This window comes from Lissotriton helveticus, chromosome 10 (genome assembly GCF_964261635.1).
Source record: "Lissotriton helveticus chromosome 10, aLisHel1.1, whole genome shotgun sequence".
In the NCBI taxonomy this organism is placed as follows: Eukaryota; Metazoa; Chordata; class Amphibia; order Caudata; family Salamandridae; genus Lissotriton; species Lissotriton helveticus.
This window is the reverse complement of record NC_136071.1, coordinates 855670436-855742524: the sequence shown is the minus strand read 5'-3', so window position 1 is coordinate 855742524 and position 72089 is coordinate 855670436.

Genomic DNA, 72089 nt, shown 5'->3' with positions numbered 1-72089 from the left:
ATGGTAAGATTGAAGTGGGGATACTAAATGTCACCCTTTAAGGGTCCAACCACACATTCTCTCAATGTAGTATAGGTTGAAGTGGGAATAGTAGATGACACCCCTTTTAGTGTCTAAAACTTTCCCCATATTGGTTTAGATTGGAGTGGAAATAGTAAATGTCTCCCCTTCAGTGTCCAACATTGTCACTAAATTGGGTTAAATTGGAGTGAGAATAGCATGTCTCAACCCTTTAGGGTCCCACACCTCCTTCAAATTTGCATAGATTAGAGTGGGAATAGCAAATCTTACTCTTTTAGTGTCCACCGCCTTCCCCAAATTGGTCTACGGTTGGAGTGGAAATAGCAAATGGTACCCTTTTAGTCACAACACTTTCTTAAAAATGGTTTATGTTTGAATGTGATTATCTAATTTTAGTCTGGAATCCTTTATTTTAATTCTATTTGAAGGTAGTATAAATAGTTGGTGTTATTTCATTTTTATTGTTTTTATTTAGAAAGATAATAAAAAATAGTTGTATGTTTGTAAGCAATATGTAATTAATTTTTATATAGATTAAGGACATGTGATGCATTTTTGTCATGTTATGTTTTCCAAGTTAGTTTAATATATATTTTTACATTTTTAAGCATACATATTCCAATTTATAAATATTCATTTATATGTAGCAAAATAAATGAAAAGTTTTTATTATTTGATAAAAATGTAAATTATATTTAAATACTATTGTATGTTGTATATTTCCCCTTTTATTTTCCATTGTTTAACACTTTTTTAACATTTCTTGAATTGTTTTAGACACATGCTTTCAACATTATTTTAACATGATTATTTTCACTATATATTAAATAATTGCATATTTTATATACCATTATGTTATATTTTACATTTTTTTTTACATCTTTGACAACGTTAGTTGACATGTTTTACATGTTTAAGAATTTTTTTTTTTTAAATCCTACATTATTCACCATTTTTACGTTACTTCCCATTCGTTTCACTGGAGAGATAGTCATTTTATTTAGTTTAATTTACCGGCCATTTAAATTTTTTTACTGTTACCTATTTTGTAATCTGTTTGTGTTCTTTTGAGTCTATTTTCCTGGAACCAGGTCGCGGTAAGGAGATGCTGTTTGTCGGAACCGGTAAGACCCTTTTTTTAATGGATTTTTTTAAAGGGTTTCATGGTTTTCGGGGTTTAGGGGGCAGGTGTACGATTTAGTTATAGTGTTGTGTGTTGGTTTTTCCGTATATTTAGATGTATTTATAGTTGTGTTTTTAACTAGTTTGTAGCTTTCGGTTTCCGTATACGGTTTTAGTAATGTATTGCTATGTTATGTTAAATTGTGTTATGTTACTTATATTTTGATGATTAAGTGTGATGTAAATGTACTTGTGGGAATGTAATGTGTTTTGTGAGTGGGGTTTCTTATCTACTTTATAGGTTTTTCTTACAAATGTGTCCTACGGGCATTAGGAATTTCTGTTTTAAAAAAAAAAAGGAATTCAATTTACGCTGATAATAAACCAATGCTTTTTACTTTGATTTAATTGTGTTCAAGTTTCCTGGAGAGTTTTTCTGTTTTACACTTTTGCAGTTGTTTATGCTTTCTAGATACTTTGGATTGCTTTGAAGGATCTCTATTGGATTTGTTATATTTTTGCATTTTTGTCAGGGCTTGTTCGATAATATTTTTCCCATTTTTGGTGGCTTACTATTTTTGACTATTTATTTATTTATTTATTTATTTAAGTTTTGTATAGCGCTAGCTAGACCCGAAGGTATCAGAGCGCTTCACAACGGAACAAATGAGTATCAACATAACAGGTAGGTCGAGCAGGGTAGGGAAAGAATGGGAAAGCATAGGGGAAGTAAATATCTATACATTGATAGCATGAAGGCAACATGGCGGAGAACAAGGGAGAGTCATCAGGTTCTCGCTGGGACAAACAGACAGTGAGCTATAAGAGTCAGACGGAGATTTTCTTTATAATCCAGCTCGCTCCAGAAAGAAGGTTTTTAGTAGTGTCTTGAATTTTAGGAAGGAGGTTGTCATCCTGATGTGTGGGGGAATGGAGTTCCATATTTTAGGAGCATTTCCCGCAAAGGACCTGTTAGATCTTTTGCGTTTCTGTGAATTCAGAGGTATGAGTAGGAGCGTGTTGGAGCTTCTGAGGGTCCTGGACTGACCGGCTCTCTTGAGTTTATTGGCCAGATATTCCGGTTTACCAGTATGCAGGGCTTTGTGTGTGAGGCAGGCTGTGCGGAAGTTGGCTCGGTGATTAATCGGAAGCCATTTCAGGTCCTTGAGAGCCGGGGAGATGTGCTCAAATTTCTTAGTTCCTGTGACCATTCTAGCTGCTGCATTCAGGGTAGCCGTCAGAGGACCTAGGTGCGATTTGGCTGTTCCAGTCAGAGTAGCAATGCCATAGTCGATCCTGGAGAGTACTAGTGCCTGAGTGGCCTGTTTCAGGTCTTTCAAGGGGAGGAAGGGTTTAAGTTTGTAAAGAAGTTTCAGGTTAAGGAAAGCACTTTTGGCAGTTTTAGAGATGTGATCCTTCATGTCCAGTTTTGGGTCCAGAGTGATCCCCAGTGATTTGACGGAGGTTGTAGGAACAAGAGGAACATTGAGGGCGTTTAAAGCATTGAGCCATTCGAGTATTTGGGGATTTTCATTTTTGTTTGAGATGAGGAGCACATCTGTCTTTTCTTCATTAAGTTTGAGGTGGTTGGATGAGAGCCAGTGCTGTACCTTTGTGAGAGTGTCATTTAGTCTGTGGATGTCTGCAATCGAATTGGTTTCCAGGTAGAGTTGTGTGTCATCTGCATAGAGGTGAAAAGGGATGTTGGAGTTCCTTAGAATTTTAGTGAGGGGCTCCATGTAGATGTTGAAAAGTTGTGGAGAGAGTACTGACCCCTGTGGGACTCCTCTAGTAATGGGGAGGGGGTCCGAGTTGTAGCTTTTAATTTTGATAGTTTGAGTGCGGTTGTTAAATGTAAATGTAAATGTATTTCGATTTATATAGCGCACAAATCACCCAGGGGTCTCAAGGCGCTTGCTTAGGGAACCCGTCCTGGTATTCCCCTGTGAGATACCCCGGCAGGGTATTCACAAGGTGAAAGCCAGGCATCCCGCCGCGAGGGGCCGTAGTGGAGATTAAGCAAGCTATTGCCCAGAGTCACAGAGTGTGACCCCGTGAGTCGAGTAGGCACCGGAGCGAGAATTGTCGAGTCCGTGGAATGTTTGAGCCTGAGACCCGCCGAGGCGGGGAATCGAACCCTGGTCCATGGCTGATCTCAGCTTCTGGGTCTGCCGCCTCTAACCACTGAGCCACGCTTCTCCACAAGAAAGGAGGCGAACCATTTGAGAACAGTTTTATCCAGACCCGCTCTCTTCTGAAGGACATTGAGTAGTAGGTTGTGATCCACTGTGTCGAATGCTGCCGAGAGGTCTAAGAGGATGAGGAGGCTACATTGGTTGGAGTCGAGAGACATGTGCAGGTCATCCATCACATTGAGGATTGCGGTTTCTGTGCTGCAGCCCTTTCTGAACCCAGATTGGTGTGGGTCAAGAAGGTTCAAGATCTCCAGGTGTTGTGTTAGCTAAGATTATTTACAACAAGGGGTGGTGATGGACAGAGTCTCTGAATTAAGCAGATTACTCTCACCCAGTCAAGAGATCAGGGCTAGATCCAACAACGTTTTTTAGCTCATTGCACCATCCCAGTTTCAGAACCTGGCTGTATGCAAATTAGTCTGTCCCTGGCCCAGTGCATCATGGGAACAGGGCAGACCAGACTACAAAAGCCAATTCTTACACTGGGAAGGAAACAAGCTTCCGGGGACCGGTTTCCTGCATTACAGCCGTCTTCGGCCCGGCTTGCTTGAATCCTGATGGTGCAATGAGCAAGGGACTCACATCTGAGTATACCCTTCCACGCTTAGGGTGGACAAAATTATTTACAACAAGGGGTGGTGATGGACAGAGTCTCTGAATTAAGCAGAGTACTCTCACCCAGTCAAGAGATCAGGGGTAGATCCAACACCGTTTTTTAGCTCATTGCACCATCCCAGTTTCAGAACCTGGCTGTATGCAAATTAGTCTGTCCCTGGCCCAGTGCATCATGGGAACAGGGCAGACCAGACTACAAAAGCCAATTCTTACACTGGGAAGGAAACAAGCTTCCGGGAACCGGTTTCTGGCATTACAGCCGTCTTCGGCCCGGCTTGCTTGAATCCTGATGGTGCAATGAGCAAGGGACTCACATCTGAGTATACCCTTCCAGGCTTAGGGTGGACAAAATTATTTGCAACAAGGGGTGGTGATGGACAGAGTCTCTGAATTAAGCAGAGTACTCTCACCCAGTCAAGAGATCAGGGCTAGATCCAACACCGTTTTTTAGCTCATTGCACCATCCCAGTTTCAGAACCTGGCTGTATGCAAAATATGTGTTAGCTGAGATAACACGCATTTTTCCAAGATTTTCGATAAGAGCGGCAGGTTTGACACTGGTCTGAAGTTGTTCAGGACCGTAGGGTCGAGGCCAGGTTTTTTTAGGAGTGGCGTGACTTGACCTAGTTTAAGGCAGTCAGGAATTGAACCATCGCTCAAGGAGCTGTTGATAATCTTGGCCCAGATGGGGGCTAGAGTAAGTTTCAGGTCTTTCGTCAGTCTCGAGGGCAGCTGATCGAGTGAGTGCGACGAGGGATTAGCGATGGCAATGAGATCGCTTATCGCTTCGGTTTTGATGGGTTGGAAGGAAGACCAGCGAGTCGTTGCCGTTGAAGAACTAGGGTGGATCGAAGCAGTAGGGTGCAACTCTGAAAGGGCGGAAAGATTGCTGCAGGATCGGTCAATTGAGGCAATTTTTTCGTTGAAGAAGTTAGCAAAGTCGTCGCACTGGGATTTGGACCCAGTTAAGCTATCTGACATGGGTATGGAGGTTTGGTTTATGATGATATTGAAGAGTTCTTTAGGGCGGTTTTTGGCCTCATCTAGAGCAGAGCAGAAGAAGGATGATTTTTTGTTCTTGATATGATTGAGGTAGGCTTTGCGGGCTGTTTTGAGTTGGTCCCGGTTAAGGGCAGTGGGGTTGTTTCTCCAGGATCTTTCCGTGGCTCTTAGGAGTCTGCGTTCATCATTGATGTCAGTGGAGAACCAAGACCTGGAGGGAATGCTTCTGTTTTTTTTTAGTTTCCTAGGTGCCATCTGGTCCAGGACACACTTTAGGTTGGAATGATAGAGCGAGGTAAGAGCCGTGGTTGAGAGGAGCTCTGTCGAGCTCGGGAGGAGAGAACTGATGGCATCTTGTAGCTTGTCTAGGGGGACTTTCGCTAAGTTTCTGACCCACTTGCGGGAGGTTTGGGTGGGTGGGAGGAAAAGAGCCGGGAGGTTGATATGAAAGAGGATGGCATGGTGGTCGGACCAGTCCACGGGGATGATGTGGTCAATGGAGATTGTCTTTTTGTCCGCAATGATTGCATCCAGGATCGCTCCTCTATAGTGTGTTTTTTCTGAGCAGTGTTGGATCATATCGTGGTCTTGTAGAAGGGAGGTGAGAGATTGGATGAGCGGATTTTTGGTTGTGTTCCATCTTAGGTTGAGGTCGCCCAGAATTATTTTGGCATCACTGTTGAGAGCGGTTTGAGTGATCAGATCCGACAGATGTTCGCCAAATACAGTAGCGTTGCCTGGGGGGTGGTAAAGGAGAAGGCAAAGGAGTGGGCTGTGTGTGGCTATGTGGGTACTGAGGAAGATCTGCAACTACGCAACAGCAAGTCTTACTTCTTTCATTTCTATTGGATGGGAAATGTTATATTTCATAGTTTGTGTAAATATTATGTGATTGCTATTTGGAATGAATTGTGTGGTTTATGTGTAGCAATTAGTTTATGTGATGGATTGAGTTTGATTTTCTAGTTTCTTAGTTGGTGATGCTTTCACTTTTTGTTTAAATAATTTAGATGTCATTTTATTATCTCAGTCTTCACAAAAAATGGAATTGTATTAACTGTTTACACTGATGTAATAAAATATTATTTTTATTATTTACCAAAAAGGATTTGTCATATTGGTTTAGATTTTGTGATAGTTTTGGAGGATTTTGTCAGGTAACTATTTACTTTATAATATGCTTTTGGCTATCATTTCTAAGTAATCTACTCCTTTCTGATTTATAAAGAGTGTGACTATAAACTGTAGCATGTCGTACATTCTCTTGGTTTCTTGGCTAATTTAGGGGCAATTTGGCTGACAGATTGCTCTATTCATAGTTGTCGGAAGCATTGATCTTTTTTTAATGCTTTTATAAATTTATAGAGTGTTGGTTGGGTTCTACCTAGTGTGATTGGAAGGCATTGTACCCTCCTTCCAGTGGAGGATTGGTTTTGGCTTCCCGTACAAAAGTGCTGTCATAGTCATTCCACCATGATATTTTAAATTTGCGTTGCGTCTGTGTCTGGAGAGATGCAGTCTGCCAACCCAAGTGTCTTCAAAATAATCCATTAAGGAGATAAGTTTGTCTTTATTTTGTTGGTAGAAGATGCTTTCTATTAGTAAATTGTAGTGGTTAGCTACCTTTGTGAAAGGGACATAGGCTAGTACAATAATCTTTTTAATTTCAAAGTCAAATTGGATGTTTGGAGAATATTCAACACTTAGGGCCTGATTATGACTTTGGCAGTGTGACACCGGGTCCGCCCTGCCACTGCACCATCAAAACCATGGCCCGATTAGGAGTTTCCTCCTGTCTGGCGGGCTTTGTTTTTGACGTTCCCACAGTCATGCACTGAAAATAGGCACTGCAATGGGAACGCCAAAAACAGTTCCTGCACGGCATGGACTGTAAAGTCCATGGCGTGCAGGAACTGGTGTGCATGCAGGATGTATGACGTTAGAACGCATACATTGACAACGCGTACCTTTACAACGCGTTCGTAACAACGAAAGTTGTTACCACGCATTGCGCTGGGGGGGCGCAAAATTGATTAATTTAATTTACTATTCCAACACCAGTCCCCGTGGATAGTAGGGAAGGTGTTGGGATAGTAAATTAAATCATTTACTATCCTTGAGCGCCCCCCAGTGCAATGCGTGGTAACAACTTTCGTTGTTACGCCCGCGTTGTAAAGGTATTCCGTGGTAATGCTTGCATTCTAAATGCTGCATACCGTGCATGCACACAGGGGGCACATTTTGTTCCCCCCTGTGTGCATCCACAGGGCGTGAGGCCCCCTTTCTTTCCTATCTGCCACGGTTTTCATGGCGGTCCCTCCAAGCATATTACTGCCTCCTGACTACCGCAACACCGCCAGGGAACAGCAGTTTCCTGGCGGCTGTGATAGGGATATGGTGGTTCGACTGCCCTTATTTTAATAGGGTAGTCAGGAGACCGCCACCACTGGGCCCCCGCAAGTCTGGCAGTCCGTGGGCCACCAGACTCGTAATGAAGGCCTTTGTTCAGATTGTTAGAGGTGTCTCCATATGCTTTGATTGAAATGATAGCAACAGCCTTGTATGGCAGTGTGGGGGTAAGGTTTTACAATTGTTTGTATCATGGCTTGCTCAAAGTCTATGGTTATTTCTTGGGGGTAGCAGTTATTTCTTTTATGTTTAATATGGTTTAAGAGGCCATAGTAAATGCTGTTTTGTTTATTTGGTAGCAGGGCATATATAAAATGGTGTTTGTGTTTTGATATTCACCATGTATGGTACATCTGAGTGAATGGTTTGAGGCACATTTTAAAGGTCCTATCCATCATCCAGGTTTGACAATGTCTTAGTTTTAGCAAGTTATTTGCAGTAAAGAATATTTGGATTAGTTTCTCACTGTTTAGGTTGTCATATAGAATGAAAGGTTCCTCATTATGTGTCAATGTTAAATGTTCAGGTATTTCTATAACTTGGTATCTTCTATGTGCAGAAGGAGTATCTCTGGTGGGTTTTTTGTTCATGCAAATAAATGTTTTAAAGTGGGTATAAGTGGTAGTTTGCCTGCTAGGTATTTGAGTACTTTAGGCAATATATATTTAAGGATTTTAGTTGAGGGTTGCTGGGAGCTAGTGCTTGCCTCTCTTATGTCCTGTAATACCTCCTTTACTTCTATAGTTTTTAAAATAAATTATGCATACTTACTTATATCTTGTTGCTGGCCTGTGAAAGATGGTTTTTGTGGCAGTTAATCACTATTCCAAGTCATAGTTTGTTTCTGTTAGGAAGTCTATTTAAAGAGATAGAAGTTGGAGAGTGTTTATTAATTATTTGGTATTTTACATTTGTAAGTTTATTAACAAATACTTTTAAGATTAAAGATAAGTTTTACTTACTTGGTTAGGGAGTTGTTGAGATGTATACATGTTTTCTTTAATGGTCTGGTCAGAGAATCCAGCAGAATTTCCTCATCTTGCAGTGTTTGTCAGTTTTGAAGCATTTAGCTATTTAAATTAGTGTGCCTTCTATATTGTTGATTTAATTGTTTGTCTGATTTTATTGGTTAAAGTTGTCTATACATTAACTTTATTGGTTGGCTTAGTTAAACATTTTTTATCAATTATGTCCTTCTATGGTAAATTTAGGCTCTATTTATAATGTATGACACAGTTTGATAGTTTGGAATATAAATTTATTTCTATCAATTTATTTATATGCGAGGTGTGGTTTGAGCGCTATTCATGATGGTGGCGCACAGCTGAGCTCCAACCCAAGCAGGGAGCTTTTCAGCAGTTTGTGGCTGTTACAGTACTCAGCAACGGAGGAGACATTGATGCATCTCCTCCTGAGCACCCGGTGAGTCGCTGGAATATTTTCACAAGCGTCAGCTCTTAATTACAATGCAGGTCCGGCCCTGGGTGAAATTCAGTCCGAATCTGAGAACATGTCCGCCATTTTGAGAGGTTGTGAGAGCGTCTCCTCATGAATAAACCTCCCTGAACCACTTGTATTGAACTTCAAATACTGGCTTTTCTTCCAAACTTGGCCAGCCCCGGAGACCTTTCTGATCACCATAGGACTTTGTACCTGTCATGTTGTAAGGCGGTAAGCATGTTTTCTTTATTTCGTCATGCCAGGCTATCTATTTCTGCTGCAATCTACCTGCATTCACTCAGCCTGTTTCGGGGGACTCTTCATATCTAAAAAAATGCACCCGTCAAAACACCAAATGCCTCCATGTTTCAGCTGAGCCTTTTTGTATGACTTTTGTAATATCTGTGATGCTGTTATTCATCTATGAACAATATCACACTTTTTGATTATCTGCAATTAGGGACATAGGTACTGCTATATTTATAATTGTTCTTGCTCAACACGTTTTCCTTCCTCAGTGCGCATATTACTGTTTTTCAGTTTGCTACTAATTCTTTAGTTGCACTTCAATTGACATCTTGCTTCACTTTATCATATGTAACTGTTCTTTCACTGGAATTTGCCCCTCTTCTATCCCACTTATCTTATATGGGGAACATAAGAAACCTTAAAATTCCTGCAGCCTCAACTACCATCTTGTTCTCAGACTCTGACTCTACCAACCACAATATGGATGACAATACCTTTCAGAAGTCTGACACTAACCCAGGACTATTCCAAAATCGTCTACACTATGTAAAACACCACTGGGATCAAATGAAAGACAGAAAAAAGTTCCCCATGACCAGTAAAATCAACTCCGGTTTCCATAGAAGTGATCCTTGAGGAAATTTGTCATTAAAACCCTTCATGGTAGAGACTACCAAGACTTTACAAGGTTTGGCTGATAAATGGTCCTCTTTGGAATCGTAAGTTCTGCTGGAAAAAAGAATGACAGTCTTCAACATATAGCCTGTCGTGTTACTTATTTGGACTCAGAAGTCACCCTACTTTAAAAAAAAACACACAGAAGACCTAGAAAACCAAAATCAAAGAAATAACCTTAGCATTTATGGTCTTCCCGAAAACACCTAGGGCTCTGATCTGACCGTCTGTTTTCAGTTTTTTCTCCTCAAACTTCTGGCTATGTCTACAACTACTCATCTTAATATGCACACGGACTTGGCCCCAGAGTTTTTACTAAACCAAGATGAGTTATTTTATTTTGCTTGCGCTATACAGAACTTCTGCAGGTTGTGCCTGCTGATAAATCTAAAAATCAAATTCTCTGGGCTGGTCACAGGCTCTACTTCTACCAAGATGTGGCAAAATATAATGTTAATGTTCATGTTAACTGCATTTGTAAGGCGCAGCTGCTACCCGAAGGTGTCCTGGCGCTGAAGTAAAGTCCTACCGGAGATTTGTGAAAGTGTGTATTACCAGCTAGTTGTTTAAGAGACAGGTTTTTAACGCTTTCCTAAAGGCCATAAGATTGGTCATGCTTCTTAGAGGTAATGGAAGCATGTTCCCGCCTTGGCTGCATTAGCAATGAAACTTCTGCCCCCCCAGTTAGCCTTTTTTTTGCTTGTGGTGTTACCACAAATTTGGCATCTGATGACCGAAGTGTTCTTTTTGGTGCATACCATCGAAGTTGTTGATTAGGACAGTCCAGCCCTGATCCCTGCAAGGCCTTAAAAACCAGGCAAAGGGCCTCAAATTGGGTGAGCTTTTTGACTGGTAGCCAGTGGAGTTTTTTTATAGATGTTGAGATTGATGAGTACTTGGGGGTACCTGTAAGGAGGCTAGCTGCTGCATTCTGCAGCATCTGCAATTTGTTCATGGATCCCTTTTGCAACTTAAGATAAAGACCATTGCAGTAGTCCAGCCTGGACAATACCAGTGCCGAGACTACAGTTTGTTGTGCATCTTTGGGAAGCAGGGGCATTATTTTTCTACAAGTTCTGAGAATGAACCAGGTGGCAGATGTCACTGAATTAACCTGGTCTTTAAAGCTTAGGGTATCGTCAATCCAAATTCCCAGGTTTTTCAACCTTCTTGGTTGGGGTGGCAGTTGGCCTAGGGCGTTTGGCCAGCAGTTTGCGGTCCAAATGGAGGGGTTTTTGCCAAAAAGTACCACCGCCGTTTTGTTGGAATTTAGCTTTAGGCAGTTCCGTGCCATCCAGTCACTCACTGTATACATGCAGTTCTGTAGCCTGGATGCGGTATCGCCTTGCATATCGGGTCGAATGTTGACCATAATTTGGGTGTCATTGGCTTATGATGTAAGATTAAAACCAAGAGACTCAATAAGAGGGGCTAGAGATGACACGTAAATGTTAACAAGTGTGGGACTTAGTGAGGATCCCTGTCTAACTCCATAGGGTAGGGAAAAAGCTTCTGCCTCAAAATGATCTAGTCTAACCGTTTCAGTTCTTTCTGAGAGAAATGATTTGAGGAGTTTTGTGCCATTCCCTTAGCTCCTATCTCCACTAAACGGTCCACCAGCAGGGTGTGGTGGACCGTATTAAATGCCGCTGAGAGGTCCAGCATGATCAGGGTGGCTCTGCCTCCCTGATCGAGAGTGGCCCTGATTTCTTCCGTGGATTTGATGAGTGCCGTTTCCGTACTATGGCTCTCTCTAAACCCAAATTGAGTGGGATCTAGTGTCGGGGAAAGATTTAGAAATTTTGTTAAGTTGGGCATTCATGTTTTTCTCAATTATCTTCGCTGGGAGGGGCAGTCTAGAGATGGGCCTAAAATTGTTTGGGTCCTTGGCATCTAAGTTGGGTTTCTTCAAAAGTAGTAGAATGGATGCCTGTTTCCAATCCTTTGGGAAGTATCCTTCCTTGTACATTAAATTAAAAATGGATGTGAGTTTGCCTGCCACTGTCATTGCCGCTAACATTACAGTTTCGATAGGGCAAGGATCGTATGGGGATCCTGACTTCACCTGAGTGAGGATTTTATAGGTGTCTTCGTCTGTAAGGGGATTGAAGTAGTTGAGTTCTATGTTATTTTTTGAGTCTTTTGTTAAAGTAGAGGGTGAGTTTGGTAAGTTTCTATTTGACGTGTTTGTAAAAGTTAAGAAGATGGCATTAACTTCATCAAAAAATAATTTGGCTATCTTGTTACATAGGTCGTGACTTGAAGGGATGGGTGGAGTGGTGGGATCTGCTAGGGATTTGACTGTCTTAAAAAGTGTTTTAGGCTGGTTTTTAGCCTCCTGATTTTTTTCTGTGAAGTACTTTTGTTTGGTGGTGTGTAATAGCTGTTTATACTGAGCTAGACTCAGTTTGTATACTTTTTTCTTTTCTTCATTGTATTCCTTCCTCCAGCTCCTTTCATGATGCTTGCAAACAAACTTTTGGTCCTTAAGCTCTTGAGAGTACCAGGGAGCTGAAAGGCGACGCCTGTGGAGGCGTACCCTTTTTTTGGGGGCTAACTTGTCTCCTGCCTTTGCTAGCCAATTGGTGTAACAATTTGTTGCCTGGTCAAGGTTGGTAGGGAGCGGGAAGCTGTTTGAAGCAAGGAATTTGTTTAAGTCTTCTTGCTCTATGTTTTTCCACGCCCTTGTTTCAAGGTATTTTTTGCAGGGTTTAGGGCCTAGGAGGCAGAATGTAGTGAGTTTGAAAAGAACTGCTGAGTGGTCTGACCATGTAATGGGGCGAAGGCCTATAAAGGATATCTGGGGGTTGTTAGAGAAAATGCCATTCAGAGTGTGCCCTGCTTGATGCGTGGGTCCTGTGACCAGCTGTTCTAAATTCCCTGATGTCATGAGGTCTAGCAGACTAACTGTATCAAGATCTGAGTTTGATTCAAGATAGAAATTGAAGTCTCCAAGGAAGGTATATACGGTTGAATTTAGTCCCATTTCTAATAGGGTGCCAGCCTGCTCTATGAAGCGTTTCCTCGGCCCTGGGGGTCTATAGATATGTAAGCTTCTAAAAGAGTTGTGGTGAGTGAGGTATAGACAGAAATCTAGCTCTTCACATTCCTCATTTTTTAATGGGTGAAAGGATGATGTGATAGAGTTATGGTGTCTAACTGCTAGACCACCCCCTCTCTTCCGTGGTCTGTTTAGTGATAAGCAGAGGTAGTCAGGTGGAGTGGCTTTCACTAAGTCTGGACCAGAGGCGTCATCTGTCCAGGTCTCTGTTACAAAAGCGATCATTATCCCCTCGTCTTCTAGGAAGGAGGCACATTCCGTGCTGTGCTTAACCAGGGATCTCGCGTTAATAAGGGCGCAATTCCAAGCAGTGTCTGAGGTGACTTTACATATGTTTGTTTGTTTTTCCCTATAAGCAGCCACAGATTGAGCGATAATCTCTGGTAGAGAGATAATACACCCTGGACAGATCCTTACTGTTTAGTTGGGTTTGCCATCTAGAAGATACAGCAGATCGTCTGAAGCAATTCCTCGGCTTGATTCTTCAGTTTAGAGCCATGAACGCCATATTTAGTTTAATTCATCCCTGCTTATTTAAGGTAACTAGTAAAGAAAAAGCTTCTTCTTATGTAGACACTTCCACTCTCAGGAAATGTTGTCAGCAACATGGAGGAGACATAGAGACCTCGAGAATTACTTAATTATTCATCTGTTTCTTTGCATGTTTTCTTTCAAAAATCATTCAGTTATTACAGTCATATGTCCTGTACAGACCCATTGTCATTTTCCCTTATGTTAGCCTGATCACGTAGTAGGCTGCTCTATGCTTTGCACGCATTAATATACAAAAGTATCTTGCTTCGTGCCACACTATACTTTCACCCAGAACCTGCTGTTGTTTTTGTATTCTGTTCTTTCCTGGAATTTAGTCTGAATGCCGTAGACAAGGTTAAACAACAATACCGCTTGTTATTCTATTCTGGTCAGGCTTTGGCACCTAGAGACAACATACAAGTGCAGCTGTTGTTTGGGAACACGCACTTTTTGTCATATAGGTATGCACAAACATGAAGGGACACAGACAAGATCGCGACTGCACCTGAGATGAAGAACCTTCAACTGTGTATGCTAAGGTACGAGGTCCGCTGCAAACACCCAGAGATCTGCTGATATATAACTACTTTGCTTCTATGGAAGGGGAGGAAGGGTTAGTCCAACCTGTCTAATATCATGATAGCTCCTTTTATGAGTTATGGATTACTTACTATGCTGACCGTATTTGTGTTAGGCATCTTCTTACTTATTGTGGCACATATATTGCATACTAGAGCACAATAGTTAAAATAGATATTTTAAATGTTTCTCGTGTCTCTGTCAGATCTTATTGCGGACGAGTGTAAGTGTGAGAGCGCAAGCGTTTGTCCTGTCACTGTGATTTCTGAGAGAGTCGGGAGTGTTGTGTTCAGGGGTGTCAAATCATGTGTTCCTCTGTCAGTGAGTAGGAGGGCAAGTGAGACAGTATAGCTAGTCGGTCCCGAGCTCATGGGTACTAAGGTGGTAGGATAACTCAGTCCCTGACTACTAAGGTTGTGTGGTCCCAAGCATAGTGGTGTGATTCTGCAGAATCCCTGCAACATTACTGTTTCTTATGTGATATGTTATTGTGGTATATTTCTCTCTTCATGACAAGCTCTATTAATATATAATTTTGCTTTCCTGATACACGTGTTGGTTTTACCATCTTGTTACTTTATGGTTACTATTTGGTGTGATGCCCTAACTCAATTCCTAGCTGTCCTACCTGTCTTCTGGAGTGAATATGTTGTCACCATCGTCATCCGGTATTACCACCCTCCCCTCCTCTTTATTTGTTTTTTTATGTATATTTTTCAGTCAGCATATGAATGACTTGTACTGTCTATTTGTTCCATTTCTTCCGGTATTCCCTATGTATTCTTTTCTGGTGCTCTACTCTGTCTTCTTTCTCCTGTATTACCTCATCTTACTCCCCTTCTGGCATTTTTTTTTTTTTACCAAGTATCATTTCCACTTTTTCAAACTTTTGGTTCTTTGTTTATTCTCATATGTGCAGTTTGATATCAATAGTGTCACTGTAGACTTCCAAACTATGCATGCTTTTGTTCAAGTTTTACATGCCGAGTTACTACATGGAACATTGAAGGTTTAGGGAACCCTGTTAAAAGACAGAGAGTATTATCACATTTAGATAAACTTAAAACAGATGTGGCACTACTTCAGGAGTTGCATCTTTCTGAGTTGGAGCCTGCAAACTGAAAAAATGCTGGGTTAGAAACCTTTTTGTCTCACTTGCAAAGGGGAAAAAGAATGATTCTTTGTCCTAACAAAATTGCAAATCTCGGCAAAAACCAAGGAAATCACTCTGAAGGTAGATGGATTTTGTTAAACTTCTTATCAATAACAAACTAATTACAATGTTCATTGTTTATGGTCTAGTTTTTGTCGATTCTGGACTACTATCTTCAAGGAACTACTTCAGGGTGATGCTTAATATATTATAGTTGGAGGTGATTGTAATCAGGTCAGTGTCTCCATACCAGAAAGACACTGTAAAGTCAAATTTGTTCCTAATAAAATGCTCAAAGAATAATGCTTTCTTAAAAAAAATAATAGATGCAAAATTAATTTTAAGTTGATTAACTACTAATGCTGCTTTTACGTATTTATTAAAGAGTAGTACGAGATAATAAGGTGGCCAAAATAAAATGGGGAAATGACTTACAAATTATTAAAAGTAAAAAATGACAGAACTAAAATCGAATGTTCAATAAATAATCTAGGGGCTGTTCTCTTTAAGAACAAAGATATTTTAAATGCATTTGTCAATTTTTATACAACTCTATACATCCCCGAAACACAACCTTCTCAATCAGATTTCACCAATTATTTTCAATCTATTGCATCCTCCCAATCCCAACATATTGATTTTGAACCACTGGATGCAGATATTTCCTTGTCAGATATCACTCATGCAGCCTCTACCATATGAAGAGGGAAGGGACCGGTACCTGATGGTTTAACCATTGATTTTTAAAGTCAGCTTGCAAAACTCTTCCTCCCTAGTCTTTTAATTTTGTTTAAACTTTTCATCAATAACGGCGCCTCTCAAGGTACTTTCCAGGAAACTATGATTTGTCTAATCTCAAAAGAAAATTAGGATCTCTCACAATGTCAAAATTATTGCTCTATTTTTTAGTTAATACTGAATCCAAACTTCTTGCCAAACTTTTGGCCCAATGTATTGACCTTTTCTACCAGATCTCATAGGCCCAGAACAGTCCGGTTTGGTCAAGGGCTGATTGGTGACTGATAATGCTCGTGTCTTTTTCAGTATCTTAGGTAAGGCTTAAGCATTGGATTATCCTTTGGCTTCTATTGCTTTTGATGCAGAAAAAGCCTGTGACAGGATTGGTTGGGAATTTATAGTTCATGTATTGAAATTGATTAGTTATCCACCTAAATTGCTTGCTTTAATTTCTCTATTGTAAACGGGTCCTAAAACTGCACTTTTTGTCAATGGCATCCTTTCGGATTATTTTCCTTTGTTTAGGGGAGTAGTTCAACGTTGTCCCTTGTCACCCCTTCACTAGAACCCTTTTTAATCGAACTTTGAAAACACCCAAACATTTCAGGATTTCCAATTGCAGAACAGCAAATCAAAATGTCAGTTTATGTCGATGACATCCTTTTATACTGTCCCAACCCTACAACATCCTTCCCTCCATTCCTTGAGTAAGTTTGTATTTTTTCTCAATTATCAGGATACTGGCTAAATACTGACAAATCTGAAATATTATCTTTAAATCTTTTACGTCATAAACAGATTTTTGCTCATTAAGATTTCACTTGGCAGCCTATAAAAATAAAATATCTTGGAATATTGCTCTCACAAACAGTTAAAGACACTATCAGATTATACTTTGATCATAATACAAAGACTTTCAATGATACACTCATACGGTGGCACCCGCTGTTTCTTTCTTGGTGCGGCAGGATGGACTTAAAATGATGCTCACTTCCATGATACTCTACCTCATTTCCATGATTCCACCTCATATACCTGATTACTATTTTTTTTAAATAGTCTCTTTTGTCTAAATTTCATTAGAAATGAAAATCTCCCTGTATAGCTCTATCAACCTTAAATAAAGATTAATTTGAAGGGGGTCTCAAATGTACTAATTTTAAACAATATCATGATGCAATTTCCCTAAAACAATCTGCTTGTTTGCTCGATCAAGATTCCTCTCCCAATACTCTTTTATGGAGATTGCTAACAAAGTATCTTATTTTCTTCTTGATTTTAAAGAAATATTGGCTTTTATGGCAAACATTTCACAAAAGCATACTCCAGTTATTGCCCATTCTGGTAACATTTTGGCTCCTCTCCTTCCTTCTACCTATCCTTCCTTTGGTTACTACTTTTCAACAACAATCTGTTTGGTATAATAGGCACATTCAAATTAAAAATCGTTCTGTATATATATATATTAGAAAACTTGGAGAAATAGAGGATTGTGTTGGCTATTTAAGCCTTTCAATAACAATCAGATTTCATCTTTTTTTGATCCACAAATAAAATGTTCCTTGCCCTCTACATTTAGACCACAATATGAACTCCTCCACACCTCCGTAACTGATTATATCTCAGCATTAACCCAAACATCTTCTCCCTCCCCTAAATCTGATACATTTTTCCACTATTAAATTCCAATCCCTTGGCCTCTACTACTTATAAACTATGAAACACTACTACTGACAGAATTGAATCAGACTTGCACCCCCATGGGCAGAAACACCTGGTGGCCCCTTACCAGCATTCCTGCCAACAGTTTCATGGTGGGGTCCCTGCCATGAAATGGGCGTTCGAAATGCAAGTCGTAATATTCTTGGCGGTGATGGAATCAGCACCACAAGCATGTACAGCCTTTCCACACTGCCACTGCCATGGGATCCTGGATCCCAGTGAAGGCAACGGTCTTTTGGCGGTCCCACCAACATAATCCGGCGGTCAGACAGCCAGGGTGGTGGCGGTCGGACTGCCACCGTGAGTATGACAGTCCCAGAACCGCTGTGCTCGTAATAAGGCCCTTGATATGTCTCACCCATAACCTTATCTATAAAACGAGATCTTTTATGGCTCCCACTAACTAATTTTTTTTTATCCCAATCTAGCTTACTTGCCAGCAAAAACATGTATGCTTCTGCTGAAATGTGAAAACCACCTTGTATTCATATTGTTAACATTTTTTCATACACTTTGCTACAGTTTTAAAAAATGCATATAGCCGATGTTTTTTCTTTTTAATATGTCTACAGTTTCTATTGTTATTTATATCTATATTGCTCAAATAGCATTTTCCCTTGATCCCATTTATTCCGTTTACTGATTCTCCTTAATGTACTTTAGGCATTTGAACAGTTTTTTACAGCATAAGTTGTATTTTTGTTTTCTCTATATCTTTTTCAGTAGTTCTATTGTACACTTTATGATGCATATCATGTGTTTAAATCTTTGTTGTATTTTGTGCTTATTGCTTATGTCATTACTAAAAGCTATTTACTGTTTCTCAATAAACTCAAGTAAATAGTAAATATTTATATATATTGATTGTTGTTCAAATGTTTGCAGTTATTGCCCATATTTTGTTTATTTATTTATTTGCTTATTAAGCGCCTGATTCAATTCCCGAAGGGATATCTCTGCGCTTTTTTTTGCTTCTGCTGTCTGGGCGCTGTTGACTTTCAGTTGTGAGGAAGAGTAGGAAAGGGGGATTGTGTTAGGGCAATGTGAAAAGGTATGTTTTAAGTTTTTTTCGGAAAGATTCAAGGCTAGGGATCAGTTTCAATGCAATTGGTAAAGAATTCCAGAGTATTGGTCCTTTGTATGATAGAGCTCGTCCGCCTTGTCTGGCTCTTCTCACTTTTGGAACCTGTAGCAGTAGATGGTTGCTGGAGCGCAGTGTGCGTCCGGGGATGTATGGTGCAAATATTTTCTCCAGATATTTGGGACCTGCACCGAGCAAACATCTATGTATCATGCAGCATATTTTGAACTTGATGCGCTGCTTCACCGGCAGCCAGTGAAGTTGGTGCAAAAGGGGACGAGAGGGGGTTCTAGGGGGAGCGTTCAGAGCCAATCTTGCTGCCGTGTTTTGGACTACTTGTAATTTCTCCAGTTGTTCCTCATTTGCCGATATGTATAGGCCATTACAGTAGTCCATTCTACCTATTATTAGAGTTTGAATGAGTGTTTTTCTGTGGTTGTCCGGCAGATAAGGGAAAACACGCCGGAGCAACCCCACCACATGGAAGCATGCGCCTGTCACTTGGGTAGTGTGTTCCTTGAGTAGGAGTGCCTGGTCTAGTTTAATACCAAGGTTTTTTACTGTTAGTTTGGGGGTCGGGACCGGACCCAGCTCCAGGGGCCACCAGTCTGGAGACCATAAAAGAGTTGCCCCCCCAAATAGCATTACCTCGGTTTTGGTCACATTACATTGGAGATAGTTCTGTGTCATCCAATGTGCCACTGCTCTCATTCCGTCCGCAAAAGTTGTTTGAATTGCGGGTGTGAGAGTTTGGAAAGGAAACAGAAGTTGGGTGTCATCAGCGTATGACACCGGGGTGAATCCATAAGATCTTATGATGTTTGCTAAGGGGGCCACGTACACTTTAAAGAGCGTGGGGCTTAGGCATGAGCCCTGTGGCACTCCCTTAGTGAGCTCCCTTAAGGTCGAAGAATGGGAGCCCAATTTAACACCTTGTACGCGCCCCGAGAGAAAGCTTTCCAGCCAAGACAAGGCCGTTCCCTCCACACCCATATCACTCAGTCTGTCGAGAAGAAGTTCATGTGACACCGTGTCGAAAGCAGCGGAAAGATCTAACAGCACCAGAATCACTGAGCCCCCTCCATCCAGTGACATTCTGATGTTATCGGTCACAGAGAGGAGGGCTGATTCTGTGCTGTGATTGGGCCTGAACCCAGATTGAGAATGGTCCAGGCCTTCCGCTGCTTCGATGTATTTCGACAGTTGGGTTGTATTGTTATAAATGTAGTTGTATAATTAATTGGGGTGAATGGTTAATATTTTGGTGATGTAACATATTTATATTTAATTTGAACCAATATAAAAAAGTTTAGGTTAATTTCAAATAATTGTTTTATGTAAAAAGTCATTTTTTAATAGATATTAATGATAATTGTATTATTTTGGTGATATTGTAATCAATACTGTGTGGATTTGTATTTTTGACAAATGTGTGTATTTAAAGCGGACAATATTTTTGTTTCTGCTATTTGTGTTTTCGTTATAAGTATACATCAATATTTTTAACAATGATATTTGTGTTCTCAAATTTTGTGGTTTTACTAGTGCTTGTTTAATGCAATTTTTTTTTATCAGATAAGATGTTTACAATAAGCAGGATGCTCTGACTCCTGTCAACATTCCAAACAGTGATATGGGCCCCTTCTCTTTTCCCGCCCTAGGTTTGTCTACAATTTATTATTGAAATCCCATAAACAACATGCATATCCTTAGAGAATAAGAAATTCAGTATTATACTGAAATATAAATTATAAAATATAAAGCCCCGCTCCACCCAAGAGCTAACAATCAACCTATAAAGTGATCATGCATGTTCAAGTAGTAATACGCACCTTTTCCCCAACTGCTGAGCAATATCTCATACACTTTTAACAACGACAACACCTTGAGGCAGAGGGGAGAAGTCATCCTGCACTACCTACCAGCTACCTATAAAGAGACAATGTTTATCAAAAATAGAGGGGGGAAAGAAAAAAAGAGAAAAAGAACAAAAAACCTACTCTTGCAAGCTCTATCTCTCCATTTTCTAAGGTAAATAGTTAGTCTATGCAGCTTAATGTGATACTATGCCTCCCGCTGACTCACTTAGTGGAGTAGTGTGGCTCACTGGTTAGAGGCGGCAGGCCTGAGAGCAGAAGTCAGCCTGGGACCAGGGTTCAATTCCCGACGCGGCAGGGTCGTGGACCTTGGTCAGCGGACTCGATAATTCTCGCTTCGGTGCTTACTCTAATCAGGGGTTCCACTCGGCAACTCTGGGCATTAGCTTGCCTAATCTCCACAACGGCCCCACCAATTCCGGGGATGCCTGGCTCCACCTTGGGGACTCCCAGCAAGGGACCATCCCACAGGGAAAGCCAGGACGGGTTCCCCAGAGTTATACAGCGCCGGGACGCCCCGTTGCTGGGGCAGCTGTGCGCTTTACAAGTATACTACATTTACATTTACATTTACTTCCAAGATTTTTATAGCCCACACATACAAACTGGGAGTGACTGGGGATTTCCAGTGTGTGCTAATAAATGATTGAGCAATTAACATAATGCTGTGTTTTTTAAGTTCCGATTGTCTATTAGGCCTAGGAGAGCCACTTTTGGGGAAGAAGGAGCATCCTTTTGGACTGTCACGCTAACTGTTTGAAATATTCCACCCCCAAAATTCCTTGAGAGTACCACATGATTGGAACGTGTGAAGCCAGTCCTCTTCCAGGCCACACTTAGGACAATTCCCAGCAAAAAAGGAGAAATTTTTTTTCCGGGACCAAGGTGTTTAATGTAGCATCCACCCATTACAGAACACCATTTGTTGAAAAAGTAGCTTTTGAGTAGCTCAAATTGAAATAAAACTCCCAGTCGTTCATCTAAACCTTTCACGGTGTGTTGTTCCCATTTTGCTCTCATTAAACCTAACATCTTCTCCAATTGGAGGTGAGCTCCTGAAATTAGAAACTGAGAGAGAGGTTGACATTGTCCCCCTTAAACAAAGTCTTCACCAGCCTCCTAGAGAAATTAATGCCCCTCCCCCCAACGACATTGTTTAATGGATGCTTTTATTTGGGCAAACAAGAAATAATGACATTGTCTATGATGAGCCTTATCTGAGAAAAAATTCTGAAAGGTTTTAAAACTTGGTCCCTTAAAAAAATTCTCCTACTTTGGTATGTTTAAATCTGACCATTTCGCTCCGGACCCTCGCCGCTCCCGGCATCTTATCCTGGCTGAATCCTGATTTCTTGCAAGAATTCGTGTGGGGGACGTTTGGCTGATTACCCTGGCACTTTTCGGAATTTGATTTGGATATCATAATCCTGAGATATGGTGCTCTGAACTTTTGGGCTCCGCCCTTGAGGTGCGCCCGGGACGGGGTGCGGTTCTGTAGCCGTCCTGCAATTGAACAACAACGGCAGGAGATCTGGCCTTGTGGGTCCCCCCTTCCTAAGTTTCGGTTTCGATTCTGTTCCGACTTGGGCCACGGGTGTGGATATCGTGTTGCGGCTGCGACTTGGAGGCAGATCGGCTGTTGGGCTTTCATGTGACCTGTTTGCTGGCTTTGCGACCTCTACCCGAGTTGTGCCCCATTTTTAGTGTACTTTTGATCCTGTACTTTGGGTGTCGGGCCCGTCGAACCTGGTGGCTTGTCCTGTGACGCATCTTCAAAATGGCGGGCAGAGGGGACAGAGAGACGCGCAAGACGAAAACACCTCTGCGCGGAGCTCCAGTTCAATCAAATGTCATGGACCGTTATACCCATTCTAAGGGGTCCCCCGGAGCTGCCCTGCCTGGTTCTAGTATAGCGTCCGAACGAGTTTTGGAAGAATCGGCGGAGCCCTCCCTACAGGATATCATGGGCGCCATCTCGGGTGTGAGGGAATCCATCGGCCTACAGTACGAGGCCTTGGCCCATAAACTTGACACCGTGGCTATTGCGGTGAATCTGATTCGTGCTGATCTTGGCAAGACGAATGAGAGGGTACAATCATTGGATATTAAATCGTCTAGCCTTACGAAGGACGTCTCAGAGCTCCAGACAGAGATCGGAAATCTCCGTCGGGGGAACGACTTCATGACCCGTCGCCTGGAGGATTTTGAAAATAGGGCGCGTCGCTGCAATGTTCGCTTGGTTGGTGTACCGGAGAACCCTGAACCCCACTCGGTGGATCTCCTGGTTGAGGATCTGGTTTTGAACCATCTGGCCCCTTCTGGTCTTACAAAATTTTTCACGGTGGAACGCGCACATCGTGTTCCAGGGGGCAAAGTCAAGCCGGGAGCCCCGCCGAGACCCATTGTAGCGAAGCTTTTTCATTATAGAGACCGGGACGCTATCCTGCAGGCCTCGCGGGTGAAGGGCCCGGTGGCCTTTGAGAATGCTACAGTGAACTTCTACCCGGACTTTTCTCAACAGGTTCAGAGACAACGTATGGAGTTTCGTGGTGCCAAGAAACGTCTTCGGGATCGGGGCCTACGTTACGCCATGCTCTTTCCCACCAGACTGCGGGTCGAATACAATGAGCGTACCCTTTTCTTTGATCGACCAGATGCTGTTAATGACTGGCTGGACTCATTGCCTGATCGTCCTCCTGAGACTGACTCCGCCGCTCACCCGGGTGGTGCCGAAGGTGGTGTGGAGGTCTAACTGTTCGGCTCTTCTGTCTTATTTTGTATACACTATCAGGAGTGTTGGCCGGCGTCCCTCTACATTGTGATTATTCTGTCTTACGTTTGTTATTTTTTTTTGTTCTTGCTGAGGTCGGGGGGTGGGTGGAACGGAGACCTTTCCTCCTCCGGGGTCTTTGTGTAGAATAGGGGTTCTTGGGCGACAGGCACACTGCAGGTTGGGGTGGCTCTTTAGCTTTTTGCAGGGGTGCAGGGTGGGGGGTGTTTCTCTTCAGTTTGGGGGAGGGGGGTTGGGAAGTTTTTTCTTTATTGTGTGTTGTTTTCAAGGCGAGTTGCTCCTGTGTTTGCTGCTGTTTCTGATGTCTAGCTCATGGACGAGGGGTCTTGGCTCGGGCGGCTGGGATGGGGGGTAGAGGGTTGAAATTTCTTTCCTGGAACGTTAATGGCCTGGGAGATAGTATTAAGCGCAGTGTTGTCTTAAAATGTATACGACGTTTGTCACCGGACATTGTTTTCCTGCAAGAAACCCATTTGATTGGTAATGTTTGTTATGCAATGAATAGATGGGGCTACCGCCTTGTGGCGCACTCGGGGTTTACCTCCGGATCTAGGGGTGTGGGCATTCTTGTTCGAACCTCCCTCCCCCTGGCGATCGATGAGGTGATTCACGATGATCGTGGGAGATATATTGTTTTGGTGGGTAGATATGAGGGCCGCACCCTATCTCTCTTCAATGTTTATGTTCCCCCGGGTTTGCAGGCCTCTACTTTTACTGATTTGGGCCGTGTTTTGTTAGATCTCCCTGATAGTACTCTCTTTCTGGCCGGTGATTTTAACTCGGTGCTTTCCGGCCTTCACGATCGCCATCCCCCTAGAGATACCCCGCAGGCTCAGCAGTGGTTGGGTGGGTTTCTAGATACCTTTGGCCTTGTGGACTGCTGGCGACTGTTGCATCCTACTCAGCTCCAATACACCTTCCATTCTGGGGCTCACGGCAGTCTGTCTCGGCTGGATTATTTCCTGATGCCCGCGGCCCAAGCGTCTGCGGTTCGTGAGATTTTGCATTTGCCAAGGGGTATTTCTGATCACTCGCCGCTCTGGCTTCGTTTTGAGGTTGGGGTAGAGACGGCGGGCCGAGTGGCTCCCATTAACCCTTGGTATCTTTCCTCCCCTGAGACTCGTACCCTCTTGCTCAAGTCCATGGATGCATATTTCCTGGAAAACGAGGGGTCGGTCTCTTCGGCTGTGTCCCTGTGGGAAGCCTTTAAAACTGTGATTCGTGGGCAGGCCCTTTCCTTGATTGTTGAAGCTAAGAAGGCTGGGAGGAGGGAGGTGGTGGACCTCGAGGGTGAGATCTCTGCTTTGGAGGACGAGTTAGAGTCTGGTGTCACGCCTGAGAAACTCCATGCCCTGGGTCTAAAACAGTTTGCTTATAAATCCTTGGTCACTGACGCTGCGAAGGTGATGTTTCGTGAGCAACAGGGCAGATTGTATGATGTGGGTGACAAGGCGGGCAAACTCCTAGCGTGGTTGGACAAGAAAGAAAGAGTTAATCGTGTGGTGCCCGTGATTCAGTCTGCGAGTGGTGAGAATGTGATTGATCCGACTGCTATTGTTGATCGTTTTGCGGAATATTTCCGTGTGGTATATGCTCCCGTGTCTGTAAGGGATGTTGCCGACTCCCGCCTTCTTCTGCGTGATATCACTTTGCCCTGTGTCACCGACTTGGACCGTATTGCTTTGGACTCCCCTTTTACGAATGATGAGATAGCCACGGCAGTTCGTTCGCTTCGTTCGGGCAAAGCATTGGGCCCGAACGGTCTGCCTATTGAGTTGTACAAGTTGCGCCCCGATAGGGTGGCGCCGTATCTTCGCGCCATGTTTCTAGAATCTCGTGAGCGGAACATACTTCCTTATGATCAGCGTCTGGCGACAATCGTCGTCATCCCCAAAGAGGGTAAACCGCGTGACCTCTGTTCCTCGTATAGGCCCATATCCCTATTAAATGTTGAACCTAAGGTGTTGGCTAAACTTTTGGCGACCCGTCTCCTTTCGGTTCTCGGGGATTTGGTCCATCCGGATCAGTCTGGCTTTATCCCGCATCGCAACACTGCTCTGAATTTACGTCGCCTCCACGGCGTGCTGGCGAGGGCGGGGCGTTTGACTGAACCGGCCATTTTGGCGTCCCTGGATGCCTCCATGGCCTTTGACACTGTGGAGTGGCCCTATTTATGGGCGACTCTTGAGAAATTCGGATTCGGGTGCGAATTTATTAGATGGGTTAGACTATTGTATGCGGAGCCTCTGGCACAAGTTGTAGTGAACGGTAGAGTGTCGGCTCCCTTCTCCTTGGGCAGGGGTACCCGTCAGGGTTGCCCCTTGTCCCCTCTGTTGTTTGCGCTCGCTCTTGAACCGTTGGCGGCCTGGCTCCGTTGGGAACCATCCCTTAAAGGGATTCGTTGGGCCCCGGACTTCGAAGACCGCGTCTCGCTTTATGCGGACGACATCCTCTTGTATCTTACTTCCCCTCGCAAGTCTTTATCTGTTTTATTTGATGTTCTTGTGTCCTTTGGCGCTAACTCAGGCCTCGTCATCAACTGGTCTAAGTCCTGTGTGTACGTTTTATCTGGTGTCTTACCTCCGTTGCCGAGTAGACTCCTCTTCAGGTGGTCCGGGATGGCTTCAAATACTTGGGGGTTTTTGTTACCTTGGACCCGTCCCTTCGTTTTGATCGTAATCTCCTTCCCCCGTTGCTTAGGCTCCGTTTGGACGTTGCCCGTTGGCGCAAACTTCCCTTGTCTCCCCTGGGTCGGGCGGCCCTGTTTAAGATGATGTCATTACCGCGGTTTCTCTACGCTCTCCAGAATTATTACGATCCTATCCCTAAGGCCTATTTTCGGGAGATTGAGAGCCTTCAGAGGCAACTTATTTGGGATGGGCGACCGCGCATTGCTCTCGCGAAACTTTCCATCCCGTGGTATGATGGGGGCATGGCGCTCCCCGATGTTAAGAGATACTACTGGGCCTCCCATCTGTCCGCTATCAATCACGCTATGTTTTCGCCAGGTCGTAATCCGGCGTTTGAGATGGATAAACTTCAGCTTCCGGGAGGTGACTTTAACAGAGTGCTCTATTCTCGCTCCGCTGGGCGCCATCTTGTGGGGCCTACTTTGATTGCTTTGTCGGTATGGCGTGCCGCGAATGTGAGCCTGGGCTGGGAGGATCGCTTGACGTTGGCGACGCCGCTTTATGCTTCAGAACGTCTGGGCGGTCTTTGGTCTTCCAAGGGTTTTGACCGTTGGGAATTGATTGGGATCTCTAAGGTGGGGGATGTGTACTCTAAAGGTTCTGTGCGCCCGTTTCAGGCCCTTCAGGCTGACTACGGCCTGAGTAGTCGGGAATTCTTTCGTTATTTACAGGTCCGGCATGCTTTGGTTTCGGTATTTGCTCCTGGCGAGATTCCGCCTGACTCTTCCCCCCTTGAAGACCGTATCCTTGACGAACATCTTCCTGATAGCACTATCTCCCTGATCTATAAAAAGTTGATTAACAACCGGACTGACTTATTGGCCCGACTTCGGGAACAGTGGGTGGGAGATGGGTTGGAACTGGATGATGAGGATTGGCAGTCGGCCCTCTCCTCCCCGAAGGAGGTGGCTATCCCGGCTCGACTCCGTCTGGTCCAATTGAAGATCCTTCATCGGGTGTACGTGACGGGGCCGCGACTGATGGTGATGGGCTTTTCCTCCGATGGATTGTGTAAGCGTGGATGCGGTTTGCGTGCTACTTTCCTGCATATTCTTTGGGAGTGCCCGATGGTGGCTGCTTATTGGGTGGCTGTGCTTGATCTGATGACTGTGGTGACAGGGATGTCCTTGCGTCCGGAACCTCGTCGCTGTCTTTTGAACGTTTGGGAGCCCACTGACTATTCGGTGGCACAGACTAGATGGGCCACCCTGGGCTACATGATTGCGAAGCGAGATATTGCGCAACTCTGGGGGGCCTCCAGGCCCCCTGCCCTCTCGCAATGGGAGGATAACATGGATTGGTCCATGTTCCGTGAGAAAACCGTCTATGTGGCCAGGGGCAGACCCAGGGCATGGGTGAAGGTGTGGGGTCAATGGAATGAATACCGTGGCGACATTTGTACTCCTCCCCTTGTGGACACTATTGAGATTACCCTGTCTCCTTAGGCTAGCGTTCTCGGAATCTTCATATAGGGACTGAGCTGGTGTTTCCGGCTCTCCCCCCCCTTCTTCCTGATCTCTACGCCCCTCCCCCCCCCCTCCCCTCCGAACTCCTTAGTGCTTAGAATTTTGCTACTGCACTTCCGTTGCTGTCCCCCCCTTGCGTCCCTTGGGCTGACCTTCAGTGATACACTCTCGCCTTTTTGTATGTTTGTTCTTTTATAAACATAAAACCTGTTTTTTGCTCTGTATATAATGTGGAGTATTGCATTGTTGGTTAACTGTCACCTCTGCGGGCATAAATGATCTGTGTCTACTCCTTTTTAGCGGCTGGCCCGTGTGGTTGTAGGCCCATCCTTGTACCTTCTTGCTTGCTCAAATAAAGGTTTTTGAAAAATAAAAAAAAAAAAAAAAAAATAAATATCTGACCATTTCCGTATTGTTCCCTTGGTTAATCAAGGTGAGAGATTACCACAGTAGCGAAAGGGTGTTTCAGCATTTCTACTGGTTATGCCCTGTTTTAAGATCTTCTGTTGCAAGGCCCAAATATTTATAGTTCAGCGTTTTGTACCTTATCTTTTGGGGTCTCTGGGGTTTTTAGCATCGTATGTAAGGTCAGAAATATCATACTTCATCAATAAATGTAATAAGCCGTCCAGTGCCTATATGATTTGCAGAGCTAAGTTTATATTGCGCTGAGCAAGAGTTAGAAACAATGCAAAATCATCTACATAACAGTTTTATTTTTGGGACTTCAGGCAGAGGTATTAATATATGGCTACTCTAACCAACGTGCTGCACCAACAGCACAACTAAAAAAGCAAACAATTAGGGGGACAGGGGTCAGCCCTGCCACATGCTAATTTCAAGAAATATTTCTCTTGCTAGGCAATTATTAATAATCAGCTGAGTAGTGGTTCACTGGTAGAGTGCACAAACTGACTTCGTGAGCTAATGGTATTTGATATTTACCCAACATTTGGAATAAAAGTTTTTAGCTAATGAGGTCAAAGTCCTTGTCGGCTTCCAGTAAAATGGTGGATGCCGGTATAAATTAAGTTGTGACTATATCAATTAATTCAGCTATGAATTGGGTAGTTGCTTACAGGCTGAGGCTGCTAATAAAACCAGTTAGGTCTGTTGATATGAGGAGAGTCGCAACACTTTGTAATCGCTTGACTGAGATCTTCGTATATTGGTTCTAATCTAAATCCAATAATGTAATTGATATATAAAACCTGGACTCCGTCAGTGGTTTCCTTTGTTAGAGTAAGTTAATCGAACCCCCTCTACAAAAGCCTTCCGAAACCTTACTGTCGTGACCCGACAGTGTGGGCAATGGACAGTGGGGCATTAGGACCCTGTGGGGCCTCAGGCAGAGTGACCCAGTCACCGGACACCAGATCCGGTGACGGGGACAGGAAGGGGACACACAATGGCTAGGAGGCAGATGGGGACGGACGTGCTGACCAACAGCTGACCAGATGATAACCCGCTGTAATATGCAATGTAAATAAAGGAGTATAAGAAGAAACTGTGTCCCGTGTATGATGTATCCCCCGGCGCACAGACAGAACATGACAACTGGCGACGAAGGGTGGGATGAAAAAAACCCCAAGCGTGTCTGGAGGCTTGAGTGCGCTGCGGAAAACACCCACCGAGTGCCCACCTCGGCGGCGGAATAGCGTTAAACAAAGCGCCTACCGAGTGCCCACCTCGGCGGCGGAAGCGTGTGGCCAAAGAAAACGCCTACCGAGTGCCCACCTCGGCGGCAGAAGCGTGTGGCCAAAGAAAACGCCTACCGAGTGCCCACCTCGGCGGCAGAAGTGAAGGAAATTGCCCTACCTTGATGGGTGACTCAAGCGGTGGACCACGACTCCGGTGAGTGAAATCGCCGCCTAACTGGCCCCCCCCCGCCGAAGAAACGAGCAGAAACGACCGAAATCTCGCTGAAAACGAGATTCCCGGCGGCCATCTTGAAGTCAGGCAATATTGACCAATCCCCTGCGAGGGATCATCGGTGGCCATTTTGAAGTCAGGCAAAGAGCCTGAAACAGCAAGTAAGCACTGACAAGCAACAAACAAGCATTGGCAAGCAACAAACAAACATTGGCAAATACAACGGCTGTAACAAAAAAGCATTGGCAAATGCAACAGAAGAAAAAAAAAGCATTGGCAAATGCAACAGATAGACAATAATGGAGCGGCCGTTTTAGGGCCAAATAACGTCGAAAAAGAAGGAAATGAGAAAGGAAAGACGACGAGAAGTAGTAATAAATAAAACAAAAAGCCGGAAATAAGGAGAATAAAGGGGCATATTAAGGACAAGAAAGGACAAAGACGACCAAAGGGACATTTTGAAGGGGACATTCAAGGAAAGGCCATAGGAAAAAGGAGAGCAGCCATTTCAAAGCCAGGCAAAGGGCAAAGAAGAAGAAGAACATAAGACAAGGTGAATAAAGGAGAACGCGAGCAAGAAGAAAAGACGGGAAGAAAAAGAAGATAAAGAAGAATAAAGGATAAATAACGAGAAAAAAAAAGCGCACAAGTGGAAAAAGAGCAATAAGGCAAAGGAAGATGATGGTGCAATAAGAAAAGAGATTACGAGAGAATAACAAAATGACAAATAGAGAAAGAGAAAGAAAGAAAGAATATATACACATATAAGAAAAAAGAACAAGAGAGTGGAAGAAGTCGGAGAAGGCTAATTAAAAGACAGAAAAGAGACACAACAATATAAAGAAAGAAACAAAAGGAGAGAAAGTAGAACAACAAAGAGAAATAAAAGGACAAAGATCGCACAAGGACGAAGAAAGAGCAAAGGAGAAGTTACAAGGCAATAAAGAAAAGAAGAAAGAGGAGTAAAATAACGAGGAAAGAAGGGACCAAAGAAACAGGAAAGAGAAAAGGAGAACATAAAAGAAAAAGAGAGAAAAAGGAGACACAAAGACAACAAAAAAGGGACAGAGACACAAAGACAACAAAAAAAGGGACACAAAAGAGACACAAGAGAAAAGACAAGGAGAGCCTAGAAAAGGCTAAAAGAAAAGGAGAATAACAAATGAAGAAGGAGAAAAAAAGGACACAAAAGGGACACAAGAGAAAAGGACAAGGAGAGCCTAGAAAAGGCTAAAAGGACAAGGAGAATAACAGAAGAAGAAGAAGAAAAAAAGGACACAAAAGGGACACAAGAGAAAAGGACAAGGAGAGCCCAGAAAAGGCTAAAAGAAAAGGAGAATAACAGAAGAAGAAGAAGACAAAAGGGACACAAGAGAAAAGGACAAGGAGAGCCTAGAAAAGGCTAAAAGGACAAGGAGAGCCCAGAAAAGGCTAAAAGGACAAGGAGAATAACGAAAGAAGAAGAAGGAAAAAGACACAAAAGGGACACAAGAGAAAAGGACAAGGAGAGCCTAGAAAAGGCCAAAAGGACAAGGAGAGCCTAGAAAAAGGGGTAAAAAGGAGCAACACGGAAAGACATACCGCAGGAGAAAGAGCAGCAAAGAAAAAAAAAAAGAAGAAGAAAGGACAAAGACATGCAATGAGCAGAGCTAACAAGCGCCACCAAGGAAACAAAGGCAAGAGGCACCTCAGGGCCAGGACCAAAGGTGTTGAGACAGAATGAATATAGAGACAAGACAACAAGTTCTCCAAAGAGTCACTGGCGGTGACGAAAGTGAAAGGATAGATGATAACGGCTGCCGACGAACAACAACGAATAACAAGAAATAGATAGCATTTCAAGGACAAAGAAGGCAGAGGAAGAAGAAATGGCAGCGACAACGGCAGCCACATGGACGGTGGAAGATAGAGGACAAGGAAGCGATGGAGACATTAGATTCATGAAGAAATGTAGAATGACAAGTACTCTCTCTCTCTCTCTCTCTCTCTCTCTCTCTCTCTCCCTCTCTCTCTCTCTCGTTCGTTCACCCCTTCCATATAATTGTGAATGAGGACTATGGTAAATGTGTCACGAACTTTTGTTTGCAACAAGGGGGGAGGTGTCGTGACCCGACAGTGTGGGCAATGGACAGTGGGGCATTAGGACCCTGTGGGGCCTCAGGCAGAGTGACCCAGTCACCGGACACCAGATCCGGTGACGGGGACAGGAAGGGGACACACAATGGCTAGGAGGCAGATGGGGACGGACGTGCTGACCAACAGCTGACCAGATGATAACCCGCTGTAATATGCAATGTAAATAAAGGAGTATAAGAAGAAACTGTGTCCCGTGTATGATGTATCCCCCGGCGCACAGACAGAACATGACACTTACCACCCCCCAAAAGACTAATAAATAAAGCAGTCAAAGGCCCTGACGAAGAGGACAAAGAGGTTTTTTTAAATTCATGCCCAATGCCATCTTCCCCAGGAGCCTTCCGACTGGGGAGTTGTCCTATTGCATTCTGTACCTCTTTTTCCGAAATAGGATTATTTAAAATAATCGCTGCTTCAGATGTCAGAAAGAGTAGTTCCAATTATGAGAATTGTCAAATTGTTGTTCCAGAACAACATCTTTCTCCCTTACATTCTATTCCTGATACAAAGTGGAATTAAATGTTATAAATACATGTTTAATTTTACCAATCTCCTCCATGATCAGATTACTGCAGGATTCATAATATCTGGTTCAGATTTTTCTTTTCCTTGGTTTTAACACTCACGTCAGAATGTGGGATCGATATGGATCACAGCCATAGATGTCTCTCAACAGCGCTCTTTAGACATGCTAATCATCCAATTTAACACCATCTCATGTTCTTTCGGAAACAGTTACAGACATTAGTGCACCAAGCCTTGGATAAAAGGGTTCCCTCACACCAAAAGTTTTTTCTTTCACTTAGTTCTTGCCATCCCAGATGAGCATCTGAATGTACCAGGATTTACCAGTTTAAGATGGCAGTTTTGTCCGGGACAGGCAATACTACTGTATCTGATGGAGGTGGGGAAGTTTCCACACATATTCAGGTACTATCTTGACATTTCTGTATTTTCCTCCCACTAGGCAGTTATGAAAGACGTGGGGTTCTGTTCTTTTAATGCAGTAAATTATGTCTTGCGCTTCAAGATAGTGTGTCTCCTACTTGTTCAGGTGATAACTAACTAATTGACTTAAAGTGAAACTAAGGCCTCAATATGAGTGATCAGTTTAATTGCGGCGTGTGGTATCTCCAGTTACTACACATATGGTAGTCAAGAACTTTTTGATAACTACTAGCAGGTCAAACTTGCTGATATTTGTAGGGAGAATGTTCTGTGTTAACTAGTACATGCAGAATGTGGTGTGGTAACAAATAAAATCCATGTTATACCTCAAAAACTCATAATTGGTTAGAATGTATCACATCTGATAAATTTCGACTTAGCTGAGTCAGATGTTATCAGGTCAGTTAAGTATCACACCAATCACGGGGCCCCTTGTAAGAAGAGCCTATAACTTAGTTCGTAATGTTTTCACTTAGGGCCTAATTATGAGTACGGCGGCCCTGGGACTGCCATACCCGTGGATGGTGGTTTGACTGCTGCCATCACATAGGGCCACCTGTCTGATTACGATAGTGGCAGTGGGACCGCCACAAGACCGCTGCACTGCCAGGATCCAGGATCCCCTAGTGGTGAGGAAAGCTGGTGGGAATTGCAGCAATGCCGATGCCGGCTACGCCAAGCATATTACGGTCTCCCTTTCCACCAAGCATTTAATGGCGGGGACCCCACCATGAAATGCTTGGTGGAACAGCATGGAAAGGGGTCCTCAAGCAAATCTGCCCATGGGGGTTCATGATGTGTCCTCCAATTCCTGCACTGTTGTGTATCCACTGTGTGGCATGGACGACATGGTGCATGCTACACAGTCCACCCGACGTGCACAAGGTGCTGTACTAAGGTGGCATGTCTTGCAGGATCTGTCTATGGGGCGCAACATGCCGCTGCAGTAACATGCCACCACCACACCGCAAGCCCTGGATTACTGTTGTAATCAGGCAGGCAGAAATATCGATGGCTTTATGGTCTTCCTCTGACCTCCACGGCGGTGGTCCAGCGGGAAGACCTCTAAAGTCGTAATCAGGCCTTAAGTCTTGGAAAATGGTTGTCAACCATGAAACCTGTTTATACGGCAAAATAGTTTGTAGTTCTGCAGTATGTTGTTAGCATAAAATACATTCTATTTAATAAGTGTACCATATGACACCTGAATACAAATTATGGTTTGACAACTGCTACACCTATGGCTGTCTAAGGGGTGACCGAAGATGTTTGGAGTGTAGGATGTGAGGTCTTATGCAAGTTCAAGTTTGTTTCAGAGCATTTGCCATCTCTGTTGTCTGATAGTTTTACTCATGGTAAGTCTGTGTTTCTATGATATTAGCTTTTATATTAGTATATATTATTGACATGTTTGATCTGGTATAACATTTTGTAATGATCAAATCCACAAGTGATCATGTAGTTTAAAGATGGTTTATTTCAGGATAGATACAAGATGATACGTAGATAGGAACAAGACCACAGGGAGACCCTACCAGGAGCAGCCTGCATCGGGCTCCGCCCAGCCAACTGTGGCTATTTGACTCCCAACATTCTGTGAAGTGACATCACATGAGGATTCCACAGAGAGGGAAGGCATAACATGGGAGTCAAGATACAACACATTTCTAGCTTGCCATACTGGGTCTAAGGAAGATGAAGAGTAGAGTGGACATCTGGTTCGTTTGTTAGCTGCTGAATTTTTTGCTGGCTCTCATGAGAGGAAAACTCGCCTTCCAGACCCAGCATTAATTATAATGTCAATATTTAACATGAGAATGTGCATCAAATTCAACTCATGCTTTATTGTGTGAATATTACACTCCCTGCACGTGATATTCTTCTATTCACCTACGGGGCTGTGTTATTGAACGGGCACAGAGGGCACAACAGGGGTGTGCACCTGTTTCTTTCACTCAGGGGAACTGGTATTGCAGAAAAAACTGCAGTCACTTGAGCAGTCCTTCTGCAATACAGAGCACACCAGGTAAACTGTAGCACTGGTGCAATCCCACAAGGACAGTCCTTGATCTCTACGCATATCAAAGAACTGCACTGGCTGCCGGTGGATAAAAGAATCAAGTTTAAGGCCTTAACCCTAGCATTCTGGTCAATCCATGGCAATTGTTCCAGTTACCTGAAACAATGGCCACGCCCTTATAAGCAGAATCATTCACTGAGGTCCAATTCACAAAACCTGCTTTGCACCCCACGATTTAGGAAAGCTCGGCTAGGTGGCAGATCTTTTATGGCTGGTGTGTCCAAACTTTGGAACTTTCTGCCTAACTACATGCAACATATTGATTCTGAACCACTCTTCAAGAAAGGTGCAAAAACATGGCTCTTAAGTCTTGAATAATGTTGTGGAGCTTGCTGTTTGTGTCATTTATGTGGGCCGCCTGTTGCTATAGCGCTGGGACACCTCTGATGGAGGTAGCTGTTCATGCTTTATAAGTGTCAGTATTATTATTTGCATGGGGTAAGGCTCAATGAAAGTCACAGAACATGTCTCTGTGCTAATGCCATACTACAGACAGGGGCGCAGTGGCAAAGAAGCTGTCAAGGAGTGTACTGATTTGATGTGACATATGAGGTGGTGCACAGTCATTGCCTACCCCCTGAGATCACGCCTGAAATCAGGGAAAGGGGGTTCCGTGGACCCAGGCATTCGCCTGCAGGGGATCTCGACCCCCTTTAAAAGGCAGGCCTCACTGCTGCCTGCAAAGGAAAGATGGATCAGTGCTTCAAACAGCTGGTTCACCTTTCCCATATGTACTGCCACCAATGCAGGCACAGGTTCATGTCTGCCCTGGGGGCAGCACAATAACTGTGATAGATTGTACTGACCAGGTCTGCACCGGTGCACCCATTTAAAAGTGTGCTGTGGTACAGACCAGGGCAGTGCTCCAGATTCAAAATGCGGCTCCTGGTGAGTTTATTTCATCCAGTCGCTCATGTCTGTGAAGTAGGGTGTTTAAATGTTTACATATAGTAGTAGCCTTTGATACTACTGGGCAATTAGAAACCCTCCCCCACCCATGGCAGAAGCATGTGTTGGTGATTTTAAGACAGTGAAAATGAATCAGCGTATTGTTTTCATTCCCTTCGACTGGCTCTGGCCTGTACGTGGATATGACATTGAATATGACAATTTGCATAATGCCATGCAAACAAGATTCCCAGGGTTTAATATTTTGCATGTTTGTAGCTGATATAGCACCTGAATATGTAAGTAGCATTTGCAAAAGAGAAGAATAGACGTGGCATATTGTACTTCTCCAGTTCGTATTCTTTGCCTAATGCTTGTTTTCTAAACCACAATGTGTAAGTCTGTGTTTCTATCCTGTCACTATCACTTTGATGTGATAACATTGCACTGCTGGTTCTACTAAGGGATCCTTCAGACCAATGAATCCATGGAATTGTACAGTGTAAGTGAGATGCTGCCGAAGAATATTAGTTCTTAGTCTGCACTGGTTTTGAGTAGGGACTGTGTAAAATATACCATGGTTGTGTATCAGTCCTACGTTTGTTAAATGTAATTTGGTGGCGTGTAACTCGTATCGAAATTCTGGCTAAGTTTAGAAATGTGCCTCTGCGCCTTAGGCCATTTGGACTAGCCAGTGCCAAACGATACTTGTCAAACTAGAACAGTCTCTTAAAACAGGGAATAGACTTTATGTTTTTTACTTATTTCAAATATTGAACACTGATAGAGATCCAGCCAGGCTAATCGTGCCTAAAATGACTTTTTTGGCAGCAAGAACAAAAAAAAAAGTTGCTGTGCATTGTAATTCATGTTTTGAGAAGATCTTTTTTCTGTCATTTCTTTCTTTTTTTAGAGACAGTTTGCTTGCTCTTCTGGGCAACCAGAGGTGTTTGTATATACCTGTTTCTTTCATTTGGTGAATCTTTTGATTTACAGTTTTTTTCCTGTTTTCATAAAATGTATTTCAGATATGTGATGCTTCAGTAAAGGATGGGTTAGTAGAAGGGTGTTTGACATAGAGGGGTCGATTCCGATTCGGGAAACGAATCCGTACGACGATTCGTATTCATAGCCGTTTCCGTACGAATCATACAGATCCGTCCGAATCGCATAGTACGATCCGTAGGTAAAAAATACGTCCGAATCGTTTCGAACCGTACGAAACACGAGGTGAAATCCATACGACATAGACCCTCACAGTGAACCGTACGAATCGTAAACATGCCGTAGGACCCGACAAGTACGATCTGGACCGGGGATTGAGTACGTGATTCGTACGGAAAACATCGCGTACAAGCAATTCGTATGGAGAGCCACACATTCACATACGCATCGTACCCCTAAACTCAAGGGGTGTACGCGATTTTGCTCGACTGCGGCACAGTGTGCAGCGGTGGCGGTAAGCGACGCATCACCCTATACAAGAACGGCCCTCCCCCCCTTTTGTGCCGCCAGACGGGCAGAGGCATCAGCCTGGGGCGGGGCGCTAATCGAGGCCCCGGCTCGGAGGCCTACCCGGAGCTAGAGACAGACACCGGAGTGGCGGCCGTATAGCAGGGACGCTGCTGCATGATCTCGGCTCCCCCTGCGGCTGCTGTGTGAGTGGCGGAAGCCACATAACGGCCGCACACAAGCCGGTCCACCGCTCCTGCCTTCCTGAGGCACGGTGAGTCACCGGGAACAAGCAGCACCCGTGGCCCAGGCTTTTGGGCCTGGCGGTGATACCCCTGGTAAAAGATATGAAATCGGGCATGTTTCAGTAAATTGGCCTAGAGACCAGCTACGTATTGACTTTGTTTAGCACCCCAATTCTTTGAACCTTGGATGCCGGGGGCTTGATTGTGCCTGAGCTGTGTGATTTTCTGGACGTTGGGGCAGACTCAGTAGTCATGGAGGGGGCCTGCTTGATCCCTCGACTCCCACTCCTTTAGCTCTACACGGCTGAATTGTTGCAGGACAAGTTGTTTTGCCCCCAGTGCCTGGCATAGGCAGATTTGATTGGCTTGGTGGACCTTGAATGGGGTACAGACCCTGTGGACCCGGCTGAGGGCTGATGCTTGGGCTGCAATAACTGTGTGAATCGCTGGATTGTGTGGGTGGAATCCTTGGACGCTGATTACCCTGGATGGGCATTGATTGCTCTCATAATAGTTCCCCTACGTTCTGAGGAATTCTTTACAGCACCAGCAGCACTTTCCCAAGCGGAGTGGCGAGGCGAGAACCGGGACCGCACGAAGATTTTCTGATTTAGTGCGTGGGGGAAGGGGGCTGGCACTATCAATTCAATTCATCCCCCCAGTGAGTTTCCCTCGACGACCCTGAGAATGGCGACGGGTGGCAGGGGTTCCAGGAATAGTGCTCAGAGACAATTGTGGAGATAAAAGCGACTCACCGGGATCGGACAAGGGTGGATCGGAGGTGACACCACCATCTGAACCGGAACCAACGCTACACAATGTTTTGGCGGCCATAGGTGGAATGCGCACCTCAATGGACTCAGTCATGGTAGAGGTTTCATTGCTCAGAGCTGACTTCAAACAAATGAACGAGAAAGTGAAAGAGGTTAAAATAGCGATGACAGCCCTATGGGATGACACCTCGGAGTTTCAATGTCAAATGTCAGAAATGGAGAAAAGACAGGCCAGAATGGCGCAGCAGCTGGAGGATTATGAAGGGAGAGCCCGCCAGAATAACATCCGAATCCTGGGCGTTCCGGAAAAAACGGAGCGACCGGCTGCGGACCTCTATGTGGAGGACCTAATTACAAAACACTTAAAACCTAAGGCGCTCTCCAGTTATTTTTCTATAGAGCGGGCACATAGGGTGCCAGGCGGAAGACTCAAACCTGGAGCTCCACCGCGGCCACTGATCGCCAGTGTTTTTAACTATCGGGACAGGGACAGTATCTTCCAAGCCTCCAGATCAGGACCCCCGATAAAAATTGACAACTATGAGGTATCATTCTTCCCCGACTTTACGGCCAGAGTCCAGGCGCAGAGGAGGAGTTTCCAAGCAGTTAAGCAGGAACTGCGCAGCAGAGACATTATGTACGCAATGCTCTTCCTGGCAAAATTAAGAGTGGAATGGGATGGTAAACCATGGTTCTTTGAATCGCCGGACGCGGCCTGGGACTGGATGGAGGGCTGGACCTCTGTCGGAGGCCGGAGGGGTGATCGTCGAGGCAGAGCAGGACGGAGGAACGGTGACAGCCAAGACATGACGGCGACGGAGGCCGCGACGGAACCCAGTGGCCTAGATGAACAAGAATGATGCAGCTTCCTGGTCGGCTAGAGGGCCTGCCATCTCGGACATACGCAAGTAGAGGGTGAGGGTGAGGGAGGGGAAGAACCTGTCAATACACGAACTTACAGAGGTATTATGTTCTGTAGTGCTATTGGGTTATAATGTGCTTTATTTTCCGACTGATTAGACATGTTATGATGCTTATTAGGGTTGTATCTCAGATTTACGGCTGTGGTTTCCTGTCGACATTATAAACTGCCAGTGGATGGGGGGCTCAGTTCCCCTCTGCGTTGCTAGCATGGTTGGGAGGGATAGAGACACTCTGCCATATTGGGGCGTGGGTAGTTATACATCCACAGGCAGGGGAGTAGGGAGGGGGTAGACGGGGGGGGGGCGGGAGTTACTAAGGGTTGGCGGGAAGGTTGTTCAATTTTTTCCTATGGAAACGAAGAGATCATGCGTATTGTGGGGTGGAAATGTGGGGGGTTGTTGAGTTCTGTTCAAAGTTTAAGTTCTGGGCTACGACTAGTTGCTATGATCGACAGGGTGTGTACTGGTGAGAATGGTTTACAAAACTGTCCTAACGATGATGGAAGAAACGGATTTGATGTGCAATGCTGCTGGTACTAGCGTCCCCTCCCTGACCCCAGTGTCTCCTATGACTCTAATTACTTGGAATTTGCATGGGTTGGGAGATAAAATTAAACGAGGATTGGTATTACAGAATGTATGCCGCACAGCACCAGCTGTGGCACTGCTCCAAGAAACACATCTAGTGGGTTCAACATGTAAGGCTATGGACCGATGGGGATACAAAATGGTAGCGCATTCAGAGTTTACAACGGGCTCCAGAGGGGTTGGCATACTAGTACAGAAAAGATTCCCCCCTAATTATACATCAGGTCTGGGGGGATGCGCGTGGACGATTTGCTGCTATAACATGTCAGTGGGAAGGAAAGTGATTCAATATTGTCTCAGTGTACATTCCCCCTGCCCTCCACTCAGTGACCCTTCCCGCCCTCAGGACATTTTTACTGAACTTGCCGGAGGGTGAACTCATCGTGGGGGGAGACTTCAATTCAGTAGTGAATGGAGCAATAGACCGCCACCCCTGCAGAACGGTAGGGACGGGTAACTCCCGAATGACATTGTTTTTAGATGCACTGGGCCTTATAGACGGATGGAGATACAAACACCCTGGGGAGCGTGGATATACTTTCCAATCGGGAGTACAAAATAGTCTCTCCCGTATTGATTATTTTTTTATCTCCGCAGACAGCCTCTCTCATTTGACTTAGAAAGAGATACGACCCTGGGGCATTTACGATCATTCACCGGTCTTTCTGGCCTATACCTCACACATTACAGTTTGAAAATGAATTTTTCCAATTTCCCCTGGCTATTTACAGATCCCTAAAATTCAAAAGGATATTATTGCAGTCACAAAGCACTATTTCCAAGATAATTTGGACTCTGTACAGTCCCCGGGTTTTCTATGGGAGGCCTACAAGACCGTGCTGAGAGGACAAGCTATTGCCTCAATAACAGGCCACAGGCGGGCAGCGAGGGGCGACCTAGAGGCAATTGAGGCTGAATTGGCCGTGCTTCAGACGCAACATGAGGCTGACCCCACTGCAGAGACAGCCCAAAATGTACGCCTCAAACAATGCGAGCTCACTGAACACCAAGGGGAACAAGTCAAGCTGCGGCTTCAAATCACAAGACACACTATTTACGAAATGTGAGATAAGGCGGGCAAGCTTCTAGCCTGGTTGGATAAGAAAGAAAGGGCACAGAGGACGATTGCACAACTACATATCCCGACTGACGCAAAAGTCACGACGCCAGTAGACATTATTGACACCCTAGCTGACTATTACGAACAAGTCTATACATCTAACTCGCAAATGACAACGGAGGAGGCACAGACCTACATTAAAGACATAAAAATGCCGTTCTTATCAGAAGAGGAGGCCTTACTTCTAGAATCCGACTTCGCAAAAGATGAGGTTCTAGCTGCAGTTCACTCTCTGCAGTCGGGTAAGGCTATGGGGCCTAACGGGATCCCTATTGAACTCTACAAGCGCGTCTCTGATCTAGCAGTCCCGTATCTTCACGCAATGTTTCTGGACAGTCTGAGTAAGGGGGAACTGCCAAAGGATCAGTAAATAGCTACCATAATTGCAGCACCCAAACCTGGCAAACCCCCGGACGAATGTACATCATACCGCCCAATATCCGTACTTAACGCGGAAGCCAAGATCTTGGCAAAAATGATTGCCAACTGACTAACTCCACATCTTGAAACACTGATACACCCGGACAAACCTGGGTTCATGCCCAACAGAAGCACTGCTCTTAATTTGCGGCAGGTCCACGCCGTGATGGCACAAATACCGAGTCTCCCAGAGCCTGCACTTATTCTGTCCTTAGATGCTCAAATGGCATTTGATATGGTGGAATGGCCCTATTTATTTGCGGTCCTCCGACATCTTGGCTTTGGACCCAAATTTTGTGCGTGGGTGGAGCTACTTTATACTAAACCATTGGCGCATGTGGTGGCCAACGGCCATATTTCCAGGAACTTTCCGCTGGGCCGCGGCACGCGCCAGGGTTGCCCGTTGTCACCCTTGCTCTTTGCGTTAATTTTAGAACCATTGGCAGCTTGGATCCGATGGGATCCCATCATTAGGGGACTAAGCTGGACTGCGACATGGGAGGACCGCATATCGCTGTATGCGGATGATATCCTTCTATATCTGACCTTACCCAGGCGCTCAATCATAGTGCTCCTTAACATCTGTGAAATTTTTGGGCGGGTTTCCGGGTATAATATCAACTGGTCCAAGTCTGTCTTGTTTGTCCTCAGGGGCCCTCCGCCGCAGCTTCCGGCGGATTGCCTATTGAAAATTAGAGAAGAACCCTTTAAGTATTTAGGGATTTGGGTAACACCTAATCAAGATGCCTTCTTCCGCCATAATCTGGAACCCCCTCTTGAACGCTTTCGTACTGATGTCAAACATTGGCGTACCCTGCCCCTGACCCTTCTGGGTAGAGCGGCTTTATATAAAATGATGACACTGCCTCGACTGCTGTATGTCCTCGAAAATACCCCATTTCTTGTCCCCCAAAATATTTTAAGTCAACTGATGCACTAGTTTCGGGCCTTCTATAGGGTAGTAAACCGGCACGTATATCTCGACATAAATTGGTTAAGAGCTGGTATGATGGTGGGGTTGCCCTCCCAGATAATCAGTTATATTATTGGGCGGCTCAGTTGAAGATCATAAATCAGTGGCTGCATGCCCCCTAGGTGGAGCCAGCGTTTAAGGCAGATAGGTATGACCTTGGCAAGGCTGGGGTGCTAGCTGCACTCTATGATAAAAGGGGCACCTCAGCCCTGAATGGCCCAACGGCGCACACAGTTAATCTATGGTATGTGGCTCAAGCCCGTCTTACATGTAAAGACACTGTTACTCAAATGACGCCGTCCCGTCGCCTGGGCAAGGTATGCAATAGTAAAGGATTTGGGGCATGGGATTTGATCGGGATTTCTACGATGGGAAACCTCTGGAAACGAGGTGCCATTTTGACATTTGAGCAGCTTAGGACACAATACGACTTAGCGCCTACGAAGCTTTAGATACCTGCAAATACGTCACGCCCTGGGATCACTTATCCTGCCCGGTGCCGAAATACCTGAATCCACCCCACTAGAGGACAGGCTCCTAACAGAACACATGCCCACAAAAGCGACCTTGTTCGTATATCGTAAGCTAATTAATACGATACCGGACCCGACCTTGAAACTAAAAGACACCTGAACCAATGAGGTAGGAGAGTTGGATGAGTCAGATTGGCAGACTGCGCTCTCATCCCCCCGAGAAGTAGCTATATAGTCTAGACTAAGGCTTGTACAACTGAAAATATTACACCGTGTGCACTACACTAAGGTCACCCTGCACGCGATTGGGAGAGCACCGCACAAATACTGTCTACGAGGGTGTGGGGAGGAAGGGACGTTCTTCCACACTATTTGGGATTGCCCCCACGTGGCCACGTATTGGGCCAAGGTCATGAGGACTATGTCCCAAGTGGTGAAGGAATCGGTAGTCCCGGAACCCAGATGTTATCTATTGAACATCTGGGAACCAAATGATCGAACTCACTCCACACAGGACTGGATGACATTAGGTATAATGTATGCTAAAAGGAACATAGCCAAGTCCTGGGGATCCCCAGTGATGCCAGCGGTCAAGGATTGGTGTTGCGATCTCGACTTTGCAATGATGGCAGAGAGGAAAGTATACCTGAACCGGAAATGTCAACGAAAATGGGTCAGGCTATGGGGTGCGTGGAATGAATAAAGGGGTTATTTATGCGAACCGCCGATGTTAGTTAGCGAGGATGACTCTGAGTGAGGGAGGAGTGGGCATGGGGACCTTATGCACTGTACCGGTTAAACTTCATTGTCGCAATTGTACATGTACCTGTCATGTGTATTTCCAAATTGAATATTCCACTTGCCATTCACTACGTGTGCATTGTATGACTACTTTATGCCCTATGTTTGATCACTAAAGTAATAAATATTGTTTTACAAAAAAAAAAAGCGATCTAAGGGACAGAAGTGTTTGGAATCCACAAGTACAGACTTGGAATATTTAAGTACCATGAAGCCTGTCCACCGTCTATCTAAGAGATTTCTGAACTAATACATCACTCTAGCTAGTTTACCCAATGCAGTAATATATTCGGTAGCTCTAAGATTACGAGTGGGGTCGAGCCAGGTCTCATTATTGCATGTGGATGAGTTAAAGCTACGGAATGGTGAAGGGACTTGTAATTGTGGGTTAGGAATGCACTGGTCTTCTGATTATTTTTTATTTGATTGTGTATATTTTTTTATCTCTGCTCCGTTGTTTTATAAACCTGTTTTTCAGACATATTGGATTTCGTTAGGTGCCGAGGCAATAAGATTTGTATTTGAAATGAAAGTTTTGGATGTAACCTGCTTTGGTGGGTAGTTTGTTTTTGGCTTTAAAGAAGAGTTTGGGATTTAAAGTTTAAAGTTTATGTATTGTAATGCTAAATTATAGTGTAATAAACCACTGGCTTGAGTACACTTAATTTTACCACTCCTACTCCTACTTAAGTAAGAAAAGATGGGCTTGATTTTCACAACATTTGCTCTGGCTTACGTCAGTTATAATATAGACTTAATGGTGTTGTTTCTGGCTCATGTCTGTTCTGGCTTGAGACAGTGTTAAAACAGCCTGGTGCCATGGAAAACATTGGTTATTAGAGGCCATGTTTCCTAGCTAAATGTATCTTTAACATACAAAGGGAAAAGCTTTTGCAAATTAAGCCCAGAATGCAAAAGACCATGAGGCAGTAACTTCCACTGTGGTTAGAAAGGCATCAAGCACATTCTTCTTCAAACCTATGAGTCTGACTAGTCCCTTGCCCATACGGAATTATATAGCACCTCTAACCAAATGGCGTTGTTTCCTAGCAAGCAGATGTACTTAAAAATTGTATAGAGACTGTTTTCAATTTCTAATGCACATCACTGGAAAAATGGCTTTGAATTATTGTAATCTAACAATATAGTTTAAACGCAAAACGATTTTTTTTTTTAAAAAGGACAAAAGATGAAAACTTATTGGCCCACCAGCCCCTGCCATGAAGTGTATTTCTTTTTGGGTGGAAGTGTACATGTTATCAGGGTAAATGCCATCCCTCAAAGTTCAAGAGTGCCAAATGCTGGTGTTTGCTAACCCATGAACCTACACAGTATACCCATTAACTCACACAGAGAAATATGAATGATAGTTTAACCATATGGGTCACTACAACTGGTGAAGGATATTCGGTTGCTGCTCATTTCAAGTCTTGTCACAATGGAATCTGCACTCAAAATTCACGGTCACATTTTGGAAATCGAAATCTACTTTGGAGACAATAGAGTCCACAAGTATGGTCATGTTATCCACTTTGAAGCCTTTTGGACACAAAGCAGACGAAGCACTGAGTTACGTTTTACAAGAGTAAGGGAAATTGTCAAAGTTCTTTATGTCCTCTGATGAAAGATGCCCATTGTTGCTTGGCTTCATTATTTGTTATTCGATGTATTTACTGATATATGATAAGTTGAAGGCTGTTCTTTCTTCAAAATATGTTTATTTTTCTTAGGGCTCTGGTTATTGTACGTTTTGGGACCGATATTAACTGTATTACATGGGACAGACTCCTTAATCAATTGAACACTGCCAGTTACTAATAGCTTGGACTCCTGAATGAAAATAGGATATGGTACCTTCAAATGCACTTTGAATTCAAGTGGTGTAAATACCTGTATTTATATGGTACAAAAACAGAAATGTTATTATACAGGAGCATGAATAAGGTGAAACATTTTGATATCATATCATTGTTAGGTGTATTTCAGGTAGTGGTGCAAATTAATCTCTGGGGTGCATTTATTTTCTAATAAATTAAAGGTTTAGTTGCCTGTGATGTAGAATTGTATATTTATATACTTTATTAATATCTTTCCGAAATGTTGGATTTTTTAGACTGTTGTATTTAATGGGAAACACCTGTACATCAATGCCACGTGCCTATTTAAGCATGTCAGCAGACAAACCCCACCGACCTCAATGAAACCTTGACATTGTCGGAGTGCCCCCATATGTTTTACACTTTATCTCGGAATTTTAGATCTTTTGCACTTTGATTAATGAAGAGAAAATAAGATATTTTTGTACCTTTATTTTGCCTCCAATCTATGATCATTGGGACAGCAAGAATTCATGAGTGTTCTCAGCTTGTTTTTTTACTGACCTGAGACTTTGCATATAGAACTATACCTTTCTGGCAGGAGGTGGTCTCACTAGTGAGTGGTGCAAGATGAAGAAAATGTACCGTTATGCGATTACAGACAGGACAAAAAGTTGAAACATTACTCTGACACTCATCGAGGATGTTGAAATTCCAACCTGAAGGAAGGCGAATGGGTTCTGGATAAGCAAACACAGAGGAAGAAGCCATAGCCCAGTTTTTTAGCTGAACTCTTTTTGGTTGACTGCACGAAAAGGACCAATGATCATTGCATAGGCACTCTGAAGGCAAGTGACCTGCAACATATTAATCTTCAAGAAATATCACACCAAGTGCACTCATTCGAAGACACAATCCCAGCGGAGAGCGTTATGAGAGGATGACTACAGGGTGGAAAGAATTGCAGAAAGAAGATCTTGAGAAAACTAGAACGACTTATAGAAGGAATATAGAGAATATCAGAGACTCTTAAAATGTCGGGGGAGATATAATGTTGGATCTAGCCAGGGACAGTGACAGGGGGAATTTGGGCCCTGGAGAAGGACACTGGTCAGCAGACATTGAACTCAACTTCCTGTGAGCAAGTGGTAAGAAGAGGAAGTGGGGGGGGGCACCTGGCAGTTCAGAGACAGGGATAGTATTGAAGTGCATGGGTTGAGATAAACTCCTCCAGCAGTAGAAGAACACATGTTTTAAGGCAGGATTAAACAAATAATAGATATTAGTATCGAATAAGTACCTGCGTCTTTGGCTCCATTCCTTGATGCACGATCTAACAAATAGTATTTAGGAAACCATGGAACGCTTTCCTCTCATGCACACTTTCAAGACATCAACAATGCTGAGCAATCCATGACACTCCTCACCCAAGGCCTTAATAGCCCACCCTCTTGATTTGTCCAAAGGAAAGACACCTTGAGATGCTAAACTTGTGTGCAGTCCTCTAGGTCCATTATTGCAGTCTGACATTCAAGACTTGTGTAGTCTCTTGTCATTTCTTAGGCACAATTTGGGGGTGAACAAGTAGCCCTTGACAGCAGCAAAGCTCACGTTAATTGTTTCCTAGCATCCATTCTAGAAGGACAAACAGCAAACCATCCCGCCATAACTAGCCCTTTTAGAATCTCTCACGTTGGAAGAGAGTGAACAGGGCGAGTGGTTGCAGGAACCTGAGGCCACTGCCCTAAGGAAAGTCATTGTAAACGAATACACCTCCTTAATTTAGTGCATATGGAAATGCCACAATAGAAGTGACCAGCACTGGTCTGCCCTGGCACAGGGCATCAGTGCTACTACTGCAGCTGACCTGCGTGAGGTCAGGGGCGGCCTTAGGCATGTGCAAGCTGTGCACCTGCACAGGGCCACCAAACCCCAGGGGCCACCACGCTAATATATATCCTTAATATAATAATCCTCTGAGGATGGATACATATTTGTGTGGTGGCCCCTGGCAGGGATTTGGCCAGGGATTTGGCGGCCTCCACCTCTGTTCCACTTCCAAACACCCTGACACCCCCCCCCCCCCCTCTTCACTGGCCTCCGCGCTCCGCCCAGAAACCCTCTTCCGGGGGGGCCCTACCTACGCTCCCAGCCCAGGGCCGCCATGAGCCTAGAGCCGCCCCTGGTGAGGTGAAACATTCCAGTCACAAATGAGCGTCCCCCCGCCTGTTCCCGCCTGCATCGCGACGGTCCCCTTTTGTAAAACAGCCGCTTTTACAACCACAAAGCCCTGACAAATCCCCATTCTCTGCGAGACACTGGTAAAACCCGCGCACATGTGATCTTTTTCGCACTAATCCGCAAATCGGAAAAAAACGAAATCCAAGTTCCCTGCCAAAAATGCTTCATGCATTGCAAATACACGCTTCCGATTCTAATTCCGTCGAAACGGTTTAACCAGTCAGCCCTAGTTGGAAGAATATGCTAATATGTAATTAGGCTGCACTCACAGCGTGCCATATGGTACACTGGAAACATAAAACACCCTCCCCTATTATTTGGGAAGGGGCGGTTGAAACAGAGAGGCCCTTGGGAAAAAGTCGATACTCTTTCCACTCGCGCACTTTATATTCAAGCTTTGTTAGCATTAGGGCCGGTCATGTTTGATGAGGTAAACGCCGCGGCGCTCTGATTTTCACACCGTGCCTCAAGCCTTGGCCAGGGAGAAAGAGATTTCAGTCGCATGGACTCGGTAGTGAGGCTCACCTTCAGCGGTTCAGAAGCATGCAAAAAAAAAAAAGATGAATATAAATGAAAACACAAGAGTAAGCAAAATGTTTACCAGTAACTTATATTTTTTTCACCCATGTTAAGGTGACTTTCAAATAAAAAATAAATAAAAAAGAAGGAAAAAAGTGGCTTAAAGGGCACTTGCCATGACAAAAACAAGGCCCCAATTTCGTTGACGAAATTGCAGCAGTGCATTACGGCAAAAAAGACATTTTTCGATACTACAAGAAATGCAGAGGTAGAGACTCTGCCCTATTTTGATGGCCCATTCAATCTGTGGGTAAAATAGCTTTATTACAGAAATAAACTGGGTAGTAAATGCATTATAGGGCAGTGTCATCCTTCTGACATGTAAGTTCCTGACTGTGTTTGTTTCAAACTGCATACTTTTCGTTATCTTTTTATGAAGGCCTGATTCCGAGATGGCAGGTGGCTACAGGAGAATTTTCAGGGGTCAAATATGTCATTTCTGGCCAGTGTCTTCAAGTCAGTTACCCCTATCACGAATGTATGCGCCTGGAATGAAGTAAAACATGCTAGTACCAGAATTACCAGGTTCAATTCTACACACAGGTCCCAATTCCTGGCCTTTTTCCAATCACATTTGATTTTGAATAGTGTATTCAAGCCAGTAAAGATTGGAATCGGGGGAGATGGTATCATCAGGGCCTAAGTGAACTAAAACTTTTATTTTGGTCAAGAGTAGCCTAGCTTGAAAAGGAATGTGAGGTCCTTGGCAGAGCAGACGTATGGCACTAACCCTTAATTGGTACCTAATTTACCTTCTGTGCCTTGATACATGTGGGCTTGAAGAAGAGTGGTGCAGTCAGGTAAAATTTTTGCTAAATACTGCATGCTCTCTAGACAAGGTCCTTCCTGGTCCCTTGTGCTTCACTGAAGTGCTGCTACATCATTGCAGCCTCGCACAAGATCCACACGCTCTTCTACTGGCCCATCACTGCTGAAAATACCTCCACCAGTGCTTCATTTACCACAGAAACAGCACACCACCCACAACCAGACTGGTACAATTTTTTGCTATTTTTTAATTTTCAAAGCCTAATTGCACAAGTCATTACATAACAAATCGATGAAAATATTTTCTCTGATTTGTGATATTCATATAATGCACTCAATCGTTTTATTTTGGTGCAGCCACAGTTCGTTTTAGTAAGAGATCGATATTTTTTTCATAAAACAACAATGTGCACATCTATATCGCTGGCATGCTATTTATGGGAGCTAATGGTACAAAAGTGCACATATGCACCGATTTTTTTGCCCCACAATGACGTTGCTACTTCTATAAATAAATTTTGCACGTAATTGTGAGAGACTTCGCAACATATTAGGCAGCGCATATTCAAACTATGTTGATGCGGGTTATGTTAAACTGGTGCAGTATTCTGTCAATTGAATTACCTTTGTAAACGTGAAGCACTTTGTCAGAAAATAAATCGCTTTGTGAAGAAAATCGTTCCAGAAAAAAAACTAATTTGTTCTAAAAACAGAATGACTCCTGAAAAAAAATATAGGAATTTGATAATATAAATCCAACTGGAAAATCTCCTCTCATTCACTGTGTGATGAGTCAACCGATGTTTTAGATATTCAACACAATTTGCAATTTACGAAGAAAAAACTGAAATATTCTGCATGGCCACCACCTGTGCAAAGGCAGCTTGTGTCCAGTGTATATTGTTAATACAAATCTGCATTTCTTACTCTAGAAAGGCTTTGTTCAGCTCCTTGTCTCTGGGGCTACAGCTTGCAAAAACCTATGGTGCCAGTAGAGACTATTAGTGACCAATATAGGCCTGCAGTCACCTCTAACTAACCACAGCACTTCACTAATGGAAAATGTATGCACTACTGAGCTTTGAGTAGGAAAACTCTTAAGTATCAATTGCTGTCTCATCTAACTTTAGATGAGACATTGAAAGAAAATATAACTTTGGCATTCAAAATAAGAAGGGGAGGAGGGAAGATAAGAAAGATTCACCTCATTCCAGTGTTCTGCTTTATACCCTTAATCAACTCTTCGTGCTATGTCATGAAACTTGGTTAACATCTCGGGATGAGTATTGAATACTGGTGTGAGTGCAAGAATCTATTATTAGCATTGTACTGCAGCAGCTATGAAAAGTCTACAGACCAGGAAAGAGCATGCAATATGTCTCCATGAATGAATTAGACTCAATTATTGCATACAAATATGATATCTGCTCAGACTTTAAATGCATGTGTTTACTGTATGCATAATTCAAGCTCTCCCAACAAAAACTTGAAAAGGATCAATACTACTATGAATGCTGGCAATCCCAGCAATACAATACCTCCTTCACAACAAATTTGCAAATTGTGAGAAACTCATAGACTTTTGGGTGGATATGAAAGGCAAGATCCATTTGAGCACAAATATGTGTTTTTATTCAGTCTCCTCATGACACTGATAGTGGTGCAACAGTTGGTATGCGAAGAGCCAAATTAATAGAGAAAGAGAGAATTTAGAAGTCAACTGAGCACCAAACGTAGAGGATTAGACAGTGGCAACAAGAAATCTATTCTCTGCAGAAAGAATGGAGGTGCTTCAGTACCCTACAACAAAAGTATGACACTTTACAAATAAGAAAATACAGTACAATACAATACTACGCAAGGTCATTCAATTCCAGAGGGTACGAAGATCTTTAAAAATCCCTCTGAAACTCATGCCTGGATCTTTTTGATGACTAGAGAAATTTCTGTTCTTGTGGAGATAGGTACCATCCATTCTTTGTAATTGTGTCATGGTCATTGTTAATTCCATCTTCTGTTAGTGATGCATATTGTTTGTGTAGATCGTTTCACTGGTGAATTAACGTCAAGATCAAATTCATAGATATTTTTGAGCCCGGTGTGGTGAATAGTTGTGGAAAAAAACAGAGCAAACATAATTTTCACATCATGAATCAAAGAATAAAGACTGGTGTACTTTTACATTTGTGAAATGCACTTACCAATGCAGAAACTCCACCATTTTGGTAGAATGACACCAATGACACCACACTCAGAGTTAAACGCAGGATATGGGCATTCCTAGGTGTGGTATTCTACTGAAGAAGGTGAAGGCCCAATAACTCTTAAGTTTGAGGATATTCATATTTGCCTTGCAGCTAGTTCCCACACTTGCATAGCATATACATTTTCTCCTGTGAAAAGCAAAAGTAGGTTCCTTTAGAGTTAGAAATGGGCCCCTAGGGATGCTGCTTCTCCACTAGGAAAATATTTCCTCGTGTAAAAAGATACATTCACTATATTTGTGGATTAATTATGCATGAAGAAGGGACTACTATTTAGAAATTCTGCATGCATATATTTTCTACTTTGTAGTACCGACATAAAGGTATACACTTTGAAAATGTCTTCAAGTATTTCATTAATTTATTGCCAATCCCGAAAAAGGTTGAACATCTGCTCCAAATATGGGACTAATTCTGTGACAACTGATTTCTGATTTGGTAATTTGAACAATATGAATTAAGGCCACTGTCTTGCTGTGAATATATTCCATGCCCATCCAATTCCCTTAATATTAGTTTTAATGTCATATTTTCAAGCTTTTCTTCTTTAACCTTTTATAACTCACAGGTTTTCATTGGTGAATAGTTCGTTTTTTTAAATTAGATTACTTTGCCTCTATCAGTTGTTGTTTATTGGTTTTTGGATTCATCCAACTATTGTTGCTTTTTGTTTGACCCTTGTTCAAACATTATAAATAAGAGTAAGTATTTGCCTGCATTTGAAGTGGTTTTAATATATACATTTACATTAACCAGGCTCAAATTCAAAACTTGAAGATAGATTGATGTTCTGTGCGCACCCTTCTTACAGTGATCTATTATCATGAACTTTTGGGACTTAAACTCCTCATAATTTATTAGAAGGAAGCAAAATCCCTTCCAGTGCAGAAAATGTAATTTATAGAAAAGAAGCATTGGCTGAGTATGTCCCAGGAAGTGTAATTATGAAAAGCAATTAAATTGCATAGAGTGTGGTGAAAAGGTGGAAAATATGTTTCTGGTTTTGCAGAAAATAAAATTCTTTATTTGTCACACATTTTTTTATTCTCAACTTTCATCATGTACAGCTTGCTAGTCAGTATTTCATTTCAATTCTAAGAGAATTAAAAATATATATTAACCTCTTCAGTTGTGTAACGGGAGAGAATATGACAGGGTCTGATTGTGGTAGAGACCTTTATAGATTACATTTGTGGAACATGCAAAAGTTCAAAACTCTTCTAAACTGCTTGAGGTGAGGCTCAATGGATCAGTGTATGAGAAAGGGTTTCCAGAGTGTGAGCTTTGAAAGGACCCTACAGCAAATCGATTGAATTTGGTAGGAAAATCACAAGCCAGACCGATCTCAGACACAGGAAGAAAAGCAAACCTTGGCTGAGGTAACCATGGGCTAACTCATGACAGGATGTCTGGGACAGCTAGTATGATGGTCCATTGGCATGGGCTGTATTGCCAAGAAGATGTAGGTAGAGTGCCCAAGACCAAGAATTTGGTTGGATGCATGTTTTTAGGATCAACATAGAATATGGTAGCTTTGGTAGTCCTGTCTAGATTTCACTGACAATAATAAACCAAGGTTCACATAGTATGCTGATGGTCCTCGACTATTGTGCTGCCTCCAACATTAGAAGACCATTCGTTATTGTAGTTTAATGATTCTTCATAGAATGCAGTCAAAATTCATAGAAGAGAACCTTATAGCTTCACCCGCCGAGCCATGTGTGGAGTCCGATAAGGCACCCCTTTATCTCCCTCCCTCTCTCTCCAATATTTTGTATTTGGATCAAGCCTCTCATTGAAAACTTCACAGATCCGAGATCTCCCACCTCTTTGTGGATTGCATACATATCTACAAGCATGTCAGAGGATACAAAGAACTGTTCTCAAATGTATCATAATTCCACAAAACAATAAAGACATATATGGACCAAAGCAGCCTGGCCGAATGGATCCAAAAACAGATACCCTGGTTCTAGGCCAACTCCACATAATTCAGCAAATGCATTTAATTTAACCTCCTCCACTTTCTTTATAGTTATGGCCCAAACCAACGCAAGTGCAGGAACCTAGATGTAATATGAAATGAAGACCTCATTCCCAACGACTCAAATAGGAGCAATAGACAATTTATATTCACCCAAATTAAGCTGCTCATAAACCCTGCCCCCTTCAACCTACAGAAAAATACCCCATGGTAGTCGCTGCAGCGGTCCAGGTCAACCCACACTTCAACTATGGCAAAGCAGTGTATACTGACCTACCAGCATGACAGAGAAAAAGACTGCAAAGATTACTATATTTACTTTTTTACCTCATCTTCAGGCTATACAACATCAGTGATTCATAACGCAATACATACAGGTTCACTGTGTCCCTTTATGGCAAAAATAAAGACTCATCTTTTCAGGCCCGTCCTGTAATATTCCTAGGGGGATAAGGGCCATTAACTGGATTTCACTATATTGCTTCATGGGCTAAATTATGATGTTGTGCTCATACTCTCAAATCATGACATACTACGGTCAGTATAACCCATACCTCATGAAAAATAATAATACAATCATACGTGTGCTTCATGCACCCAAGTCTCATATGTAATGCTGTTGGCTTCTTCGGAAAGTGTCCAGAACCAGTTAAGTCACGTGGTGCATGATATAAAAAGCAAATAAACTTTGGAATGTATATATAAAAGTCTATGCAAGTATTCCTAATTATGGACCAGTGCAATGTTGTGAATAAGAAAAGGTTGTGTGACTTAACAACTCTTGCAATTACAATGCTCAATACCCTATACCCCTATCTACCCCTAAACTCTAAAAACACTCTTACCACCCAATATCCTTACCCACCCCAAAAACACCCCTACCATCCCATACTCCTACCCATCCCAAAACCCTAAAAACACCCTTACCACCTAATACCCTTACCTATCTCTAAACCCTAAAAACACCCATACCATCCTGTGCCTCTACCCATCCCCAACCCATCCTCTACCCGTGTATATATATATATATATATATATATATATATATATATATATATATATATATATATATATATATATATATATATATATATATATATATATATATATATATATATATATATATATATATATAAATCTAAGCTCCAAGGTTGCCCCTAAGTAGGAATCACTCGATACGCCGTTCATATGTGTCACACCTTTAATGGTACGAGTGGAAGGCAGGTACAGAATGCATTTAGCAGTTCAGAGCGTCTATAGTGCCTGACGCGTTTCGAAGTAAAAAACCTTCTTCCTCAGAGGCTAAGATACTGTGAAAGTGTGTATGCTGTGGGCTCTAATTAATACACAAACGACACGCCCTGGATGGGCCGCTCCCAGAGAGCGAGTGATGCTGGGTCTTGTAGTCCACAACAATGTCCGCCATAAGAGTGCTGCCAATTGCAAGTCCCTGGATGGGCCACCGTGCTTGCCCTCCTCTCTCAATCCACCGTGACGTTTCCAAAGGAGAGCCGGCAGTTGACGGCTCCCCTGGTCCCCACTTCTCAATGGGGTGGTGCATTCCCGACGGCTGGGCTGCCGCCAAAATCTCCAAGCTGCAAGGTTACCCCTAAGTAGGAATCACTCGAAACGCCGTTCATAGGTGTTACACCTTTAATGGTACGAGTGGAAGGCAGGTACAGAATGCATTTAGCAGTTGAGAGCGTCTATAGTGCCTGACGCATTTCGAAGTAATAAACCTTCTTCCTCAGAGGCTAAGACGCTGTGAAAGTGTGCGTGCTGTGGGCTCTAATTAATACACAAACGACCCGCCCTGGATGGGCCGCTCCCAGAGAGCGAGTGATGCTGGGTCTTGTAGTCCACAACAATGTCCGTGGTCTTCACTGCTGGTTAGAACTCTGAATCATACTATAGCTGTTTAATGAATCTTTTTACTCACATTGTTCACATGCAGAGGCTATTGATTGCACTTGCCTGCTTTGCTTTTTAAAATACGATGTTGGGTTTTTAAAAAGAATATTTTATTACTATTTGCTAATTGCTGCTAAAAGTTGCTTCTTTTGCACATTTACCTTGTGGAGCTTTGAGGCTTCCCCGCTCCGCCACGGCTTTGCCGATTGTTGTGGAGGGAAGACCTCATTAAATTCCACTTCCGGGCGCCTTCTTCCACCCAGGTCAGCGTTCTAGTGGCCAGGCGTGCCTATTTAGAGGCGTGCTGGCCGGGGCGCGTGGCGGTCTTCACTGCTGGTTAGAACTCTGAATCATACTATAGCTGTTTAATGAATCTTTTTGCTCACATTGTGCACATGCAGCGGCTATTGATTGCACTTGCCTGCTTTGACTCTTTTTAAAATACGATGTTGGGTTTTTAAAAAGAATATTTTATTACTATTTCCTAATTGCTGCTAAAACTTGCTTCTTTTGCACATTTACCTTGTGGAGCTTTGAGGCTTCCCCGGTCCGCCACGGCTTTGCCGATTGTTGCAGAGGGAAGACCTCATTAAATTCCACTTCCGGGCTCCTTCTTCCACCCAGGTCAGCGTTCTAGTGGCCAGGCGTGCCTATTTAGAGCCACGCTGGCCCAGACGCGCAGCGGACGCGCGCAGCCGACGCACACAGCGGGCGCGCCGAAGGCGCCAAGCTTGTCTGCGCCCGTCCGCACCTGGCGCGTGCCCAGGGCCGGTCATGCTGCCTGTCCCGATCTGGCTGGTAAGGGATGATGTCCTTATAATCGCTCAGCACTCTTATCTCTTGATCCGGGTATCCACTCAGGTCAGCAACGCTGTGACTCTCTCTTTGACCCTGCCTGGCGGTGTCCTGGCTGCAACTTTCACTTTGATACCACCCTGACCAGGGCGCACACTGTATTGTATAAGGAACCTGCCGTGCTGGCTGCCCTCATTAACGCACGGTCATTGGTTAAGCATGCTGCGAATATCTTTGAGCTAATTTTAGACAATAATCTTGATGTTTTGTTCATCACGGAAACCTGGCTCAAGGAGTCATGTGAACCGGTTGTCAAACTCGCTGTCCCACGAGGGTACCACATTGCACGTGCGGATCGTAAAACTGGTAGGGGAGGCACTGCTGTAGTGTTCAGGGAATCCTGGGCCTTTGTATGTGAATCCTCTGCCGATGTGCTAGAGGGTGAGGCTCTTGATTTTTCCTTTACCATAATGCCTCATTTTACGCTGGGGGGCATATTGATCTATCGCCCCCAGGTCAGATGGGGGCCTTCCTAAAGTCCCTGGGCGACACTATGGCCGTACGGGTTTTGCGTTTTCCCAAATTCCTCCTTTTGGGTGACTCTAACATTCATTTAGATTCCCCCGTGGCCCCCGAATCTATCGCCCTACTGGACCTTCTGGGTTTGACTCAGCTGACCCAGTGGGTCTCCAAGCCCATGCACATTAGGGGCCACCTGATTGATCTGGTGTGCTCCAACTTTGAACTACATGTCAAGGAACCTTTGCCGGTGACCTGGTCTGATCATGCTCTAATCATTTTCTCTTGGGACATGGATAAACCTTCCCAGCGGCCCTCTTTGCTACAAGGTCCTACTGCAAACGCAGGCAGCTCCTGCTGTTGACCTGGATGATGCGGTTAACCAGTTTAACACCTGGGTCAGTAGGGGAGTCGAATTTTCATCCAAACCCCTGTCTAGCATGGTTCATAGAGCGATGCCCTCTCAACCCTGGTACTCCCTTGCGTTAAAGGAATTGAAACTGGGCTGCAAGAAGTTGGAACGCCACTGGAGGGTTACTTACTGTCCATTGGCTAAATCCGAATTACGTTCGGCTCAGAGAATTTATTACTCATCTGTTAGAAAAGCCAAAAGTGAGTATTATGCGGCCAGAATAATGAAAGCAAATAACAACAGTAAATACATTTTTACCATTGTTCAAATCTTCATGTCGCCCCGAGCAGAGCATAAGTCCATTCCTGCTTCCCTGGGGTGGTGGAAGAGTTGTCGGCTTTCTTCATTAATAAAATTCAACTTATCCAAGACAGCTTGGCCGCGCCATTAACTACCCTGCAGCCGCTCCTAGCAGCCAACATCCTTTCCCCTCATAACCAGATATTCTCTCAGTTTGCCTTAGTGGCGTCGTCAGAAATTCTTACCATCCTTAAATCTCTTAAATCAGGCTCCCCTTTGGATCCCTGCCCGGCCAGAGTACTTGCCGGGGTGCCCGATGTTGTATACATGGAAGTAACGTCCATTGTTAATCAGTCACTTCAGTCGGCGAGACTGCCAAAACAATGGAAACAAGCTAAGCTTCTTCCGCTTTTAAAAAAAACAACAGCGGACCCTCTGATACCTGCCAATTACCGCCCCATATCCCTACTCCCAGCACTAGCCAAAGTCTGTGAGAAGGTGGCCTTCCACCAACTGGAGGCCTTTGTGGAAACTTACGGAGCTTTGCATCCGGCACAGTCTGGCTTTAGATCATCTTATAGCATGGAGACGGCTCTAGCGGAGATGACGGAGGCAATTAGGGAGTGCCTGGATGGGGGCGGCAGAGCGGCTCTGATTTTACTGGACCTCTCTGCCGCCTTCGACACGGTACCCCACCAGCTTCTCCTCTACCGTCTGTCTGCCATCAGCCTCTCTGGGGCAGTGTGGACCTGGGTGGAATCCTTTCTGAACACCCGCTCCCAGCAGGTTTAGATGCCTTCATTTTCATCCTCGGCCAGGGAGGTCCTGACTGGAGTCCCCCAGGGCTCTACCCTGAGCCCGCTCCATTTTAACATCTATTTGACTCCACTGATCTCCTTGGCCGAAAAGCTGGGTGCCAAAATTATGGCCTATGCCGATGACACCCAGCTTCTGTTTACCTGGAACGGCCCTGTTCTATGTACGAAAATGGCACAAAGCTGCCTATCTGCCGTGTTCACCTGGCTGGCACAGGCCAAACTTAAATGTAATGAGGGGAAATCCGAGATCCTACTATATGGCCAGTTTCCTTCTTCTTTTACTGAAACCTTGTGGCCCTCTGATTTCCCCCGCCCACTCTCCGAGGGTGGTCCGGCTAAGAACCTGGGAATCTGGTTTGGGGAGGATCTTAGGTTCTCGGAGCACATCAAAAGACTGACGGGTGTCTGCTTCGGAACTCTTAAATCCTTAAGCAGATTTTTCCCTCTACTTCCTCAACCAGCCAAGGAAATGGTGGCTCGGGCGCTCATCTTGTCCCGCCTGGATTATGCGAATGCGCTCTTTCTTGGCATACCTGGATTTCTGGTCAATAAATTGCAATTAATCCAAAACGCGCCAGCCAGACTCCTATTTAACATCTCTAAGCGATCAAGTATCAGATCACATCTGCGTGATCTTCACTGGCTGCCCGTGGCCCAGCGGGTGCAGTTCAAGGCCCTCAGTCTAACCCACAGAGCGTTGCATGACTCAGGTTCCTCCTACATAAGAACAAGGGTGGCTTTTTATACACCCAGGAGGTCTTTACGATCGGCTTCCCATAGACTGATGACCACCCCCCACTTTCGTCGCTCTAGGATGGGCGGCCAGTCTCTTTCAGTCAAAGTAGCCTCTTTATGGAATGCCCTTCCTGTCATGCTGCGCCACACCCAGGATTTTCAGCGATTCAAGAAGCTTCTCAAAACTCACTTTTTCAACCAGGCCTACTAATTCTTGTTGTAGCCTCCGGCTGTTACCACTTCGCGCCAGGATACTCATGAGTAATTGTGCGCGTAATAAATTTCCATATAACATAACATAACTTAAGACTGCTGCCAATTTCAAGCCCCTGGATGGGCCTCCGTGCTGGCCTTCCTCTCTCAATCCACCGCGACGTTTCCAAAGGAGAGCCGGCAGTTGACGGCTCCCCTGGCACCCACTTCTCAATGGGGTGGTGCATTCCCGACGGCTGGGCTGCCGCCAAAATCTCCAAGCTCCAAGGTTGCCCCTAAGTAGCAATCACTCGAAACGCCGTTCATAGGTGTCATACCTCCAATGGTACGAGTGGAAGGCAGGTACATAATGCATTTAGCAGTTCAGAGCGTCTATAGTGCCTGACGCATTTCGAAGTAATAAACCTTCTTCCTCAGAGGCTAAGACGCTGTGAAAGTGTGCGTGTTGTGGGCTCTAATTAATACACAAACGACCCGCCCTGGATGGGCCGCTCCCAGGGCGGGTCGTTTGTGTATTAATTAGAGCCCACAGCATGCACACTTTCACAGCGAATCCCTCTTTACGGGCAACCTTGGAGCTTGGGGAGATATATATATTTTTTTTTTTTTTTTTTTTACAGTAGGTAGCTATAGTTAGGATGTAGTTTCCATAAGAAGAGCTTTATTTGTTTTGTCAATGACTTTGGTGGTGTTTGATGAATCCAAACAACACCAAATCCAAATTTCAAAACTAGTTTTTTTTTAACAAACTTTATTAAGAAACCGTAGCAGTTTGACAGCATAAAGTTATCGCAATACGGTCATTTTCTTTTTTTGATCCACGTTATGGACATATGTAAATAATACAGAGTGGAAAACCATTATATAGTGGTACAGATATTGTAGTTTCAGAGGATCTGCAATCATTTAAAAGTGCAAACAACATTTTTAAGTATCATGCTGCATTATCATTCGAACATTTACACTATAACACAGAGTGTTACTTTTAAAACTGAAATCAACAATCCCAACTATACTCTCCCACCCTAACCCACCATTCCCAAGCTCCTGGTCTGAAGTATGGTAATGCCATTAGCATCTAAGGGAAATCTAGACAGTATGTACCTAAGGGAATTATATGTCGCTAAAGTGACTGAGTGGGGAGGGGTCTGGGGTTCAGGGGCTTCTAAATACGTGGTCAAGGGGTAGTGACTATGTTGTCGGGGTACCATGTAAGGGCAGGGGGTCAAGAAGTTCCAACTCTAGTAGCATGACATCCCAGTCCATCGAGATGGGTCGTTTCCGGAGACCCTTCTCCTCCTCCTTCCTCAGGGCTACACTCTCAACTTTCCCCCACTGTATCATGTCATCTTGCCAGCTAGACAACGTTGGGCACCTGGGGGACTTCCATCTAATAGTGAGAGCTCTGATTGCCAGGACTAAGGCCAGGTCTGCAAATTTCAATTGTACCTTCAGTTTACTTGAACGTCTACGAAGACCCATGAGACAGTCTAGAACGTTATCCGTAATGGGAATGTGTGTGATCTCCTCCAGACAACCCCGCACACTAACCCAGTAGTCCCAAATGCGAGGGCATGACCATAGCATATGTAGGAAGTCAGCCTCATCTCCCTTACAACGAGGACAATAATGGAGAGCCTCAGGAAACAAATGTAAAAACTAGTTTGACACTCAATTCAGCTGCAGTCCTGAAAGTTTTGGGGTGGTCTGTCAAGCGGGCCGAGAAAAAGGGGGGTCTCAAAACGCATTTTCCCCATGTTAATTTCCATAGGATCTTTAGAACTGCTGAACGGAATTACACCAATTTTGGCAGGCAGGTAGATGTTAGTTCAGGAAAGTGGTTCAGAGAAGTGCCTTTTTGTAATTTGGTGGAAATCCGTTCAGTAGTTTCATAGTTAGTTAAAGGTTTGTCAGCTATACAACTGGGAACGCAAAGCGTTCACAACCCCTCCCGATCTCGAGCTGATTGGCTGCCAACTCTTCAAACCAAGAAGTGCTGCCAGCCACGATGGATTTGGGCCCAGATCTTTTGACTGGGGTGAATGTGTGACATTGATCCACATTCTGTCCATCATTGTTGTTTTTGCAGTAACCGCTCTAAGTGTACTGGGGATGCTCAGACGTGAGTCCCAGGCACTCCACACCACTGGAAGCAAGCTAGCCGGGCTGATGAGAGGTGTTACCTCGAAACCGGGCCGGTCCTCGGATGCTTGTTTCCGTTCTGGGAAGGACATGGCTTTTGTAGTTCGGACTGGACTGTTCCCATGGGGCACAGGGTCAGCGCTGATTTGCATATTGCCATTGTCTAACCCAGGGTGGTGTGGAGTGGAAAAACGATGGATTTGGGCCCAGATCTTTTGACTGGGGTGAATGTGTGACATTGATCCACATTCTGTCCATCATTGTTGTTTTTGCAGTAACCGCTCTAAGTGTACTGGGGATGCTCAGACGTGAGTCCCAGGCACTCCACACCACTGGAAGCAAGCTAGCCGGGCTGATGAGAGGTGTTACCTCGAAACCGGGCCGGTCCTCGGATGCTTGTTTCCGTTCTGGGAAGGACATGGCTTTTGTAGTTCGGACTGGACTGTTCCCATGGGGCACAGGGTCAGCGCTGATTTGCATATTGCCATTGTCTAACCCAGGGTGGTGTGGAGTGGAAAAACGATGGATTTGGGCCCAGATCTTTTGACTGGGGTGAATGTGTGACATTGATCCACATTCTGTCCATCATTGTTGTTTTTGCAGTAACCGCTCTAAGTGTACTGGGGATGCTCAGACGTGAGTCCCAGGCACTCCACACCACTGGAAGCAAGCTAGCCGGGCTGATGAGAGGTGTTACCTCGAAACCGGGCCGGTCCTCGGATGCTTGTTTCCGTTCTGGGAAGGACATGGCTTTTGTAGTTCGGACTGGACTGTTCCCATGGGGCACAGGGTCAGCGCTGATTTGCATATTGCCATTGTCTAACCCAGGGTGGTGTGGAGTGGAAAAACGATGGATTTGGGCCCAGATCTTTTGACTGGGGTGAATGTGTGACATTGATCCACATTCTGTCCATCATTGTTGTTTTTGCAGTAACCGCTCTAAGTGTACTGGGGATGCTCAGACGTGAGTCCCAGGCACTCCACACCACTGGAAGCAAGCTAGCCGGGCTGATGAGAGGTGTTACCTCGAAACCGGGCCGGTCCTCGGATGCTTGTTTCCGTTCTGGGAAGGACATGGCTTTTGTAGTTCGGACTGGACTGTTCCCATGGGGCACAGGGTCAGCGCTGATTTGCATATTGCCATTGTCTAACCCAGGGTGGTGTGGAGTGGAAAAACAATGGATTTGGGCCCAGATCTTTTGACTGGGGTGAATGTGTGACATTGATCCACATTCTGTCCATCATTGTTGTTTTTGCAGTAACCGCTCTAAGTGTACTGGGGATGATCAGACGTGAGTCCCAGGCACTCCACACCACTGGAAGGAAGCTAGCCGGGCTGATGAGAGGTGTTACCTCGAAACCGGGCCGGTCCTCGGATGCTTGTTTCCGTTCTGGGAAGGACATGGCTTTTGTAGTTCGGACTGGACTGTTCCCATGGGGCACAGGGTCAGCGCTGATTTGCATATTGCCATTGTCTAACCCAGGGTGGTGTGGAGTGGAAAAACGATGGATTTGGGCCCAGATCTTTTGACTGGGGTGAATGTGTGACATTGATCCACATTCTGTCCATCATTGTTGTTTTTGCAGTAACCGCTCTAAGTGTACTGGGGATGCTCAGACGTGAGTCCCAGGCACTCCACACCACTGGAAGCAAGCTAGCCGGGCTGATGAGAGGTGTTACCTCGAAACCGGGCCGGTCCTCGGATGCTTGTTTCCGTTCTGGGAAGGACATGGCTTTTGTAGTTCGGACTGGACTGTTCCCATGGGGCACAGGGTCAGCGCTGATTTGCATATTGCCATTGTCTAACCCAGGGTGGTGTGGAGTGGAAAAACGATGGATTTGGGCCCAGATCTTTTGACTGGGGTGAATGTGTGACATTGATCCACATTCTGTCCATCATTGTTGTTTTTGCAGTAACCGCTCTAAGTGTACTGGGGATGCTCAGACGTGAGTCCCAGGCACTCCACACCACTGGAAGCAAGCTAGCCGGGCTGATGAGAGGTGTTACCTCGAAACCGGGCCGGTCCTCGGATGCTTGTTTCCGTTCTGGGAAGGACATGGCTTTTGTAGTTCGGACTGGACTGTTCCCATGGGGCACAGGGTCAGCGCTGATTTGCATATTGCCATTGTCTAACCCAGGGTGGTGTGGAGTGGAAAAACGATGGATTTGGGCCCAGATCTTTTGACTGGGGTGAATGTGTGACATTGATCCACATTCTGTCCATCATTGTTGTTTTTGCAGTAACCGCTCTAAGTGTACTGGGGATGCTCAGACGTGAGTCCCAGGCACTCCACACCACTGGAAGCAAGCTAGCCGGGCTGATGAGAGGTGTTACCTCGAAACCGGGCCGGTCCTCGGATGCTTGTTTCCGTTCTGGGAAGGACATGGCTTTTGTAGTTCGGACTGGACTGTTCCCATGGGGCACAGGGTCAGCGCTGATTTGCATATTGCCATTGTCTAACCCAGGGTGGTGTGGAGTGGAAAAACGATGGATTTGGGCCCAGATCTTTTGACTGGGGTGAATGTGTGACATTGATCCACATTCTGTCCATCATTGTTGTTTTTGCAGTAACCGCTCTAAGTGTACTGGGGATGCTCAGACGTGAGTCCCAGGCACTCCACACCACTGGAAGCAAGCTAGCCGGGCTGATGAGAGGTGTTACCTCGAAACCGGGCCGGTCCTCGGATGCTTGTTTCCGTTCTGGGAAGGACATGGCTTTTGTAGTTCGGACTGGACTGTTCCCATGGGGCACAGGGTCAGCGCTGATTTGCATATTGCCATTGTCTAACCCAGGGTGGTGTGGAGTGGAAAAACGATGGATTTGGGCCCAGATCTTTTGACTGGGGTGAATGTGTGACATTGATCCACATTCTGTCCATCATTGTTGTTTTTGCAGTAACCGCTCTAAGTGTACTGGGGATGCTCAGACGTGAGTCCCAGGCACTCCACACCACTGGAAGCAAGCTAGCCGGGCTGATGAGAGGTGTTACCTCGAAACCGGGCCGGTCCTCGGATGCTTGTTTCCGTTCTGGGAAGGACATGGCTTTTGTAGTTCGGACTGGACTGTTCCCATGGGGCACAGGGTCAGCGCTGATTTGCATATTGCCATTGTCTAACCCAGGGTGGTGTGGAGTGGAAAAACGATGGATTTGGGCCCAGATCTTTTGACTGGGGTGAATGTGTGACATTGATCCACATTCTGTCCATCATTGTTGTTTTTGCAGTAACCGCTCTAAGTGTACTGGGGATGCTCAGACGTGAGTCCCAGGCACTCCACACCACTGGAAGCAAGCTAGCCGGGCTGATGAGAGGTGTTACCTCGAAACCGGGCCGGTCCTCGGATGCTTGTTTCCGTTCTGGGAAGGACATGGCTTTTGTAGTTCGGACTGGACTGTTCCCATGGGGCACAGGGTCAGCGCTGATTTGCATATTGCCATTGTCTAACCCAGGGTGGTGTGGAGTGGAAAAACGATGGATTTGGGCCCAGATCTTTTGACTGGGGTGAATGTGTGACATTGATCCACATTCTGTCCATCATTGTTGTTTTTGCAGTAACCGCTCTAAGTGTACTGGGGATGCTCAGACGTGAGTCCCAGGCACTCCACACCACTGGAAGCAAGCTAGCCGGGCTGATGAGAGGTGTTACCTCGAAACCGGGCCGGTCCTCGGATGCTTGTTTCCGTTCTGGGAAGGACATGGCTTTTGTAGTTCGGACTGGACTGTTCCCATGGGGCACAGGGTCAGCGCTGATTTGCATATTGCCATTGTCTAACCCAGGGTGGTGTGGAGTGGAAAAACGATGGATTTGGGCCCAGATCTTTTGACTGGGGTGAATGTGTGACATTGATCCACATTCTGTCCATCATTGTTGTTTTTGCAGTAACCGCTCTAAGTGTACTGGGGATGCTCAGACGTGAGTCCCAGGCACTCCACACCACTGGAAGCAAGCTAGCCGGGCTGATGAGAGGTGTTACCTCGAAACCGGGCCGGTCCTCGGATGCTTGTTTCCGTTCTGGGAAGGACATGGCTTTTGTAGTTCGGACTGGACTGTTCCCATGGGGCACAGGGTCAGCGCTGATTTGCATATTGCCATTGTCTAACCCAGGGTGGTGTGGAGTGGAAAAACGATGGATTTGGGCCCAGATCTTTTGACTGGGGTGAATGTGTGACATTGATCCACATTCTGTCCATCATTGTTGTTTTTGCAGTAACCGCTCTAAGTGTACTGGGGATGCTCAGACGTGAGTCCCAGGCACTCCACACCACTGGAAGCAAGCTAGCCGGGCTGATGAGAGGTGTTACCTCGAAACCGGGCCGGTCCTCGGATGCTTGTTTCCGTTCTGGGAAGGACATGGCTTTTGTAGTTCGGACTGGACTGTTCCCATGGGGCACAGGGTCAGCGCTGATTTGCATATTGCCATTGTCTAACCCAGGGTGGTGTGGAGTGGAAAAACGATGGATTTGGGCCCAGATCTTTTGACTGGGGTGAATGTGTGACATTGATCCACATTCTGTCCATCATTGTTGTTTTTGCAGTAACCGCTCTAAGTGTACTGGGGATGCTCAGACGTGAGTCCCAGGCACTCCACACCACTGGAAGCAAGCTAGCCGGGCTGATGAGAGGTGTTACCTCGAAACCGGGCCGGTCCTCGGATGCTTGTTTCCGTTCTGGGAAGGACATGGCTTTTGTAGTTCGGACTGGACTGTTCCCATGGGGCACAGGGTCAGCGCTGATTTGCATATTGCCATTGTCTAACCCAGGGTGGTGTGGAGTGGAAAAACGATGGATTTGGGCCCAGATCTTTTGACTGGGGTGAATGTGTGACATTGATCCACATTCTGTCCATCATTGTTGTTTTTGCAGTAACCGCTCTAAGTGTACTGGGGATGCTCAGACGTGAGTCCCAGGCACTCCACACCACTGGAAGCAAGCTAGCCGGGCTGATGAGAGGTGTTACCTCGAAACCGGGCCGGTCCTCGGATGCTTGTTTCCGTTCTGGGAAGGACATGGCTTTTGTAGTTCGGACTGGACTGTTCCCATGGGGCACAGGGTCAGCGCTGATTTGCATATTGCCATTGTCTAACCCAGGGTGGTGTGGAGTGGAAAAACGATGGATTTGGGCCCAGATCTTTTGACTGGGGTGAATGTGTGACATTGATCCACATTCTGTCCATCATTGTTGTTTTTGCAGTAACCGCTCTAAGTGTACTGGGGATGCTCAGACGTGAGTCCCAGGCACTCCACACCACTGGAAGCAAGCTAGCCGGGCTGATGAGAGGTGTTACCTCGAAACCGGGCTGGTCCTCGGATGCTTGTTTCCGTTCTGGGAAGGACATGGCTTTTGTAGTTCGGACTGGACTGTTCCCATGGGGCACAGGGTCAGCGCTGATTTGCATATTGCCATTGTCTAACCCAGGGTGGTGTGGAGTGGAAAAACGATGGATTTGGGCCCAGATCTTTTGACTGGGGTGAATGTGTGACATTGATCCACATTCTGTCCATCATTGTTGTTTTTGCAGTAACCGCTCTAAGTGTACTGGGGATGCTCAGACGTGAGTCCCAGGCACTCCACACCACTGGAAGCAAGCTAGCCGGGCTGATGAGAGGTGTTACCTCGAAACCGGGCCGGTCCTCGGATGCTTGTTTCCGTTCTGGGAAGGACATGGCTTTTGTAGTTCGGACTGGACTGTTCCCATGGGGCACAGGGTCAGCGCTGATTTGCATATTGCCATTGTCTAACCCAGGGTGGTGTGGAGTGGAAAAACGATGGATTTGGGCCCAGATCTTTTGACTGGGGTGAATGTGTGACATTGATCCACATTCTGTCCATCATTGTTGTTTTTGCAGTAACCGCTCTAAGTGTACTGGGGATGCTCAGACGTGAGTCCCAGGCACTCCACACCACTGGAAGCAAGCTAGCCGGGCTGATGAGAGGTGTTACCTCGAAACCGGGCCGGTCCTCGGATGCTTGTTTCCGTTCTGGGAAGGACATGGCTTTTGTAGTTCGGACTGGACTGTTCCCATGGGGCACAGGGTCAGCGCTGATTTGCATATTGCCATTGTCTAACCCAGGGTGGTGTGGAGTGGAAAAACGATGGATTTGGGCCCAGATCTTTTGACTGGGGTGAATGTGTGACATTGATCCACATTCTGTCCATCATTGTTGTTTTTGCAGTAACCGCTCTAAGTGTACTGGGGATGCTCAGACGTGAGTCCCAGGCACTCCACACCACTGGAAGCAAGCTAGCCGGGCTGATGAGAGGTGTTACCTCGAAACCGGGCCGGTCCTCGGATGCTTGTTTCCGTTCTGGGAAGGACATGGCTTTTGTAGTTCGGACTGGACTGTTCCCATGGGGCACAGGGTCAGCGCTGATTTGCATATTGCCATTGTCTAACCCAGGGTGGTGTGGAGTGGAAAAACGATGGATTTGGGCCCAGATCTTTTGACTGGGGTGAATGTGTGACATTGATCCACATTCTGTCCATCATTGTTGTTTTTGCAGTAACCGCTCTAAGTGTACTGGGGATGCTCAGACGTGAGTCCCAGGCACTCCACACCACTGGAAGCAAGCTAGCCGGGCTGATGAGAGGTGTTACCTCGAAACCGGGCCGGTCCTCGGATGCTTGTTTCCGTTCTGGGAAGGACATGGCTTTTGTAGTTCGGACTGGACTGTTCCCATGGGGCACAGGGTCAGCGCTGATTTGCATATTGCCATTGTCTAACCCAGGGTGGTGTGGAGTGGAAAAACGATGGATTTGGGCCCAGATCTTTTGACTGGGGTGAATGTGTGACATTGATCCACATTCTGTCCATCATTGTTGTTTTTGCAGTAACCGCTCTAAGTGTACTGGGGATGCTCAGACGTGAGTCCCAGGCACTCCACACCACTGGAAGCAAGCTAGCCGGGCTGATGAGAGGTGTTACCTCGAAACCGGGCCGGTCCTCGGATGCTTGTTTCCGTTCTGGGAAGGACATGGCTTTTGTAGTTCGGACTGGACTGTTCCCATGGGGCACAGGGTCAGCGCTGATTTGCATATTGCCATTGTCTAACCCAGGGTGGTGTGGAGTGGAAAAACGATGGATTTGGGCCCAGATCTTTTGACTGGGGTGAATGTGTGACATTGATCCACATTCTGTCCATCATTGTTGTTTTTGCAGTAACCGCTCTAAGTGTACTGGGGATGCTCAGACGTGAGTCCCAGGCACTCCACACCACTGGAAGCAAGCTAGCCGGGCTGATGAGAGGTGTTACCTCGAAACCGGGCCGGTCCTCGGATGCTTGTTTCCGTTCTGGGAAGGACATGGCTTTTGTAGTTCGGACTGGACTGTTCCCATGGGGCACAGGGTCAGCGCTGATTTGCATATTGCCATTGTCTAACCCAGGGTGGTGTGGAGTGGAAAAACGATGGATTTGGGCCCAGATCTTTTGACTGGGGTGAATGTGTGACATTGATCCACATTCTGTCCATCATTGTTGTTTTTGCAGTAACCGCTCTAAGTGTACTGGGGATGCTCAGACGTGAGTCCCAGGCACTCCACACCACTGGAAGCAAGCTAGCCGGGCTGATGAGAGGTGTTACCTCGAAACCGGGCCGGTCCTCGGATGCTTGTTTCCGTTCTGGGAAGGACATGGCTTTTGTAGTTCGGACTGGACTGTTCCCATGGGGCACAGGGTCAGCGCTGATTTGCATATTGCCATTGTCTAACCCAGGGTGGTGTGGAGTGGAAAAACGATGGATTTGGGCCCAGATCTTTTGACTGGGGTGAATGTGTGACATTGATCCACATTCTGTCCATCATTGTTGTTTTTGCAGTAACCGCTCTAAGTGTACTGGGGATGCTCAGACGTGAGTCCCAGGCACTCCACACCACTGGAAGCAAGCTAGCCGGGCTGATGAGAGGTGTTACCTCGAAACCGGGCCGGTCCTCGGATGCTTGTTTCCGTTCTGGGAAGGACATGGCTTTTGTAGTTCGGACTGGACTGTTCCCATGGGGCACAGGGTCAGCGCTGATTTGCATATTGCCATTGTCTAACCCAGGGTGGTGTGGAGTGGAAAAACGATGGATTTGGGCCCAGATCTTTTGAATGGGGTGAATGTGTGACATTGATCCACATTCTGTCCATCATTGTTGTTTTTGCAGTAACCGCTCTAAGTGTACTGGGGATGCTCAGACGTGAGTCCCAGGCACTCCACACCACTGGAAGCAAGCTAGCCGGGCTGATGAGAGGTGTTACCTCGAAACCGGGCCGGTCCTCGGATGCTTGTTTCCGTTCTGGGAAGGACATGGCTTTTGTAGTTCGGACTGGACTGTTCCCATGGGGCACAGGGTCAGCGCTGATTTGCATATTGCCATTGTCTAACCCAGGGTGGTGTGGAGTGGAAAAACGATGGATTTGGGCCCAGATCTTTTGACTGGGGTGAATGTGTGACATTGATCCACATTCTGTCCATCATTGTTGTTTTTGCAGTAACCGCTCTAAGTGTACTGGGGATGCTCAGACGTGAGTCCCAGGCACTCCACACCACTGGAAGCAAGCTAGCCGGGCTGATGAGAGGTGTTACCTCGAAACCGGGCCGGTCCTCGGATGCTTGTTTCCGTTCTGGGAAGGACATGGCTTTTGTAGTTCGGACTGGACTGTTCCCATGGGGCACAGGGTCAGCGCTGATTTGCATATTGCCATTGTCTAACCCACGGTGGTGTGGAGTGGAAAAACGATGGATTTGGGCCCAGATCTTTTGACTGGGGTGAATGTGTGACATTGATCCACATTCTGTCCATCATTGTTGTTTTTGCAGTAACCGCTCTAAGTGTACTGGGGATGCTCAGACGTGAGTCCCAGGCACTCCACACCACTGGAAGCAAGCTAGCCGGGCTGATGAGAGGTGTTACCTCGAAACCGGGCCGGTCCTCGGATGCTTGTTTCCGTTCTGGGAAGGACATGGCTTTTGTAGTTCGGACTGGACTGTTCCCATGGGGCACAGGGTCAGCGCTGATTTGCATATTGCCATTGTCTAACCCAGGGTGGTGTGGAGTGGAAAAACGATGGATTTGGGCCCAGATCTTTTGACTGGGGTGAATGTGTGACATTGATCCACATTCTGTCCATCATTGTTGTTTTTGCAGTAACCGCTCTAAGTGTACTGGGGATGCTCAGACGTGAGTCCCAGGCACTCCACACCACTGGAAGCAAGCTAGCCGGGCTGATGAGAGGTGTTACCTCGAAACTGGGCCGGTCCTCGGATGCTTGTTTCCGTTCTGGGAAGGACATGGCTTTTGTAGTTCGGACTGGACTGTTCCCATGGGGCACAGGGTCAGCGCTGATTTGCATATTGCCATTGTCTAACCCAGGGTGGTGTGGAGTGGAAAAACGATGGATTTGGGCCCAGATCTTTTGACTGGGGTGAATGTGTGACATTGATCCACATTCTGTCCATCATTGTTGTTTTTGCAGTAACCGCTCTAAGTGTACTGGGGATGCTCAGACGTGAGTCCCAGGCACTCCACACCACTGGAAGCAAGCTAGCCGGGCTGATGAGAGGTGTTACCTCGAAACCGGGCCGGTCCTCGGATGCTTGTTTCCGTTCTGGGAAGGACATGGCTTTTGTAGTTCGGACTGGACTGTTCCCATGGGGCACAGGGTCAGCGCTGATTTGCATATTGCCATTGTCTAACCCAGGGTGGTGTGGAGTGGAAAAACGATGGATTTGGGCCCAGATCTTTTGACTGGGGTGAATGTGTGACATTGATCCACATTCTGTCCATCATTGTTGTTTTTGCAGTAACCGCTCTAAGTGTACTGGGGATGCTCAGACGTGAGTCCCAGGCACTCCACACCACTGGAAGCAAGCTAGCCGGGCTGATGAGAGGTGTTACCTCGAAACCGGGCCGGTCCTCGGATGCTTGTTTCCGTTCTGGGAAGGACATGGCTTTTGTAGTTCGGACTGGACTGTTCCCATGGGGCACAGGGTCAGCGCTGATTTGCATATTGCCATTGTCTAACCCAGGGTGGTGTGGAGTGGAAAAACGATGGATTTGGGCCCAGATCTTTTGACTGGGGTGAATGTGTGACATTGATCCACATTCTGTCCATCATTGTTGTTTTTGCAGTAACCGCTCTAAGTGTACTGGGGATGCTCAGACGTGAGTCCCAGGCACTCCACACCACTGGAAGCAAGCTAGCCGGGCTGATGAGAGGTGTTACCTCGAAACCGGGCCGGTCCTCGGATGCTTGTTTCCGTTCTGGGAAGGACATGGCTTTTGTAGTTCGGACTGGACTGTTCCCATGGGGCACAGGGTCAGCGCTGATTTGCATATTGCCATTGTCTAACCCAGGGTGGTGTGGAGTGGAAAAACGATGGATTTGGGCCCAGATCTTTTGACTGGGGTGAATGTGTGACATTGATCCACATTCTGTCCATCATTGTTGTTTTTGCAGTAACCGCTCTAAGTGTACTGGGGATGCTCAGACGTGAGTCCCAGGCACTCCACACCACTGGAAGCAAGCTAGCCGGGCTGATGAGAGGTGTTACCTCGAAACCGGGCCGGTCCTCGGATGCTTGTTTCCGTTCTGGGAAGGACATGGCTTTTGTAGTTCGGACTGGACTGTTCCCATGGGGCACAGGGTCAGCGCTGATTTGCATATTGCCATTGTCTAACCCAGGGTGGTGTGGAGTGGAAAAACGATGGATTTGGGCCCAGATCTTTTGACTGGGGTGAATGTGTGACATTGATCCACATTCTGTCCATCATTGTTGTTTTTGCAGCGCCAGCCATCTTGTGACTCACAGATACAAAATGCAAAAAATAGAAAAGGGGGCTGGGTAGAAACACCCTGACTGCTTACGCCTCTTCCCTGGGGCTGCTTTGTGATTAAAATGCATGGGAGGCCTTGATGGCCTCCCCCGCTGCCCCGGGGATCACCAGCTCCCCTTTATTTTTTTCCATGGGGGTGCCTCTCGAACCCCCCGCCCCAGGGACCGCCACCTCCCTGGGAATTAATGTTTACAAAATGTGGGGGGCCCGCATGGATACCCCACAGCCCAGTGGGCCACCACTTCCTAGGGCTCTAATTGTAATTGATGCTGAGGGGCCAAGCGGACCCCCCGCAGCCCCAGGGAGCATCACCTCCTGGGGACGTTAATGAAAAGTAATGTGGAGGGCGTGCTGGCATACAAGAGGTTGTATGGGAGTGTGTGAGTGGGGTTGTGAGTTGATCTGTGGATTATTTCATCAGTGATGTAATCAGTGATGTTATTTGATATGTCATCAGTGATGCCACAGACCTTGTCATGAGTGATTTAATATGTTAGGTCATAAGCAGTGCATTGCTGGGGCATAAGCTATAGTTACCTCAGGTAACTATAGCTGCTGAATTTCACTGGTTTTGTACGAGTGAAATCTGAGCCTAACTATAACGTCCCTGTAACTGTGTTTTTTCAGTGAAAGTTCTATATCCTAACTATAATGACCCTGTAACCTTTGGTTTTTCAAGTGAGTTTCTAAGGTTTTTTCAATTCTATTACCTAACTATA